This window comes from Anopheles merus, chromosome 2L (assembly GCF_017562075.2).
Source record: "Anopheles merus strain MAF chromosome 2L, AmerM5.1, whole genome shotgun sequence".
NCBI lineage: Eukaryota > Metazoa > Arthropoda > Insecta > Diptera > Culicidae > Anopheles > Anopheles merus.
In genome coordinates this window covers 5,218,065-5,284,799 of record NC_054083.1, presented here as the reverse complement: position 1 = coordinate 5,284,799, position 66,735 = coordinate 5,218,065, and the positions used below count along the sequence as shown (strand labels likewise).

Genomic DNA, 66,735 nt, shown 5'->3' with positions numbered 1-66,735 from the left:
CGGAATCTCTTATGCTCTCTCGCACCTACTCATCATTCGGGTCGACCCGAACTCGTTGCACCCACGGGTCGGATTTCATTCCGATTCCGATTCCGACTGGCTCGCACCCGACTCCGGGTCGGGTCGTGAAATTAATCGTATGACTCACCACTAATCGGTATATCACTTGTGGTTGTTACTGCTGTTAGAAGTGCAGTGTAAATATTTTAAAAATGCCGCATGTATGTCCCGAAGGATAATAGAGGATCACCCACGGGGTGGGAAGCACCGTATTCAAGAGAGATGTGCGGCAGAATAACGTTGTTTGATCTACAGTCTAACCGTAGCTTATGGCTCACATTATAGTCAGGGTATGACTTCCATTATATACCAAATAATCACACACAATCATTGATCTACACACTAAAATTTTACTCACAAAAGAAGATGAATAAGAATAATGCCACTTCAAGCTCATATAAAAAGTTAGTTTTAAACCTTATTGGTTCGAAAAAGTTTAATTCAATCCTATATAGTGGCCGTTATTGAAAGGGCCCTAAAGTGCATGCTAACATGTTTCTTACCGCTGGGGGACCCCGGTATCACCAAGACATCACTGGTTCCATATTTAATAAAAAAATTATCTAGGTGGACTGATTTAAATAAATTCCGTTTAAGTATCCCTTATCATTTAATAATTGTTTATGAAGAACTAATAGGTTTGTCATATTTTTCTCCTATACGTTGCTGACGTGTGATACACTTATTCGGCGGCATGGAAATTTATGGAATCGCTCAGCACATTGACTTAAATCATGTTTAGGTTTTATTGAAATTTACAAAAATCTGATCCGATTTATAAAAAAATGGTATCTGTTTACATAAATTAATAAAAAAACAAGGTTTTTTTGTGTAAGTGGTTGTCTATTCATCAATCCACCCTTGTAATTGTATTTGGAATACAGGAATCTGAGGTACATCAAGTAGGGAATAATACATAAAACAAAAGTTTATAAGTACATAAAATTCTATTAACTTATACTAAAATACTATAACATTGTTACTGAAGATTAACATATTGTCTAACTTGTGATTTTTTTCATTTTTTTTGCTTCTTTGGTGTTATGCTGTGTAAACTTTCTTTTTTTTCGTTCCAGCTGTTCAGCTGCTGCTTTTAAATTTAAGTATCGCATACGCACAATCACTCGTTGCTTTGCAAAACAGCGAATTATATCCAGAGGAAGTTCATGTACGTGTTTTTTAATCTTGAAGCTATTCTTTCTGTTATACGTTCACCACCCATAATACTTCCTTCTGGATTCATTTTCAAATATATTTTTTCCATTTTTTTCCCCAGTCTCAAAAATGCATCAGATGGTTCAATTAATCCACCACACGACAAATGATGAACAAAAGATGGAGGCTGACTGTAGCTGTGCTCATCTTTTTTCTTAAATGTGTGTTCACCGAGATTTAAGTGTGAAAACTGAGCATTATATTTTTTTGCTAACCATCCAAGAATATATGACAATCCGTCGGCTTCTTGAGCAGGCAATTCTACACTAGTATCACTGACGGAACTAAGTGAACTAGCATCTTGAAGCAAAAAATTATTTGCTTCTTCCATAGCTCTCTCATCTGGTAAATGGGAATCGATTTCGGCTTGATCAAACATGGTAGCTGATACGAAAAATTCGTCAGGCTTAGGATCAGCTACAGCGCTTTCTGTTGTTATATACTGATCGTGCTCACTATTCATAGCCTCAACTGTTGTGGTTTGGTTATGCAAAATACTAGGTGTTTTCCCCAAAATAATAGTACATATTCGATACACACAGCTTAGTGGAGAAGGATGGTCATAGGCTCCTCCCATTTGCCTTATTTGCGAAAATAAATTCTCTAATACGTCCTGGTTTAGCTGAAAAATAAAAAAAAAACTTTACTAAATACAAAACTCTAAATACTTAAATATTGCTTACTTTATGTGTGCAGATGAATTGTATATCATGTTTTTTTTTCATATCTGCAAAAACCATTTGCAAAGACGTGATTTGCATCATAATGGATCTTTGGAATACTTGCAAACTTGACTTTCCTGGTATGGTCATAGTTGATACAGTTTCAAACATATCTCTCAAGGCGCCAATTTGATCGTCACTCGCTTTGAAAGCTTTTTTATAGTCTAACTTTGCAAACGACGTGTAAGAATTGGACACACTAAACCATAAATCAACCTTTTCAATAAAATCAGCCAAAACTTTTGCATTTTCATTGTAAGGGTAATAAATTCGAAGAGCTACAGTGGTAGTGCGAGACAGCAATTCTGCAGCTCGACGAACATTTTGACGCTGTTGGGGGGTCATATCTATGTGTGCCATTGTAAGCTTGAACAAAGGAGTCATTTCGGACTCCATTCTTTGAGCTACCATACGTAAAAGGTTGCTGGTTTCTATGTGTTTGCCGTTATGTTCAAACCCATGATCCAATAACCAGTTCCTCAACAATTTTAGAAGATGCGGAGTATCTGGGATTACATATACATTATTTTGTGTTTTAGGATGTAAAAAATATGGTTTTTCGATGTCATCCCTAGCACCTAACTCCTTCCAACATTTTATGTTTGCTTGGCAATTATCGCTAACTATCGCTACAACATTTATCATCTTATCACTGAGCCTTGTTATTATGTCAATCAAAATATCTTTGGTCATTTTTTGATCAAAAGCAATAAAAATAGGTTGTTTCCATTGTTTAAAAAGCCCGCGCATCATTACTACTTGTAAAAAGTCAAAAGGACCTACCACTTCATCCGCCGATGGATCGTATTCCAATATACGAGACACCTTCATCTCATCGAACGACAATACACATTCTCTATCCATAGGACTCAATGTTTGAGCAAAGGACCCAATGAATGATAAAATATCATCTAGAATGCCTTGTTTAAGGTCAATCCTGCTTGCATAACGTTGTAGGGTTCTAATGGATGGCAGAGGAATTTTTAAATCAAAAATTATATATTTGTAAGCCCTTTGACTGAAATATTTTAATGTAAATGCTGCAGAAAGTTCTTGCATTGACCATCTTACTGTTTTCTTGATTTCTAAAATGAGATCAATTTGGTTGCTTGATAAAATGCCTTTCAGTGCCTCTTTCATATTTTCTATAAATTTTTTTCGTGGCCATTCTTCCTTAATTTTGTTATTTGCTTTTTCAAGTGTTTGTATTTGCTTAATATGAGCTTTTTCTTTTTCATAAAATATTTTCAATTTTTCGCTTAGCTGATTATTTACATCAGCTTACCGCTCGTTCCTGTCTTCTACTGTTTTAAGTTTAGATTCTAGATCACATATTTTCTCTTCATAGTCTTTACACTTGAAACACACATCTTTTTCATTTGTTTCAATAGTAAAGTTGCCTGCACTTAGTTCAATAATATGTTCATCACAAAACGAAGAACCAGCTGAAATTATATTGATTTGCATATTAGTATAGATAAAAGTATGTAATACTAACACATAATTTGGGAACAACTTACCTTCCGGCAGGGGGCAATCGGTTCCCCCTTCGTTTGTGTTTTGGTTATTGATCTTGCTGTCTAAGTGCAATAATGCAATATCACTATCATTTTCTAACGGCGATAAAACTGACGGAATGGCTGTAAACACAACTTAAAAAAGTTAACAAAATCGTAAATAGAATAATCATCAGGATTTATAACATCTTACCTTGAGGTTTTAACCAATTAGATCCCCGCTTAATTTCCTGCACGTTTCTCAATTGGTAATCAGATGATACAAAATGTTCCGAGCACACAACATTATTCGGAGAAGGCATCCAAGGATTATCCTTTCCACAAAATGCAATCCATTTTTGCTTCGTTGCTAAACACTCTGGGAATTTATGGAAGTAAATTTTGGCTCCCATCTTCTTCACATTGTACCTATTGTTTTTACAACAGGCTACAGAGCACTTATAGTTTGAAGACATGATAAATAATTTATTCTAATATGTTGAAAACGATAAAGGTTGTTGAAATACACTTTGGAAATAACGATGGCTTTGCGACTGACCGATTGCAAACCGATTGTAAACAAACCGTTCAAATTGTAAACAAACCTTTCCAATTTGTCTGTCAAAATTTTTTCATTCATTTTTTTTTTGGAGATCGGCCAAAAAGGGCTTTTGTCATAACCTGTATAGAGTCTAATAACCTTGGTTGTGATCTTTACTATTTCACTCACTTTAACTCGCGGTGTTTTGGCGGTCGTGCTGGTTTACGCACCTTGTTGCCTATCTATTTCAATCACGGTTGTGATCTTCACTATTTTACGCACTTTCACTCGCGGTTTTTTGGCGGTCGTGCTGTTTTACGCACTTAGTTGCCGTTCTATTTCACTCACGGTGCTTCGGCGCTTATGTTGGACTGAATCACGTGCTATTCACTACGAGGAGGTCGTTAGTTCCTCTCTGGAGCCACCATTAATGCTGCTGGCGGATGTGTTGCTCCGTCGCAGCGCCCAACGCCGGTGCTTTACACCGAGTCGGGTATATTTTTCCTTCGTCGACCGGAGAGTGCCTCCGACTATTAAGAAACGAGCGATTCTGAGGTTTGTGTTCGAATGCGCTTCCTTTATTTAGGTTTTCATCTTTAGTTGCTGACCGCATATAGGTCAGCTAACTGTAACTATAACTATTTTGATAACAAGTTTTATTTATATTTAATGCGACATGTACCTATGGTTTATTTTGTGATATTGCGGGGCTTGCTAAAACGATATTGTACTTATTTAAAACGATACAATACAATAATATAATTTATTAATCCTAAATGCCCTTTTCGGTGTGACCGTCCCGCTCGACCGCCTTAATCCAAGAGAGCACGATCGTCCTTCCGATCGTGCTGAGTGGCCTCTCGGCTCGCTGAGTGACCAGCCAGTCGGAGCCGAACTGTTTGCGCAGGTTGGCTCACTTATCGCGTTTCGCCCTAAACGCCTCCATAACATCTCCCTCTCTTAAAATGTACGGTACACATCGAACCGACTGGGCAATCTTCTATTTCGAGAAGAGCGTCGTGGTTCCTGTACCTGATACAGCCTTCTGGGACGTGCAGTTGTTGTTTTTCCAAATGTTTGTGTGGATGCAGCAGGAGGAAACACCGGTACCGTTTGGTGGTCGCTGATGCTTGAAGATAACGGTAAGTCTTCTGGTGGTGACGGTGCAGGTGCAGGTGGATTTAGTACGCGATCCAAATTCCAAGCTTCAAGCAAAACATCTAGAGGTAAGCAAGGCTGAACTACTGTTGAAGATTCTTCTTGCGTCCGCCGACGTAGCTGATGAATATGCCGTCGAATGATCTTTCCATCGGCCGCCCTGACCAGGTACATGACTCTACCTTGTCGCTTCAGAACCGTACCGGTTATCCATCTCCATCCATTCTGGGAATAATGCTTAGCATAAACGTTTTGATTAGGGCAAAATTCTCTTTCTTCTACAGTAGGGCTTATCTGTGGTGGGTTTTGTAATGGTGTTAATAAATCCAGCGGTATTCTTGGGCGTCTACCCAACATGATCTCTGCGGGAGACTTTGATCCTTCCAGACAAGCGTTTGGGGTAGACCTGTAAGTTTGTAAGAATATGTCCAAACTCTCCCGAACCGTGTACCCATCAACTTCGATTTTCGTCATAGCTCGCTTAAAAGTGTCCACAAATCGCTCTGCCTGGCCGTTTGATTGTGGATGGTAAGGCGCCGTTCTAACGTGTATAATACCGCTTTTCTTACAAAATCGTTCAAATTCAATACTGGAGAATTGTGTCCCATTATCAGACACTAGCGTCATCGGCATACCAAAACGTGCGAAAATACTACGAAGAATAGCAATTGTAGACGCTGATGACGTGTTGCTAGTTTGAACTATTTCAGGCCATTTTGAAAAAGAATCCACTAATATAAGATACCACTCTCCCTTTAATGGACCAGCATAATCGATATGAAGGCGTTGCCAAGGAGCTGAAGATTTTGGCCAGCTGGTTTTATCGGTGCTTGGAGGTGATTTGGCGGCTGCCTGGCAGGCATGACACGAATTAACCCATTCAGTAATATCACGATCCATAGATGGCCAGTAAATGTAGCTTCTAGCTAAGGCCTTCATCCTTTGAATCCCCGGATGACCATGATGGATCTGACTCAAACATTGTTTTTGTAGCAGTTTGGGGATCACTACCCTCTCTCCAAATAAGATACAGTTGTTTACTGCCGACAAGGACTCTCTTCTATCATGGTAACGTGCAAGCTCTGATCCATACGATACGTTTGTTGGCCAGCCTTTTTTTATATTTGTGTAAACCTGTCGTAGTACGGGATCGCTCTGGGTTTTTATCTCAACGTCTCTGAACGTGAGGGGGAATGAACTAATCGCGTTGATAACTACTGCCTCCAAGTCTTCTTCTAGGCTTAGGCTCGCGATCACATATTCTGGCTCTGGCTTTGCATGATTTTGTATAAGACGAGACAGGACATCCGCATTTCCAAACTTGTCTGATTGTATGTATTCCATTTCAAAATCATAAAGCTGTAGCGTCAGCGCGAATCTTTGAAGACGATTTGCTGTATAGATCGGAATCCCCTTTTTTGAACCAAATATTCTAAGCAGTGGTCTGTTTGTAAAATAAAGTGTCTCCCAAACAGCATTTTATGAAATTTGGTTACAGCGTATACTATGGCCAATCCCTCTCTATCGATTTGGCTGTAGCCTGTTTCTGCTTTGGTTAGTGCTCTAGATGCGTGCTGTATTACTTTAACGGATCCATCAGAGAAAACATGGCTAATGGTTGCTCCGACCCCTATAGAAGAGGCGTCTGCAGAAACAACAATTTTGGCTCGGGGATCGTAATGTGTGAGAAGCAAATTTGATGATAAAATTTCTTTAAACTTTTTAAAAGCTTTTTCACACTCAAAGGTCCACTCGAATCTTCCGTCCTTTTTTAAGAGCATGTCTAAAGGATACCTTAACTCGCGCATGTTGGGCACAAACTTGCCATAGTAATTACTGGCACCTAAGAATGATCTTACGCCACTTAAATCGGTTGGTGCTGGTAAGTTGAGAATTGCCGCTATCTTCTCTGGATTTGGTTTAATTCCTTGATGATCAATTATGTGGCCTAGGTATAGAATTTGGTACGTTTTAAAAGAACATTTCTCGGCGCGTATTGTAAACCCGTAGCTTTCGATCCGTTGCAATAGTTTGTATAGATTAGCATCATGTTCAACCTCAGTTTTACCCCCTACTATCACATCATCCATATAACCACACACTCCATTCAATCCAGCTAGCATGGTATCAATAATTTGCTGGAATGCGGCTGGTGCAATCTTTATACCTGGTGGTAATCGGTTGTATGTGTACAAACCACGGTGTGTATTTATTACCAAAAACGATCTGTATTTTTCTTCTACTTCCACCTGAAGAAATGCATCCGATAGATCGATTGTGCTAAAATACTTGCAACCGGCAAGTTTGGCAAAAATGTCTTCGGGTAATGGTAAAGGGTATTCATGCGCCCGTAATGCTGAATTTAGGCCGGTGGAGTAGTCTCCACATATTCTTATAGTTCCATTTGCCTTTCTAACAACCACTATAGGAGCCGCCCATTCCGAATAGTCTACCGGTGTAATAACTCCAAGTTGCTCTAATCTGTCGAGTTCCTTATTCACAGCTTCTTGCATAGCATAAGCGACTGGGCGCTTTGGACAAAAAGTTGGTTGGGTGTTCTCTTTTACTTGCACTTTTATACGTGCCTTGGTGCATAAACCTGATCCCCTAAAAACACTGGGAAACTTGGTTTCTAATTGTTTTGCAATTGGTGTAGCTGTCGAAACAGCTCCACAATATGCATTCATCGGTAACGATCCGAGATCAAATGCGTCGATGATATCTGCACCCAATAATAAGAGATTTACGCAAGCTACGCGGATGGTAGCTGCTTTTGTTTTCTCTCCAACCGTAACAATTCCTTCGAATTCCCCGTCTAAGGGAAGGCTGGCCCCTGAAACTGTTTTTGCTCGTATCTCGCATGCATTTAGAGGAGGTTTGCCTAAGCTTTGCCACAGAGATCTATTTATGATCGTAATATCGGACCCCGTATCGAGTTGTAACCTGGCATTTTTCCCATTTATTAGTACGTTAACGTACTTACGGTTTACCGCGACGGCACATGCATTTACCGTGACGATACGTGTCTCCACCGATGGGCTCTGACGAAATTTTCCTTTTTGGTTCGCGGTATTGCAGTGGCCTTCCCGATGTCCTATTTGTCCGCAATCTTGGCACTTGTGCGATTTATAGCCACAATATTGCACCCAATGTCTGTCGCCACAAAGCCAGCATGGTCGACTGGGATGGGTGTTCCGTGCGGGAGGACGCTGCTTATCATATCTTTGGACATTATTTCTTTTGGGGAATTGCCGGTGCTGAAAACTCGAATTTTTAGCTTTAGTATGTTTGTTAAATATGTTCGTATGATTTTTGTTATGCAATGCGAGTACTTGCCGTTCATTTTCTTGAATCATTGCGCTGTCTCTTTTTAGTGCGGCAATGCGACTACAATCCTCTGACAGTTGCTGCAACGTAATCTGCTCTCGATCCTCGATTTTCGCCAACAATCTGGTTCGCACTTCGACGTCTCGTTCTTCTCTTAATCCACAAACGAATAAGAGGCACTTTAGCTGCTCCTCGTCGAGCTTGCTGAGCTCGAACTCTACGCATGATTTATTTACACGACATGCGTAGGTAAGCAGATCCTCTTCAGGTTTCCTTGTAAGCTGCAAACACTTGTACCTTTTGCTTATCAAGGATTCCTGTACGTCGAACAGCACAGCGAGCTTTGCGATCGTTTCCTTGAATGAAAATTCACTTGAACGTAGGGGCAGGATAAACGACAAATACCGATCATGCTCGGCTGCACCTAGCTTCCTTAAAAGCAGTCGCACTTTTGCTGCATCACTCAGCCGACAAGCATCCTCGTTGAACAGCTCCTCGTACCGGGAAAACCATGTTCTGAAGGTGATGCCAGCTTCAGGATCGAACCGAAATTCCATAATTGAATTTGCTAATGCTTCCGTTGCTTGCTCCGGATTGAAATTTGGCGTAACTACGGGCTGGCTTATTTGCTGGGCCATTATTTTACTAATAAGCTGCTGTTGCTGGGCCATTTGTTGCTGCATCATATTTAGCGTTTGCAGGAGTACGGCGTTATCCACTATAGCTGAGCCCGTTTGCGATGGCGGTTGCACAAATTGCGATGGCGCTGATACCGGCTGCGCTGATGCGGGTCCCAATTGCGATGGCGGATAGAGGTGTCCGTTTGGAGACAACTGATGATGGGACGCTACTTCGTGCACGGAGGGAACGTGCGGCCGCGATGTTCCGGGTTGTTGCATCACCGCCGGGTTGAAAAATCCAGACCGGCCTAAGGATGCACGTCGCTGCTCCTCCTCCGTCGGTAAATCCATCGTTGCATCAGCGGGGTTCATCTTGCGCTTCTTGGGACGTGGTGGCGCAATTGTGTGGGTGTATGTGTGTGAGCGGGACACGGAAGAAAACGAACAAAACGAATTAAAAATTGGTCAGCACTTAACAACACGAAACGATCACATTAACTTTTCTCGTCGCCACTTTTGTGATATTGCGGGGCTTGCTAAAACGATATTGTACTTATTTAAAACGATACAATACAATAATATAATTTATTAATCCTAAATGCCCTTTTCGGTGTGACCGTCCCGCTCGACCGCCTTAATCCAAGAGAGCACGATCGTCCTTCCGATCGTGCTGAGTGGCCTCTCGGCTCGCTGAGTGACCAGCCAGTCGGAGCCGAACTGTTTGCGCAGGTTGGCTCACTTATCGCGTTTCGCCCTAAACGCCTCCATAACAGTTTATGAATTGCGTAAAGTTACTTCCTCGTTTGAACCGTGAGAACGGTTGACTACCTGTTTATGTTTGTTGCGTTTCTGAAGCGCGCGCTATTGCTTGAGGCGTGTTTTGCTTGAACTTTGTTTTAACTTGAGATGTTTTAACTTGAAGTGTTTTACTTCGCTACATCCGCATAAATGCTTTTACTTCATAATGAGGTCGTACGCAACAGCGTCCCTCATAGTCCTGTTAGACACTCCAGGAGCGCAAAGCGAACCGCGTGAATTTGCGCTGGATCGACTCTAAACGAGCTAGGGGGCGAGCAGCTGTAGGCCACCATACTACCGAAGCGTATTCTAGCACTGGCCGCACCAAAGCGCAGTATAGCGTCTTGATGCAGACCGGGTCAGTGATGTCTCGTGCTATTTGTTTTAGTAAGCCGATCAATTAGTTACCCTTAGTGACAACGTGCTCTAGCTGATCGTGGAAGCTCAACTTTTCATCAAGGAGTACTCCTAGATCCGTGACACAGCTTCTGCGCCCAATGCACAATGGGCAGTTTAGAAAAAATTTCGGGATAAAATTATTTTTCCAGAAATTGTTAGTTTTTATCGTTTGTAGTAAAGAGTTATGATAGTAAATAACATTTTATATGTAGTTCGCATCCATACCACCAGGTGGCGCTACATAAAATAGTGTTTTAAGGGACCTTTGCTTAATTTTATTAATTTTGTGTGTTTTTTTTCTTGTATTTCTTGTTTCTAATAGTATAAACCATATTAAAATATACTGTAATGTTTCATAATATATGAACAAAACATAATAATTTTGAATAAGATATAATTTTCTGCTTTGTATAGGACAGTTGTAGCTAATTTTCATCACTTTTACTCACAGGTAGTACAAATATTAAAATTTGACATACACAACTTAGGTGGATGCTATTACAAGCTCCTGACGTCTAGTTCTCATTTCTACAGACATGAATAAAGGCATTTAAATAATTAGATAGAGCAGGTACATTGAAATAAGTACTTCCCAAATTCATAATGAAAAGCAGCTCATATTGTTAGTCTTTGAATATTCATTCTATACTTTTCCAAGTCCTGTACTACCTTCAGAAGGGGTGATAAAACTAAACATTGTATGTTCTTGGTTTTACAACTATCCGAAAAAATCAGAGTTCAACAATAGCTACAAACAAAGTATTTACTTCATTTGTAAAGTTAAACTCTGTCTTTGTTTTAGTGCGTGTAGCTACTGATATTGAATTGGTTAACGAATCAGAGGAATACAGCTCATTATACAAAATGTCCTTCTGGATGCATTTTCTTTCTTGCAAAATATTCTTTGTAGCATACTCCCCTCTATCCTTATATTTAATTTGTCATCACTTTTGGGAGTTTCCAAAACGCCAATAGATGCTGGTGCATTCCGTCTATAATCTGGAGTAGGACCAAAAGTTATTTGGTTCTGATTTGCTTCATTATATTTAATAATAAAGTTAGGTTAGAATAGAAATTTACATATTAGATAAGTACATGAGCTGAAACTAAGATACACAGCTTCGTAATGGAAATTAAAATCACGTAGAATATAGTTTTGTGGAATACACTAAATACGCTACACTAGGCTCCTATGGAGCCGCCTAGTTGCGCATGTGTCTGTTTTTAGAAAAAGTTGATGTGAAAAAACTTGAATAAAATTCGCGTTCGCAAACTTTCGCAGAATATTTCTTCACAGATTGATAGTATATATATATATTACACTATTATGTGACATATATGAGACAACGCCACTCTACGCCACTTTCATAATGGCATCATGTCAAAAATTAAAATGATGAAATTTTTTAGGAAGTTTCTTCAGTTATTATCGTATATTTTTGCATAAAATTAACTTAACTCAAAATCTTTAATGTATTTTTAAAGCTGACCCTTTTTTTTAAATATCCTTTTTAAAATGTCTAAACTTATCAAAATCGGTTCATATTTGAAAAAGTTACAAAGGTTCAAAGTTTTCCAAAAAAGTGAAAAATTTTCTGCGTTTTTTTAACAAATCTCGACTTTGAAAGGTTTTTTATAGAAAACCAGAAAAGATAAAGAGCTCATATTTGGTATTTTTCTTAGCTTAACCCTTAGTATTAAAACCTATTATTTGGAATTGCGCTATTACTAAGTTGATTTTTTGAATTTCATCCCGGCAAATGCCCATTGTGCAATGGTAGATCCATACACTAAGGGGCACCGCTTTCTCGCAAACGTACCGGGTTTTTCAATTGAGTATAGACTAGCAGTCCTATAGGATAGCCGGTCTCATGGTACAGTCGTCAACTCGTACGACTTAACAACATGTCCGTCAAGGGTTCAAGCCCCAAATAGACCGTGCCGCCATACGTAGGACTGACTATCCTGCTATGGGGGGAAATCAATAAGTCACTGAAAACCAACCCCACAAGTGGGTTGGCAAGCCTTGACCGGCATCGGTTGTTGAGCCAAAGAAGAAGATAGACTAGCAGCATTTTTTTTTGAATAGTCGCAATAGATTATTGACTAGCATCCTCTATTTTTGATTACGAGCAATGGATTATTGACTAGGAGCAATTGATTTCAGCAGGCCGGTTGCTGGCGCGGAGTGACCAGATTGTTTTTAAAGGTTATCGGTAGGAACTCGGTATTATTACTCGGCAAATACGATATTTTTCTGTAAAAACAACTTTTTATTAACTCATAAAACTCATTAAATTCCCATTTGATGGTTGAATGGTCAATACTTAGACAAATATTTGATTTTGGGTTAGAAAATTTGAGTTTTAGTGTGCTCAATTGTAAACCGATATTCGATCAAAATTCGATAGAACTACATATGGTCACTCTGAAAAACTTTCTCAATCTAGCTTACAGGGTTTTACAAGTCAGAATCGAATAAAATACATAAAATTCATAAAATATGAATTCATAAATTCATAAAATACATAGACTGTTAAGTTGTTTCTGTTTCTGTTTCACGGGGCGATAAACGGCGTTAAATAAATTATTGCGGAAGGATAAACATGTCATGCACCCTCAATATTTAGTTGTACAAAGAAGATCTAAAGTAAAAATTCAAACGAGTTCATTGGAGATGCATGCGCAACGAAGCAGCTTAGCACCAGACACATAGCAATTCATTGACTACCACAATCCAGTCAAAATAACGCACCTATACTGATAACATCCATATGGCAGAAGAGAAACATTTCATTCATTGCGCTTACCGCTAGTGCAGGATTGTCTCTTTAAATTTTAGCGATTAGCTTCCCACCAATCACAAATCTCTATCCTGGCTTCACGGCTCAGGTGTTGTACCTCAGTATCTATTTGACTGAGAGAGTATGGCTTGCGCTGTTATCACTCACATAGACAGAATGTGTGTGTGTGTCCATACTAGAAAGAAGCAAAAGAGAAGGCCGTTCTTTACCGGAACGAAAAGAACGCTGAGAGAAACAGGTTCAGATTTTACCTGCTTCCTTTGTACGTACCAAATCGGCCCATCGTACGAAAGAGAGCAGATGATCGTGCGTTCCAGACTGGATCGAAAAGAACGCTGAGAGAAACAGGTTTAAATTGAACCGGCAAACCGGCCCATTAATACAAAGAGAGTAGAATGTCGTGCGTTCTAGGCCGGATCGCAATAAGCACTGAGAGCAACCGGCCCAGCACAGATCACCGAGAACGCTGAGAGCAGCCGGTTCAGATCGCATCGATAAGATCGTTGATAACAGTCGGTTCAGGTCGGATCGCAAAGAACGGTAGGAGCAACAGGTTCAGTTTGAACCTGCTTGGGTAAAAAATAAGGATCGCGGTCCGGATGCTTGCATGCTGTAACGGATCGCACCTGGCAGGATCGGAACGCAACGCGCATCACTAGTAGGAACAGCTTCGCGTCGTCTGCACACAGTAGGTGGCTGTCAGGAGGGAGCAACTGTGTTACGTCATTCAGAAAAATGACAAATAGCAGCGGTCCAAGGTTACTCCCCTGCGGCACCCCCCAAGAAGCATCGATACGGCGCGACGTATGGGGTCCCATCTTCACGCAGTATGTGCGACCAGCAAGATAGGAACGCATCCAGGCCAGCAGCTGCACAGGCAGACCCAGCGTTTCGAGCTTTGCGAGCAGCAAGGCGTGCGGAACGCTATCGAAGGCAGCCTTGATGTCCGTGTAAACTGCGTCGATCTGCGAGCCGGCATCGATGGTCCTGTGGCAGAGGCTAACGAACTCAACCAGATTGGTGGTGGTTGAACGCTGAGGGACAAATCCATGTTGAGCCGCGATAATGTAGTTCGAGGCAGCTGCGAGGAGAGGTTCGTACATCAGGAGCTCGAAGACCTTAGCGCAGGCACAAAGCAAAGTAATGCCACGGTAATTACATGGACCTGATTTGTCCCCCTTCTTGTGCACTGGAACAAGCCACGAAGTTTTCCAGCAGGCAGGATAGATGCCCGAACGCAGCGAGTCGCGAAAAATCGAGGCCAGGATGGGCGCGATGGTGGTACCACAACGCTTAAGCGTGGAAGCCGGGATCCCGTCAGGCCCTGGAGCAAACGTTTCAAAGGTTTCAGCTGGAGCAAAGGTTTCCTACCTGTCAATCGCTTTCGAGACTGAATGCTCATCGATTATCGGCAAGTTTTGGGCCATAGCATCCACCGGTACGTTTGATTATGCGTCGGCTATCTGCCTCTCATCAGTTACCAATGGAAGAAAGGTGGTGGCAAAGCACGAGGCAAAAATATCGCATACAGCAGACGGATTGTTGCCGTTGCGCCCGTTGTAACTGATGGGGCTAGGAAAACCAGAGGATTTCCGACGATTGTTTGCGAAGTTCCACAGTACACGTGAATTACCGCGGCAGCGCAAAACCGTACGCCGTACGTGCCGCAGGTAGCGGATCCCGTTATAGCGCCGATAGAGAAAGTGCGCAGTATTATCCGTTCAGCCCACAGATCCGCTCACCGTCGTAACAGTTTACGTTCCGCACGCCTTGCTGCTCGCAAAGCTCGAAACGCTGGGTCTGCCTGTGCAGCTGCTGGCCTGGATGCGTTCCTATCTTGCTGGTCGCACATACTGCGTGAAGATGGGACCCCATACGTCGCGCCGTATCGATGCTTCTTGGGGGGTGCCGCAGGGGAGTAACCTTGGACCGCTGCTATTTGTCATTTTTCTGAATGACGTAACACAGTTGCTCCCTCCTGACAGCCACCTACTGTGTGCAGACGACGCGAAGCTGTTCCTACTAGTGATGCGCGTTGCGTTCCGATCCTGCCAGGTGCGATCCGTTACAGCATGCAAGCATCCGGACCGCGATCCTTATTTTTTACCCAAGCAGGTTCAAACTGAACCTGTTGCTCCTACCGTTCTTTGCGATCCGACCTGAACCGACTGTTATCAACGATCTTATCGATGCGATCTGAACCGGCTGCTCTCAGCGTTCTCGGTGATCTGTGCTGGGCCGGTTGCTCTCAGTGCTTACTGCGATCCGGCCTAGAACGCACGACATTCTACTCTCTTTGTATTAATGGGCCGGTTTGCCGGTTCAATTTAAACCTGTTTCTCTCAGCGTTCTTTTCGATCCAGTCTGGAACGCACGATCATCTGCTCTCTTTCGTACGATGGGCCGATTTGGTACGTACAAAGGAAGCAGGTAAAATCTGAACCTGTTTCTCTCAGCGTTCTTTTCGTTCCGGTAAAGAACGGCCTTCTCTTTTGCTTCTTTCTAGTATGGACACACACACACATTCTGTCTATGTGAGTGATAACAGCGCAAGCCATACTCTCTCAGTCAAATAGATACTGAGGTACAACACCTGAGCCGTGAAGCCAGGATAGAGATTTGTGATTGGTGGGAAGCTAATCGCTAAAATTTAAAGAGACAATCCTGCACTAGCGGTAAGCGCAATGAATGAAATGTTTCTCTTCTGCCATATGGATGTTATCAGTATAGGTGCGTTATTTTGACTGGATTGTGGTAGTCAATGAATTGCTATGTGTCTGGTGCTAAGCTGCTTCGTTGCGCATGCATCTCCAATGAACTCGTTTGAATTTTTACTTTAGATCTTCTTTGTACAACTAAATATTGAGGGTGCATGACATGTTTATCCTTCCGCAATAATTTATTTAACGCCGTTTATCGCCCCGTGAAACAGAAACAGAAACAACTTAACAGTCTATGTATTTTATGAATTTATGAATTCATATTTTATGAATTTTATGTATTTTATTCGATTCTGACTTGTAAAACCCTGTAAGCTAGATTGAGAAAGTTTTTCAGAGTGACCATATGTAGTTCTATCGAATTTTGATCGAATATCGGTTTACAATTGAGCACACTAAAACTCAAATTTTCTAACCCAAAATCAAATATTTGTCTAAGTATTGACCATTCAACCATCAAATGGGAATTTAATGAGTTTTATGAGTTAATAAAAAGTTGTTTTTACAGAAAAATATCGTATTTGCCGAGTAATAATACCGAGTTCCTACCGATAACCTTTAAAAACAATCTGGTCACTCCGCGCCAGCAACCGGCCTGCTGAAATCAATTGCTCCTAGTCAATAATCCATTGCTCGTAATCAAAAATAGAGGATGCTAGTCAATAATCTATTGCGACTAATCAAAAAAAAAAAATGCTGCTAGTCTATCTTCTTCTTTGGCTCAACAACCGATGCCGGTCAAGGCTTGCCAACCCACTTGTGGGGTTGGCTTTCAGTGACTTATTGATTTCCCCCCATAGCAGGATAGTCAGTCCTACGTATGACGGCACGGTCTATTTGGGGCTTGAACCCTTGACGGACATGTTGTTAAGTCGTACGAGTTGACGACTGTACCATGAGACTGAATGCTCATCGATTATCGGCAAGTTTTGGGCCATAGCATCCACCGGTACGTTTGATTATGCGTCGGCTATCTGCCTCTCATCAGTTACCAATGGAAGAAAGGTGGTGGCAAAGCACGAGGCAAAAATATCGCATACAGCAGACGGATTGTTGCCGTTGCGCCCGTTGTAACTGATGGGGCTAGGAAAACCAGAGGATTTCCGACGATTGTTTGCGAAGTTCCACAGTACACGTGAATTACCGCGGCAGCGCAAAACCGTACGCCGTACGTGCCGCAGGTAGCGGATCCCGTTATAGCGCCGATAGAGAAAGTGCGCAGTATTATCCGTTCAGCCCACAGATCCGTTCACCGTCGTAACAGTTTACGTTTTTGTTGACACCGGGGGATATAGAATCCTCGATGATACGCCTCCGCTTTCTACCCGCAAAGGGCCGAGGATCGGTATTGCAAAGCTGAGGTATGGGTGTATTTTGCAGTAGAGTAAATCCGCTGCGCACCTCGGCGATAATCGGTTCAATAAGCTTCCCCACAGACGCAGTTAGGTGAACAGTTGAGGTGAGAGCAGCTTGAAAGTCGACCTGAGCCCCGATCTCTTTGACTGATCGGCAGCGCGGATTTTTTGAGATATTGGGGCACCCAGTGCAGCTCACCAACAACCGCGCAACAACAGTGCAGCAACAACCGCGGTGAAAAGTAGCCTCTCGTATCTGTTTTCTGGTAGTATAGACTCGTTTAAAGCGGCTTTTAATTCCTGTTGGACAGTAATGTTCCTTAGAGAGTACGTGTTGAGCCAAGGTTGCGTGTTTTCTCCGCCCCCATTGGCACGGGGGGCCAGCGATTCTACACCGTATTACTAAGCCAACCAAGTAGTGATCGGAATCGATATTGGCTCCTCGATATGTTCTGACATTTAACAGACTCGACTGTCGTCGGCGCCTACTAACACGGGGTCGATCTGGTTGAGGGTTACTCCATCCGGGTGCGCCCATGTAACCTTGTGGATTTTCTTGCGTGCAAATTTGGTACTTCCAACAATCAGATTGTTCGCTGCGGTGTTCTGGACCAATCTACTACCGTTATCGTTGCTGTGCTCATGCAGACTGTGACAGTCAGTGTATTGGCGGTACATTGGCTCCCTACCGACCTTTGCGTTCGAGTCCCCCAGGATGATTATGAGGTCATGCCTGGGACACGCATCTACAGGGCGTTTGGGATAATTTTGACAGTCACCTACGGAGTGGAATCCTGCAGGAGCACGTACGGTCTGCTGTTGGCCACTCTTGTGATCCAAGGCTTCACGACGGTGTCCAGCATGGAAATGTACCCGTCCGCGTTCAGCCTCAGCCCCTGCTCTCACGTGCCAACGCCCGAATTCCGATCCCCGGATTTTCCATCACGCGCGCCAGGAGGTCAGCCAGGAAAGCGTCAGTCCGCACGCAATCCCGCCGCTGAGAATGTGGTTTTCGTGTTGCCACCGCTTCGTCGTCGTCGCTGTTTTCTCGCAGCTCACTCCGGATCGCCTTCACCGTATTCAGCGAACACTACATGATGTCGCGCTTGTCGCGTCCGGCGCGGATCGTCTTGATGCATGTGATCCGCTTCTACAATTTACTCTTTTTTGGCATTTTTTTATCACGGGATGTTTTCGCTGCTTGTTCCATACACTTTTAGCTGTCGAATGACGTATTGCTTGTTGGTAAAAGTAAGGCTCAGCCCTCTACGTTACGCTAGCGTTTCGCGTAACGCCTGTTTATCTCGAACCCAAGCAGCATTATTTGAACGCCTTTTTTAACCGTCGTAGATAAGCAAATTGATAGATAATAATGTCAAATAATCCAAACCTTATGAATGTTCAGTAATCGTTCATAAGGTTTAGATTCATTGATAATTCATTAAAATAAAAAAAAATTATTTGACTATTACCTTACTACTTTTGATATTCATTAATGTTAAAGCAAATATTAATAATTACTTTTAATACAATTTAAATATTAAAATACTAATACATTTCTTAGCCTTGGCATATTGGTAAAACTATTATAATCATTGTGTAAATTTATTTATTAACCTAATTCATCACCCTTATAATAGCCTTTAAACTTAATGTAATTATGATTTAAAATGGCCGGAAATGTAGATTTCATCGACAATAAATATATGTCATATATTTAACTCAATTAAATATATTTTACATATTGTTTTTTTTCTACTTTTGGAAATGTTACTCCAATTTAAAGCTTCAACAGTATTTCGAACTTGTATTGGCTATTTTTCATAAACTATGTATAATACTTGTGTTTCAGAATTGAATTTCCTTGATATTGGTTAATCTTAAAACATAAAACTTTTATTTTCATCGCAGTTTTAAATATTTTTTATTTAAAAATTGATTCTGGTCGGTCGCGTGGATAGTCTCTACTAGTGATGGGCGTTTCGGAGCGCACCAACGGCTCCGGAGCCGGCTCCGGACTAACGGCTCCGGAGCCGGCTCCGATTTTTTTCCGGAGCCTGCTCCACACCAACGGCTCCGGAGCCGGCTCCTCACCAACGGCTCCGGAGCAGGCTCCGCACCAACGGCTCCGTAGCCGGCCCCGGACTAACAGCTCTGCTCTCACGGCTCCGTTCCAACGGCTGCGGAGCCAGCTTCGGGTCCACCGTTCCGGAGCCGGCGACGAATCAACAGCTTCGCACTAACGGTTCAATAGAGACATCATTGTATAATAGCGTAATAAAAAAAACGAATATATATTATCGCACGTGTGGAACCTAACACACGATATGATTGCAGTATTGACATGCATGACGTTGTGTAGCATTCGTTAGTCTCGTCTTTTTTAACAATATTCAAAACTAATCGATGGTTTTTTTTTATAAATTCTTTTAAAAATGACCTACTCCGCTGTTTATGGATTTCCTCGATTGAAACTTCATTGAAAAAGTTCTTTTGGTCCATTGTGTTAAAGCCGTCGGAGCGGAGTCGGCTCCGGAGCCGTTGGTGCAGAGCCGGTTCCGGAGTCGTTGGTGCGGAGCCGGCTCCGAAATTGTCTGGAGCCGGTCGGAGCCGGCTCCGGCTTCGGAGCCGTTTTGCCCATCACTAGTCTCTACGCTCTACCCTTGTTTTTTTTCTTTTCTTTTTTGCTAGGTCAAGACTAGGTTAGTTAGGCTTAGTTTTTCATGAATTATTTTGTTTATTTGTTAGTATTTAATTAGTTTTAAGTCTATTATATTTAGCCTTGATGGCGGATATTGTATTAAATAAATGAAATGAAATGAAATTCTGGCTGAAACAAAATCATCTCAGCGTCACGAGTTCTACTGCGAAGATCAGAGGCGAGCCTCAAACAGTTGATGCGACCATCGCATGCTTGGTGACATTGTGTGCAACCAACTCGTGTTCAATCACTTGGTCGCGACATTTTCAGTCGGTGATCATCGCGATGGTCACGGGAGATAAGCATTGCGTGCGAGTGGTTCCAAGAAACAAAATTAGCATGTTTTTTCGCTCTGTTTGACCCGTCAGATAATCAAAACAGATAGAGGGAGAAAGCATGCTCATTGAAACAAGTGAAACAAAAACCTTGTCAGCGTCACGTACTCAAATGCGATTATCACAGGTGAAATTCTCAAGTGGTTGTAACGAGTGATATGATTGGTGACAATTTGGGAATAAACTTTTAGTCAATCACTTTCTTGTGAAATTTTCGGGACCAGGAGCAGCACTGTAAAATATCACTGTTTCAGTCACCAACGCTCATGACTGAAACGAAGCTCAAGTCGACTCACGTACACAAGTGCGATGATCAGGCGCAAGATGAACATAGTCGTTGTGATGTGTGACCAGATTGGTGACATTGCAGCAACCACCTCTTGTTCGGTCACTTTGACGTGACTTTGTTTGTCTGTGATCAATTTCGAAATGTCACTGATGCTATCACCAGCACTCGTGATTGAAATGAAATTCATTTCGGTTCACGTACACACGTGCGATGATCAGAGGTAAGGCGCACATGGTCGTTGTGGAGTCTGATCTGATTGGTGATATTTTGGTAACCAACTCCTGGTCAATCAGTTTGTCGTGATTTTTTGGTATTTTATTATCGCGATAGACTTAGAACATACGTGGCGCGGGCGAGTGGTGTTTTATTAACCATGTGCATATGATTAGAAGCAGTAATCGGTTCTGCTAAATGGTTAAATGATCCCGCATCCTACATATATTGCCAGACTCAGTTTCCTGATCCAAACGTTTATGTATGAACTCTCGTAAGCAGTGCACATGCAAGGATTACCGCTTCATAATGTATTTATTAATTACTCTAGAAAAACACTTTAGACCCACAAACAGCCGGCACCGGAATTTGAGACAATTTAGAAGAAGGGAATGAAGAGTCAGTACGACTTTTAGCGGACATTGCCTAAGTTTCTTGTCCAGATGACCAATTTTACGCTGTTCGATGTACACTAACAACACAGTGAATGAGGAGGTGCCGCTGAAGTGAGTTTACATTCGAGGAGCTCTGCTTGATCGTTTTCCAGCCGAAATCGAACGCCGACGCAAGTACTGGAAAACTGCCTACTTTATCTTTTTGAGTCGACCGGATTCTTAGGCCGGTTCCTTGGCCAGACACTTTACTTTGTTTTGCCAAAATTCTCGATTGGACCGACCATGTAAAAGGCAATCTCTGTCAGTTGGTCGAGTTTGCCGTTCATGAGCATGGTGTAAACCTTGATAATGTTCTCTTTGTTCACCAGCTTGCCGGCATAGCATAGAATATTTTTTTACTCGTTTAACCTTTGTGTACATCAGTGTACTGAAAACAGCTAATTATTTTTTTTCGTGTTTTTACCAAAAAGATTATTTAAACAGTTGAAACTACTTTCTTAACACTTGTAAATATTTTAATTAAACAAATATGCATTAACTAAATTTATTAAATTGTCTTTTTCTTGATAAAAACGCGAAAAGGATAATTGGGTGTATCTAATACACTGATGTACACAAAGGTTATACGTGTAAAAAAATATTCGACCGCATGTCCTCGGCGCGGAACAGTGTGTTTGAGAAATGTGCCGCAGATTCAGCATTGCATCCGATGAATTCAGGTATCATCAACGTTTTCAAGCATTATACCGCATTCTTGGCATTGGCTAAAACAGATTCGGGAAGGGGTCCTGCGATCTTGAGATAAAGTGTGAAATCCTGTAATATTTACATTTCAAGAAGCATAGCAAGCGGAAAACGATTTGGTTTGTTATTCGAAGCTAGGAGATAAAATTGCAAACGGTTCGTGTTTCATACCATTTAACATATCAACATGTCGAAGCACACGTAGAATGGGATCTAAGTAACGGCTTCATATCAGTATCAGTCTGTTTGTCGACGACGGAACAATTTTTGCGCCTATTCACAACACAGGTGATTGTACATTCCTGCAAGACTGCATCGACATTTTCTGTTCGTGGTGCAAGCGTAATGGACTGACTATCTGCATCGAGAAATGCTACTGTGTGTCTTTTAGTCGATGCAGGAGCCCAGTGACTGGGACCTACTTCATGGACGGCACTGCAGTTAATCGACAGAATCATGCCAAAAACCTGGGCGTTCTGCTTGACTCTAGTTTGAACTTTAAACAGCATATCGATGACGTTGTAGCCAGAGGAAATCAATTACTTGGCGTGGTTATCCGGACAACTAATGAATTCCGCAACCCCATGTGCATAGTGATGGGTCAAGTAGCACAGTGCTACCACGCACGCACAGCACATCAATATGTGCGAGCACACTTGCACACCAAACAAAATTGTGGTACCACTTTTGTGCAACCGCACAATTTTGTGCAACCGCACAATTTTGTGCAACCGCAACAAAGCGATTGTGCGGTTGCACAAAATTGTGCGGTTGCACAAAATTGTGCGGTTGCACAAAATTGTGCGGTAACACAAAATTGTGCGGTTGCACAAAATTGTGCGGTTGCACAAAAGTGGCACCACCACAACACCGCACACTTATTTGTGTGTGGTAGCACCGCACCACACAGTAAAAAGTGCAACTTGACCCATCACTACATGTGCATCACCCGCTGCGCAAAGCGATCGAAAACTTGTCAGCCACTCGCTCAATGTAGCTAGAGAGCAAAAACCAATAACGATAAAGCGAGGTGAAAGGGAAAAGAGGGGAGAAAGAAAACGTGGGTGTGAAACATTTTTCGGCCATTATCATTTTTGCGCCAACACGGTCGCGTACCGGAGCTTTTTTGTCAAAAAGAGACATACACATACAGCAGGCTCTCTCGAAAAACCGTAAACGCTTCAACCGATCAAGAGCTTCGATCGGTTCTTCGGACATTTCTGCTCGCTTTCTCGATCGGTTTCGGCGGAAACTGTGTACAACTGCATCGTTCTTTCGGTTCTGGAATATTCGTGCGTAGTCTGGAGCCCAACTACCGCTTCTTCAATTGCTCGACTTGAGGCGATTCAACGTAAGCTCACGAGATATGCCCTACGCCTACTTCCCTGGCAGGATCGCAATAATCTTCCTCCGTATGCTGCGCGGTGCCGTCTTCTAGGCCTTGAACCTCTTTTGGTTAGAAGACGCAATGCACAGTGCTCTTTCATCGCTGGATTGCTAAATGGCTCTATCGACTCATCGCCTTTGTTGGATCGAGTCGATATCTATGCACCATCCCGAACACTTAGGTCTAGAGAAACTCTACGGCTCGCTCAACCCCGTTCCAGTGCTGGTCGGTCCGACCCTATGTTCCGCATGTCGGCTGTCTTCAACACTGTCTCGGATTGCTTCGACTTCGACATCTCAACTCAGTGCTTCAAGGAACGTCTCCGGCTTTTGCCGTGGCCGCAGTGAATTGCGATGCAAATCTTATTTTTGCTATGTATTTTTTTTTCAATTGAACTGTTACATCTTAATTAGGCCATACGGCCCGTTGAAGATTAAATAAATCATAATAATAATAATAATAATAATAATAAAATACATTATGAAGCGGTAATCCTTGCATGTGCACTGCTTACGAGAGTTCATACATAAACGTTTGGATCAGCAAACTGAGTCTGGCAATATATGTAGGATGCGGGATCATTTAACCAGTTAGCAGAACCGATTACTGCTTCTAATCATATGCACATGGTTAATAAAACACCACTCGCCCGCGCCACGTATGTTCTAAGTCTATCGCGATAATAAAATACCAAAAAATCACGACAAACTGATTGACCAGGAGTTGGTTACCAAAATATCACCAATGAGCGCGTGGCCACGGAGGTGAAAAAATGTTGAAAAAAGTTTCAACTTTGTCAAAATTGCTTGTCAACTGCTAAAAAGAGCTTTTCTCGTGGCCGTACTAAAAATATACACAAGAACGACAAAAAGCTCCAACATCTGAATATCATCGATATTTTGTTTAAGAAGTACTAAATAGGTGCATAAATCAATTAGAATCATGCATTTTAGTATTATTATGATAGCAATGGGTCACAAATGCGCCAAACCCTACTAGCAATGAGAATGAAAAAGTGTGCGACTTTCAGGCGAGGGGCATGTAGAAGCATGGGTAGACGGTTGGAAATACGCGGATTTACGCGGAGGCGCGAGCGTGTTTTGGTTTCTACACAGTTTTTGCACTCACACAATTACACATATGTGAATGTGTGCGTTCACTTTCAGCCTGCGCGCTCAGTTTGGTTTTCTCGCAGCGGCATGCGGCTATCGGTGTCTCGCTCGCACTAGTGCAGCGAGTGTTCCTCTGTGCGCTCCCTTTCTTGCCACCACACGAAATCGTCAGTTCAGCTCAAGCGTTCGCCGTGAAAGGCCGCGCGCGTGTTAGCCTAAGTCCCGGGCGATCGAAGATTCGCTAAGTGTTGAAGTGTTGTGCACATTGAAATGAAGCTGCGCTTATTTTTCACCATTTATCTTAAATGTGTGATTTGCGCTGCTTTATTTCAATATTTTTTTACTGCATTGAACAGCAACAACGGTATTCATGCAGTTAGACGGCTATTTTAAATAAGACGATTTTTTAAATATAAATAATGTGTGTGATTTTGTGGCAAGATTGTGTGAAGCTATGTGCGAAAATGCCCCTTTATTTGCAATAAAAGTGATAAAATATAAACCAAGTTTAATGTGTTCAAGTTTTTGTTTTGATTCGGGTGCACCAAGCCCGAATGAAGGGAAGCGCACAGCGTGCTACGAAAGAAACAAGTGGGAGGGGGTGTCAGTCCAGCGCAGCGCAATTCGCTGGAATCAAGTGGGAGGGGGTACCAGCTCAGCGCAGCGCAAGCCGAAAGAAACGGGAAGGAAGGGGTATGATGAAACAGCGCGAGCGAGCGTTCTTTACAGCGAGAGCGCCTCGTGTATTTTAAAGGCAAGCAAGAGAGCGCATTCTCTCCGTGGTAGCGCTCCATCCGCCATTTTTAATTTCGAGCCCAAAACAACGGACTTCGGATCCGATCTTGGGCCGGGCCCCCGCCGCGTGTTTCTACCTACCCCTCGCCTGAAAATTTCGTTCTCTTTGTCTGTCGGGAATAGCTGTTTGTTTACGCTTTTTCGCGAACGTCAAATTTTGTCAACTTTTGTCAACTTTATTTCCTGGCTGCGCCAGGTTACAAAATTTTGACAAAAGCTCAAAAAAGTGACAAAAGCTCACGTTTTGAAAAATTTGTCAACATATTGTCACTCTCATGGCCTTTCGCCTAATCAGATCAGACGCCACAACGACCATGTGCGTCTTACCTCTGATCATCGCACGTGTGTACGTGAACCGAAATGAATTTCATTTCAATCACGAGTGCTGGTGATAGCATCAGTGACATTTCGAAATTGATCACAGACAAACAAAGTCACGTCAAAGTGACCGACCAAGAGGTGGTTGCTGCAATGTCACCAATCTGGTCACACATCACAACGACTATGTTCATCTTGCGCCTGATCATCGCACTTGTGTACGTGAGTCGACTTGAGCTTCGTTTCAGTCATGAGCGTTGGTGACTGAAACAGTGATATTTGGTAGCACTGTACACAGCCAGCAATAGTCATTATTATGCTTATGCGGGCATTATGCTAAGCTTGTCAGTCAGAGTATCGCGTTGGACTCAAGAATTTACAAGTCGTGTTCAGCATGTCATGACGCACTTTTATTGAATATCAACAATGATATCAAGCTACCACAGATATGTTGACATTTTGCAACACTGCTAGAGCCCACGCGAAAAATATATTCCAAGAATGTCGCGATTATTGCTGACAACAATGTCGTGACCAAGTGAGTGATCAAAAGTTGGGTGCTAAACTAAATGTCACCAAGCATGTGATTGATTCTCCAACTGTTTAAGTACAGTCACTGATCATCTCAGTTGAGTACGTGATCTGATTTGAGCTTCGTTTCAGTCATGAGTGTTGATGATTGAAACAGTGGCATTTGGCAGCACTGTTCGCAGCCAGAAAAAAATCATGATAATGCTTGCGCCGGCATTAAGCTAAGCTTGTCGGTCAGAGTATCGCGTTGGACTCAAGAATTCACATGTCGTGTTCAGCATGTCATGGCGCACTTTTATTGACTATCAGCAATGAGCATCAAGCTACCCCAGATATGTTCATTGTTTTCGTTGGTGAAAATCTCGTGATACTCATGACATTTTGCAGCACTGCCTATAGTTAATAGGGGTCCCCTAGCAACCAATTTGAAGTGAACACGCAATCATAACATGGAGGGAACAACACAGCATCCGTACCGTGAACTTGTAGGATGTTTAACCTATTTGATGATTACGTCTCGTCCAGACATTAGTATTGCAGTTAATTATCCTAGTCGCTTTCATAGAGGTGCAGCAGATGAACACTGGACACATCTAAAACGTGTACTAAGGTATTTACAAGGCACAAAAGATTATTTCCTAGAATACCGACATAATCAAGAGGAGCCAATTATAGGATTTGCTGATGCAGATTGGGATAGCGACATGGAAAGTCCTCATTCCACAAGTGGCTATATATTTAAAAATTTTGGAAACACAGTTCTATGGACCACAAGAAAGCAAGGAACCATTGTATTGTCATCAACAGAAGCGGAATATGTTGCGTTAAGCCAATTATCCTGCGAAGCAATATGGTTAGAAAATCTGTTTACCGAATTTGGCGAGCATTTGAATACTCCGTTAATTATATACGAAGACAACCATTCGTGTATGTATATTGCCGAAGAGCCTCGCGAACAAAAACGGATGAAACAATTAGATATCAGATACAATTTCATACAAGAATGTATTCAGAACGGAAGAATTCAATTGAAGTATATTCCAAGCGAAAACCAACTTGCGGATATGTTTACGAAAGGGCTTTCTTCAGCAGTTTTTACGAAACATCGATTTGCGATAGGTCTAAGAGGGGGTGTTAGGAAAACAAAGTAGACCGTATCATATACGATGGGTATAAAAGAAGCAGTTAGCTTCAGTTGTGTTGTAGTTGTGATTAATAAACTGTAGAGACACATTCTAAACTCTTTAGAAGGTCCATCAATACACACGTACTGCTAAAAATAAGAATTAAAATAATGCAATAACAACTAATATATTAAAAACTAAAACAAGTTGTTTGATTGACGCGCAAAAAGAATTCGTCTATCATACTTTTGACGTAATATGTGTAAAAAAACAAAGGTTATAAAATCTAAAAATGTCTTGATCGTGTTCCTTATTGCATTTATGACTATTATTGACTACTTGACCAACGCCAGAACTCATTTGAACCTAAAAAAAGGATGTATTTTGACTCACTCATCCTACAAGACATGTTCCAATTAATCTCTGGTAGAAATATTGCATTTCCGAACCACGTGGCCAAGTGCCATTGAAAAAATGGGAACTGATATCATAATGAGAGTCTACCAAATCGTTTTAATCAGTATAGTTTCAACAGGTTTGGTGTTTTAGGCAAATGACAATGCGCTGTATGTTCTCCCTCTCGACTGACCTTGAAACATGTGGTACTTTTTAAGTACATTTTCTCAGATCTGGAACCCAAAGTACTTAAAAACTGCAAGAATATATTTCACCATCTCGTCTCCTATCAATTTGAATCATTTTTCTAGCTCACCTGTCCTCAATGAGCCCTGGTATAATGACACCTTGGTGCTACCGGTGCACGAGATTTTGCTGCTACATCTTAGAAAACTGTTTTCAATTTACTAGACGGCGGACGTTAATATGTTAGTAGAGCCTCATTTGAATTTTTGAATTAATGAAGCTATTTGATGAATGAAATGAATGAATTTTTGAGCTATTTGATGCTCCTTAACAGATATGGCCACTTTCTGCGTATGGTATTATTCAAACAAAACATTTTTGTAACAACTCACTCATTCAAGCCATAGCATGACCAGCTACAATGAAATGCAATATGACCCATCAACCAAATGTGACCCATCTCTTTTCCTGATCTTATTGGCCATCATAAAATTCACTGATTCCTGAATAATATTTGATTTTTTGGACATTAAGCCGCTTCCTTCGTTAGATTAACCGTCAAGGATGGCTGCTAACGTGGCAGTGTAGCATATCTACTATATTATAAACTACATTATTATCAACCACACTATCAGCTATAGACACATGGTAACAAATCACACTATTGTAACACATTTACGACACATTCAGCAAATCAGACCAGGGCAACAAACCCGAAGAGTTCAGACCACACTATCCATGCAAAAACAACCGAAACATGCAACATAAGCAAAAGCAATCGTCACCTAGAACACATAGCAACGTAAACGCGCGGTGACGAAGATACCCATTTGAAACCTTCTGGCGCAATACATCAAAATTTCAGCAAAAGCACGCAGCGACAAAAACACCTCACACCCTTCCAGACACATTGTAAATTAAAACCACATAGAAACACCTCACCTAGTAAAATACAAAACAAAAACTAGACATTGCACCGAACCAATATATTTTATCGATAAATAAAATCAAGACCGATCACGGCAGATCAGATTCGTTCGGACTGTCAAGATAGGACGTTACGCTGCCTAAAAACTTCGCCTTCCAACTTATTTCAAGAGTTTAGTTATGCCCCTCTGTTATGTGCTCCCAAGGTAAGGCTTCTAAACTCCAACGTTTCCAGTAAGGGAAACCCCTTCTGGGTTTCTATGATCGCCTGGACGTTGAAAAGTCCGCTTCGAACAAAGTATTATTCTACCTCGATACATGTCAGCGAAACACTGACCTACCGCGACGATACTCAAGGTACGGTTATACGCTCCTCGCATTACATGGCGACCGTAGCTATCTCCTAACCCATTACAGCAGTTTGTCACACAATTAGTATCAGAAAATGGGCAACCGCTGATCAAATGAACGAATGAGGCCTCCCACACATTTTGTAACCTTCAAAAATGGCAAGGATAGGTTATGCATAGGATTAAGATACTATTTATGCCATCATGCTCCATTCATTTAACTCCCCCGCCTTTAGTGCCTCTCTGATCGTTTGAAGAGCAATTGAAACAACAGAAATGCATTAATTTAATGGAAGTCACTAGCAGATTGATAATAATAAATTTAATTCACGTCTTTGTAGTGCTTGGCCAGCGTAAATATTTTAAAAAAACTAAACAGACGAATATGTTTTGCTCACCCTTCAAACGACTTTTTAAGTTTTTTCATGTGTTTTGGTTGCTATTGCAATATATTAATGTGCAATAATTTTTAGCAATACGAGTGTAATACCTTTATCAAACCTCATCATTACTTTTACCGCTCCATGCCTATTTTGGCAATAATTCGCCTATTTCTGTAAAATATTCAGCTAGACGAATATTTTTTGGACTGACTGTACCTCAGACATATACGTTACACATCACGCAACCGCAATTTTTCCTTAAACGCTGACGTGGGCAAACAGAAATCGAATAACTCTAATGCATCGTTAAATTCCGATGACATGCGAAAAATGTTGATAAAAATGAGAGAAAGTAATGGGCCCAGATTACTTCCTTGAGGGACTCCGGACGAACTTATGTGATAAGAGCAACCGGTTAAGTAGGAGCGAAGCCAAGTAATGTAGTTATCAGCGAAACCCAGTTTTTTAAGCATTGAAAGCAGAATAACATGCGAAATCGTTTGCCCTTTAGGCCGCGGGGCCATGGGGTTTCTCAACGCTCATTTTCTCAAGCACTCATGAGTGCTTTTGAGAAACCTACGTTCTCAACGTTTGTCGAATCGGCACAAAATCGGTTTGAGAATCTTTGAGAATCTTTGAGAAAGTTGACGATGCCGCGATCGGCTTACTGAAATATAAGCAATTGTGCTATTCGTTTTTCGATAATCACTATGGAAAATGTATTCAATGTTTATAATTGAAAAAGCTTTAAAACATGCAATCAAAAACTTATTTTCTATTTAAAGCTCCAAATAATGCTTGAGTGGCTTTATCAGTTTCTCAGAGTGAGAAAAATTGATGACGGCCACGAGCTCGCGTCTGAGAACAAGTTTTGAGTGCTCGAGAAACTTAAATGAGTGCTTGAGAATGTTTTCTCAGCTTGAGAAAGCACCGTGGCCTCACGACCTTAGAGAGAATTTTGAGTTGAGTTAGAGTTTGAGTTGTTACCAAGTCACTTTGCGATATGTGCTGTACAATTCATCTCACTTAATATGTTTTTCTATTCTGACGTGCTACTTCATTTGGCCCGAAATATTTCTCTATACCGCCGCATTCATTTTCATCCATTATATGAAGTCTTTTCACAGGGGATGTTAGCTGGAGCAGTCCGAGATGTTCACATTTTTTTTTTTTTCAAAATTGAATGACAATGAATGCGGCGGAATAGAGAATTACTTCGGTCCAAATGAAGTAGCATGTGGGAATAGAAAAACGTCTCAAGTGAGATGAATAATGTAGCTCACATCGCAAAGTGACTTGGTAAACCCTGTACGTTTGTAATAAAGACAGTATTTCGGCTACTGATCGACATTAAGAAAAATGATGCCAAAATTGTCGCGGGACACATTTTGGTCGTCTAGAAGCAGTGTTGCAAAAATCACAGGCAAGAAAGTTACTCGTTTTATTTTTATTTTACAATTAGAAATATATATATATTTCCTCAATCATTTTACACAATGCTCTTGATCTTGAAATTGTTGTCGCGTGATGTTATGATGGATGACCGCTGACGATGTTTTGAAGTTTGTGTGAAGCCGATTAAGCTTTTCTACCGGATTATAGTTTCATAGGAATTGCTTAATAACATTCTTGCAGACTGATTGCCTGATAGGGTGGACATATTTTCACTTCGGCGATTGAGTATTACTGAAGAAACAGTAAACATAGCAGAAAACAATGCTGTGACGCTCACAAAATACAAAAAATATTTCCTTCTAGTCGTCCCGCGTATCATTTTTTGCTTCTGCGGATTGCCATGTTAGCCTAGATTCATAAAATTTGATAACAATTTGGGGACATTTTACGTTGGCTTGCTCAGCGGGTACTAAGTCAGCATTGGCAGCATTTTTCCATTTCATCAAAAACATCAATTTTCCATGTTCATCAGTTGCACCTAAAATAAAAGTATAGAGAAGTGAATGAAAGAAGACAACAATCTTGTGAATTAATTTGCATATAAAATTAGGGGCCACGGAAGTTTATTACATACAATTTTATTGGTACAGAAGGCCGTACGTTGAACATTATTTTCTTGACGAATGCTTTTCTAATTCAACGAATCGAGCTTGTAGCTTGTAGGGCCAAAACATAACATTACGAAGTAAGTTAATTTGACTGAAACATAAATACTCCGTTTTCGAGCCCAAATAAACAAGCTGCAAGTTAAGCTGCTATTGAACATTGTTGAACTATAAGTAAACATTTAACGTCTAACTGAAATACTGCTGATTTTCAGAACTTCGTTCAATCGTAACTAAACAAGTGATTCCCCTAAATTTATCCGTTTTCTGTATGAAGATTAGACTTTTGTTAGTGACGTCATTTGCAAAAATAGTTTGAATTTATTTGTCAATAATTTATCCCGATACCATCAGGACTAATAAAAACTGACTTTTAAATTAGTACAAAATAAAATGAATGATAAAATGAGTTAAAAAAAAACTATTTCTTCTTCTATTCGGCGTAACGTCCTACGCGGACATGCCGGCCTGTATAGGCTTTCGAGACTTAATTCATTACCACATAGCCGGATAGTCAATCCTTGCTACGGGGGAGATCCGTTCTGGGCTGGAACCCATGACGGGCATGTAATTGTGTCGTTCGAGTTGACGACTGTACCACGGGACCGCCGGGATAAAAAAACTAATTGCAACGAAATAATCATCGAAGAAACGATCCCGGATAATATAAACGTACGTTAATATTGGGGAAAGCAAATGTTTAGTTGCGATTGAACAATGTTCAGGAATCGTCAAACGTCAAATGTTTACTCATAGGTGAACAATGTTCGAAACCAGCTTAACATTGTTTATTTGGGCTCGAAAACGGTGTATGATTTTTTTGCGAAAATATCAGATCCCGTAATGTGATAATAAGGTCGCAAAGTCTCATGTTACATAGACCTTTAAAATAAAAAAAACAACCGCCTTTCGTAAAAAAATAAATAGTTTTTAAACTATTTGATCTTTTTTTAACACGGTGCAGGCCAAGCTATTCTGATCGGATGTCCTGTAACAAGGTTCCCACTTATGATTATCTTATGTGCTCTTATGTATCTTATCTTATGTATCTTATCTGCAATACAATTTTGAAAATGTAAACCGGCACCGGCACAAAATGAATCTACATTAAATATTTAGTAACAAAGATTAACACTATTTAATTATTATTTAAATTACAATTATTATTACAATTATTCAAAAAATCTTTTATCCCACACATGTTCATTGGCTGAAAGAAGATACGGGTTTAATATACTACGGTATACAGGATAGTATATTACTACGTACCCTGACTGCCAGTTATTTCTCCGGGAACTTTGTGAAAGCCTTGTTTATAATAGATCGCCGAGTCATTCCAAGATCATATAGTCACATGCATTATTTCGTTATCTTCATTTAACATATTTCCATAAAACAATGTACTTGATATTCAAAGCATTCATTACAGACGAGCCTTCTTATAAAGGGGCCCTTCACGATTCTAGTCAATTTCTGTATGGAGTTTGACAGTTGGAGGCTCATGTAAACACTCCATACAAAACCACACATAAAACTAGCCTGCAATTTTCAGTCTAGATATCTCTAGCCTCAAAGCTAGAATTAGATTCGAGTAGTAATTAGCTCGAAAAATAGGAAAACGAGGTGGTGTTTACATTTATTCCAAGATGTATTAACGAGATCTGGTGATGGAATCCAGAATCAAAGTGTATGTAGTCCAGGTGGTCTCATTGCTTTTTTTTATAACCAAATTTGAATATCACTTTTTGACAGGATGGGTGAAAACTTTTGTTCAAACAAGCTTTCTGGAGGCTTGACGAATACACAAAACATTCTTAAAATATTCATTCAAAAACAGAAACGATATAAATCAGCTTTCCAAATTCATACACCTTTGGATAAGTCCACATGTATATTGTACTCACTTAGATAGCTACTCGAAAACTGCTATACAATGCAAACAGCCAACAGGCTGAAATTTCAGCCTACGAACGGAAAAATTGAAAGAGCCCCATAGATTGTAAGCTATCTTGGTGAATGTGAAGAAGCATATTTAGACACAATGATAAGATTTTTTATTAAGATTATTAACAACTAGGCTGGTAAATGATTATGTTGGTAAAACGATTGAACTAGGCATAGGTTCTCTTAAATTAATTTAGGAAGCGTAAGAGAAGATGTTAACGAGATAGAAGAAAGTAACACTTTCATCAAAATGCCTCTTTAAAATTTAAAAAATATAAAGAAAAAAATATCAATCGCTGAAAGTTGATACTCCCCTCCCTTCAGCTGCTTCTTTACCCAGTTATCATCGTTTAATGAACTACAGTTAAAAAAAGCTAACAACATTCTCAAATATCGATAATCAATCATCGAAATCAAAATTCAATCAACACCTGCTCTAAACATCCCATGTAGGGGAAGGTATGTAAAGACGGACACTGCGGGTAGGATGGACACTTCTCATAAAATAATCCAAACTGAAGGTAAAACAACACATTTGAGTACATTTTTCGTGTAATATATACGAAATTGGTTGAATTCACGAACAAAACAAATTTTCAATCGTGCGCACCTTTGTGAATCTAATTTTATTACTGCGGATCTTAAGCTCTGTAACTTGGATTGTTGATATTTTCGGAAGTTTTATTACATGCACGATTTGTCATGATTCTTAAGCAAAAAACTGGCGAAAGAACAAGAATGAAAGAATTAAAAAATCTTGTTTTCTGCTGGTTTAAATATCCTGACACCAAAGCGGGAAAGACGGACACTTTGTCATAGGGAAAGATGGACACCGATTTGTTGAGTTATTTTGGTTTGTTGTTGAGATTTGTTGAGAAAGATGGATTCATATTTGTTGAGTTATTTTTCTTCTTATATCAATTGGTGATGAATATATTTCTTCGAACACCTTAAATAAGTGTATTTTGAAGATATAAACCATTACGCAATTAAAAAAAGTAATAAATAAGCGAGAAATGAAACACTGGTCAAAATAACAGTCATGCGTTATGCTATTACTCGCACGATGCTGATGAGGCTCTTCACGAAATCCAATATTTTGTCACGACTTGGACAACTTTAATAAAAAAAAAAGATAAAATACTGATATCAAATCGTTCAGGAATATATGAGAGATTCTATGGGTTTACAGAATGGGTTTCAAAAAGTTCAGTGTAAGAAATGACTGGACGTATTAACAAATCCCTCAAATATGCTGTGGTCGCGCACTTTCCGCGGAATAATTTCCTAAAGCGAAGTTTTAAATTGTTGTTATGTAAGCTGGTTATGTAGGCCGGTCTCGTAGTACAGTCGTCAACTCGTGCGACTTAACAACATGCCCGTCATGGGTTCAATCCCCAAATGGACCGTGCCGCCATACGTAGGACTGACTATCCTGCTATGGGGGGAAATCAATTAGTCACTGAAAGCCAAACCCACAAGTGGTGCAGGCAGGCCTTGACCGGCAACGGTTGTTGAGCCAAAAGAAGAAAGAAAAAAAGCTGGTGCAACGTCCACTGGTAATGCCCGATATTAAAAAGGATGCCTTAGATTCTACATTCTACGTTCTATTAGAAGCGGTGCTTACAATTCCTAAATTCACGGCTGAATGAATCGTCGTTGCAATTGACAAAGAATTGGTTTATAAGCGATAGAATTTGTTAAAATACTGTAAAACTCTTCAATTGCCATCGTTTTCTAAAGGTGTCCATCTTAGCCTTCATGATATCCATCTTTCCCATATCAGGTGTCCGTCTTACCCGAACATTTCAAAACTGCACGAAAAAAATCAAGTTTTTCATTCATGAAAAAAACGTTAAAATTGATGGAAACTTAAAAGTTTCAACACATTTTCTGATAAAACATGGAAGTAAGATAATGTATGCACTTTTTTTTCATGGTCGTTGCACTTATATATCCTTACATTTTTACCATTTCCCTTAACGTGTCCGTCTTTACCTACCTTCCCCTATAATTTGTCATTAGTGATTCTTCACCAGAAAACGCTTTGCTTTATTGAAAGTTAAATAGGGTAATTGTACCATTATTGGACAGGTTAGTGCAGCAGTTGCACTAAAACAGCTCGTACACTTACAGTCTTTTCCATGAAAGTGACATTATTATGGACGATAAACTATCGTTTTATGTTGTGCTATTTTATATTTGCCGTTTCAAGCGTTTTTTTTTCTAGCGATATTCATGAAAAAGCAAACTGTTTTTGTTCCTAGTTTTGGCAGTATGGTCCTATTTTCAGCAGGCTGTGCTCCTATTTTCGGCAACGTCCTATTAATGCCTATTATTAAATCCTATTATTAAATAATGTCTAAAACAATTTTACACTCTCACTTTCCTATGATTAGTGCTGAAAAGTACTTAAATTATTAATTTTATGTTGCCCATTTTGGGCATTTTGCTCGCAATTTTTACAGTCACTTTGATGTGAGTTACAATCAAAGTAGGCATTGGAGAAATGAGACTGCCTTACGGCTATAGAGTACGGCTCCGACCGGCTCACAAATTATTTTATTTCTCTCAAGTTATTTGATTATTTATAGTGAAATTGGTGATATTTGATACAAGAAATGTCGTTTTATGTATCGACATATGCATTGCAGTTTTCTGATGAAGCTTTAAATGAATAGGGTAAATGTACCAATAGTGGTGCAATTTGTGGAGGTACAGATGTATTTAATGGGTTTAAAGTGTCAGGAAGGACAATTTCTGAATATTTTAACACATAACATTTGACATATGTTTTATCTTCGCAATCACATAGCAAGGATTACTGCGATAATAATGATTTCTTTCGTAATTTGATCGTAAAAAAGTATTTAAATAATTTCCGAAAATTCATTCAGACCACTGCATGCACAACAACTAAAACCTCAGTGCATGCTGCGATGAAACTATTGAAGCTTTTTCATCCAGCTGCCAAAACTTTGTTCTGGATGACTCGACCTCTGTATTATATAGACTTTGGTTCAAATAAAAAGCATGTCAACTAAAAAGCGTTGAACTATTGAATTGATTACAACATTTACCGCCCCGTATCCGCGTTACTGAAAATAGGAGCACAGCCTGCCGGAAATAGGACCAAACTGCCGAAAATAGGAAAAAATACATTTAAATCGGCAAATAAAAAATAGCACAATATAATACGATAGTTTATCGTTCAAAATAACGTCATTTTCATGAAAAGTAATAAAAATTGCAAGAATACATGCAGTTTTAGTGAAACTACTGCACTAATCTGCCCAATACTGATACATTTACCCTAGTCTTATTGATTCAAAAAACATTCTAATAGTGATTAATCGATAGGTATAGGATGCATTGTTAGTACAACCAGTAAATTTTGTAATGTTTATATGAATCTGACTATTCTTGGATTATTATCCGTGAAAATCGATTAACCGGCATCCGCCCAGCCCCGAGCTGCCCGGATAATCGATATTCTACTATAGTTTCTTTCCTTCTTTCAAAACCAGTCAAATCCTTTCGCGGGCCAGATTGAATGTTGCGGCGGGCCGGACTTTGCCAACTGCTGCTCTACATCAATGGTCCTTGGGAAATATATGCGTTAAGCTAAATGGTCTTCACTAGTGAAGAGAGCTTGGCTTTCAGTGTCTTATCGTTACCATTGCAGGATAATCAGTCCAATCAGTATGGAGGCACGGTCTATTCGGGGCTTGAACTCATGACAGGCATGTTGTTAAGTCGTACGAGTTGACGACTGTACCATCAGACTGGCTCAAACGGTTTGTAGAACAAAAAATTGATGTTATTTTGGTTGAACGCGAAAACGTTGACGATACCGGGGTCTGCGGATTAGTATCGCAAGACTGCGGCACACTTTGTAGGGTACATTATCGCTTCCCAGGAACATATGCTCTTACAGCAGGGATTTTTTAAGTTAAAATTTTGGGCACCCACTGTTCAGGTTTTGGGTATCGTACCGGCATTGTCAACGTGTTTACGTATCGGTCACGCAGTCTTGTGATTGACTTCCGCCGATTCATCAATGTCGGAAAACCATGTAAAAACATGAAAAGGTATGCAAACTCGTAAGATCTACGATCTACCCGTGCCCCCGTAGCAAGGATTGACTATCTGGGTGGAAGAAACTAATATCTGCATAGGCCGGGCATAGGTCGCTATGCCAAATAGAAGAATGTAGAGCACATTTGAATTCTCTCAGTCAATATGTTAGGCATTGAATTGATGAATTGTTGTATTTATAATGATAGTTAGTCATAAGAAAGAGTGCTAGATAATATGCATCACAAGAAACTTAAAATTCGTGTATGATTTCTGATATTTATCAAGAAAAAATATAAAAACTTACCAATAATCTCTTCTGGGATCAATCCGCGGTCAAAGCCTACTTTCTTATCGCTCGTAGCTTTTCGTTTAGCTGGGACAGCTTTAGGTTCTTCAGATGAATCCTTCAGCTTACTTTTCCTTCCAGAACTTTCTTCTTTGGCTGTTGATACATGAAAAGAGGATAGCTGAATGTTTTTAACGATGCAATGTATAACACTTCTTAACATTCAGTGGCTTGCCTTCTTTTTTCTTGCGTGATTCTTTAAAGGCCTGTATCAGATCATCGCAGTCAAGATTTTCTTCTGGTTCCCAGGTGTTTTCTTCTGACGAATAACCTTTCCATTTCAGAAAATATTCAACCTGTTAAAGAATTCACTATCAATATATGATATGATATTTCCCTGTAGTACGTACTTTGCCGTTGACGACTCTGCTGTCCAAAATTTTCTCGACGGAAAATTCATTTACTTCTTCAACCGGCTCCTCCGGTTTCAGCTTTTTGTTGCTCATTCTAGTTCCAAAATTCAGGGATATGGCCACTGTACACTAAACACAATAATAATTATCGAACCCTGTACGGATAGTTTAGTGTATAAGGAAAGAGCTTGTTAGTAATTATAATAGAATGCTACTTTAATGTACGGTTAGTTGCAAAGAAAAGCGTGCGGTGAATGAACCTGTAGTTTATTTATAGTTGCCTGAAGAACGTAGTTGTGAGGAGCACCCAGGGATGCGCACAACATACAATATGATATAAGGTTTATTAGTAAATTATATTACCTTTGGAAGAGATTTAATTAAATCTAACAACAATGCTGGAAAATGAGGATAAGCATAAATGCAGTTCAACTTTGCGCCCAAACAAACTTGTGACATATGTCAGTAATAGACGCGGCCTTATTCGAGGTAACATATAGCAGAGGTATCTTCTCAGCATTTGGCAGATTACCATTTTGAGATTCAATTTGACAACAGCCGTCCATGGTGGATTAAAAATATCAGGTGGTGTGATCTCAAGGTGTATGGATATTAGGAGGTGTAGTGCTTCAGAGCAAGGTGTATGCACTTAGAAGGTTGATTTTTATCGCTTTTGCTGGGCGACATTGTGAGCGACATCTGTCCATCCCTGCATACAAATTTCAGTACTCCTCACCAGCCATCCTCGATTTTTATACCGGAACCCACGGAACAGTTATGTCAAGTCAAGAAATGTCATTTTGCTCTAATTAACTTCACCTTGTCATTTTAAAACACATTGCTCAAGGTGGAATGTATAATGAGGTGTAGTTATAGCCGTTTTGGCTATCACCCCCTGGGCTCCGATTTTGACAGATGGTTTTCCGCTTGTGTATGTATTAATGGATTGTTTACGTTTTGCATGGTCAATATTTGGTGGAGATCAATTTGGGTGAATATTTTAGTTTATTAGAACACAGCCCGTGATTTAAAATGGAAATTTTCCTTCGAGAACTTGAAACGTTCGCCAAACGCGGAAAACTAACTGTCAGTTTTCTTCGTCGATTCTTCTTCCACCTAGCTGTCAAAACGGGCTTATAACTTGACCTGATATCTTTACGGTCCTTGACCTTGCTTCAGAACAAATTGACATTTCACGACTTAACATCCCTACCCGCAAATTTCCGTTAAATGCCTTCCCTACCCGCAAATTTCCGTTAAATGCCTTCTAATCGCCTTGTAATCGCCGGCGAATTGAAGGCGATCAGCAGTGCATTTAGCAGTAATTAAATGCCTTTGAAATATGTCAATGAAAAATTTCGCTTTTAATTTGAAATTTGAAATTGCAACTGTCAAAAGAAAACCTTACAAGCGTCTTCAGCACTGCACTGTTGTAGTGTTCCCAGATATGAGCGTGAGATTCGATAGCACGATTACGTGTTATGTTCTCTTGCGTTAAGCTCTGAGCTATTTCACTTTATTAAAGATGGTCTACATTATTCGGTTGTTAAATAACAACTCATTGAAAGGTAATAATATATCAAACTCATTTCGATAACTAAAATAAAAGGAAAAATGAGATACATATTTCTCCCATCCTGATAATGAACGGTGAACATAGTGTAATTATTATGTTTTTTTAAAAGGTATTATTTTAATTTCGCTTCACATAAATTTTGTTTCAAGTAATTATAGTAAGAAAAAATTAATTTAAAAAGAAATAAACGCAGAAAAAAGATCATAAAAATCTGGATTTGAACACACGCTTTCTCGGTTCGGAACCAAAAGCGTTGTCACTGCTCTATTTGGCAGTTACATTGGTATAGGTGCAAATTCAGTAAATAAACAAGCTAAGATGGCGGCAAGCTATCTGTTCTTGTTGAATCAAAAAGTTGAAAGATTTCGAAGAGAACCCGTTACAGCCGTGAAAGTTTCGGTTGAAATCTTTATTCGCCTTCTAAGGCGACAAAGGCCTTAAATGCCTTCTGAATGCCTTCAAAGCCGTTTAATGCTGGTAGGGTTCTAATCGCCTTGTAATCGCCGGCGAATTGAAGGCGATCAGCAGTGCATTTAGCAGTAATTAAATGCCTTTGAAATATGTCAATGAAAAATTTCGCTTTCAATTTGAAATTTGAAATTGCAACTGTCAAAAGAAAACCTTACAAGTGTCTTCAACACTGCACTGTTGTAGTGTTGTCAGATACGAGCGTGAGATTCGATAGCACGATTTACGTGTTATGTTCTCTTGCGTTAAGCTCTGAGCTATTTCACTTTATTAATGATGGTCTGCATTATTCGGTTGTTAAAGACCAGCCCGTTGAAAGGTGTTAATATATCAAACTCATTTCGATAAATCTAATAAAATGAGAAATGAGATGCATATTTCTCGCATCCTGATAATGATGGGTGAAGATAGAGTAATTATTATGTTTTTTAAAAAGGTATTATTTTCATTTTGCTTCACAAAAAGTTTGTTTATATTCATTATAGCAAGAAAATATTAATATAAAAAGAAATAAGCACAGAAAAAAGATCATAAAAAATCAGGATTTGAACCCACGCTTTCTCGTTTCGGAACCAAAAGCGTTGTCACTGCTCTATTTGGCAGTTACATTAGTAAGGGTGCAAAACCAGTATATATACAAGCGAAGATGGCGGCAAGCTATCTGTTCTTGTTGAATCAAAAAGTTGAAATATTTCGAAAAGAACCCGTTACAGCCTTGAAAGTTTCGGTTGAAATCTTAATTCGCCTTCTAAGGCGACTAAGGCCTTAAATGCCTTCTGAATGCCTTCAAAGCCGTTTAATGCTGGTAGGGATAAGGCCGCAAATACACGACGCGCGTTTCCGCGCCCGCGGAAACGCGTATAACAATCCAGCCATAGAAATGAAATGTCATTCGAACGCGCTACCGCGGAAACGCAGAGATGCTCTTGCTGGATATCTCTGCGGAACTGTTATACGCGTTTGAACGCGCCCGCGGAAACGCGCGTCGTGTATTTGCGGCCTAACAATACTGGTGGCTCCGGTATTAAAATCGGACTGGAGGGGGGTATAGAAAAATGAGATATATTAACAAAAGATTTGATGATTTGTTTAGGCATGAAGTGTAAAATCTTGTGAGTAAGAGTTCTAATCTCACGTTAATTATCCAAGCGGCTCGTAAATAATGAATAGTAAATGTTCAAATAGAAAAACTAAATGATTTCTTAGTTTTGATCCTTAAAAATGTCGAAAACACAATGAATTATAGAATAAATTCATGGAATAACATGAAATAACAAACTTAAATCTATGTTTTAATGTTTAAATCTAACTCTGAAAGCCTAAAATATATTTTTAAACAATATTTAATAGAAAAAATGGGGTTGATAAATTATACGAACAAATTAAAGAAATGTAAACAAATTTTGAATCCTGGTGGTTTAACCACCGACAAACCGACGTGACACTGGCGTTACAAAAGTGTCTCACACGAAAGTACTGTCATTTACCAGTGAGACCAAAGTGTATGAAGATCAGGTGATCTCATAGCCTGTTTTTTATAGTAAAAGTTGAACGTCACAGCATGGGTGAAAACATTTCCTCAAACAAGCTTTCCGACGACTTGCCTAATGCACAAACAATCTTAGAATCTTCGTTATTTGCACTTAAATACTTTAAAAAGCACTTAAAATATTTCTTATTGTAAACTAAACCAAATCTCCAAATCCATTTTTGGATCAAAATAATGTCGTCGATGAGGACACCAATGTGTACTACGTATGTTTTACTAAGAACAAAGCGAACCGTTCCTATGGAAATTCATTTCACCCATTCTGTCAAAAGGAGCTTTTTTTGATTCCGAAATTAGTTGTCAATTTGTATGGGACCCCGGATGACAATTTCAGCACGGAAAATCGAGTTGACATATGATGCAAGTCGCTTTCCGTTCCGCTTTTCAGACGAAAGCGATCTCACTTTGAGCAGCGTGCTGTGAGAAAAAAGTAAGGGGAAAATCAGTGCAATCATCGTCATGGTAGTCATGGCGAAAAAAAGGTATTCCCCTCTTTCGCTTTTTCTACCGTTACATCCCTAGTACACTCTGACTCTTCCTTTCTATTCAGTTTATCTGTTGACTTGTTGTACTGCCATGGTTGGATTTGATCCGCAGTACATCAAGTCAGAACAGCTCTATTAAACATGTAAACCATTGAAGGCTTCGAAATCTAGGACGTTTAAAGGGCACCAGTAGACGCATCGAATCTTGAAGCAGAAATAGATCCACGTACAAGTGAAAATATTGACGATGATATCGTGTTGCCTTTGATGATTTCTAGGTGTTCAAGAAACAACAAGGGATGGTGAAGAGCAAACGATGGAGAGTGCAAGTAATGAATTTTGTTTTCGTTAATTGCGGAAACTAAATTTGATTCTTTTTTAATGGTAGCTGCTGATTTAGGATCCAGGCTAGACAAAGAAAAAGGATTTGGAGAAAATTTGTGAAAACGGAATGTATAAATCCTCCAAGTACAAATTATGACTGAAGCAATTCCAATGTGACTAGCAGTGGAAAAGGAGTGTACGCTCTCTAAGCAGGGATGAATTTGCAAATGACGCAGGATGTAAGAACACTGCAAAACAGCACATGTTATGTACATGTGGCCAGCCGGCTCTGTCACTCTATTTACACTACAAACCATAAAAAGCACGTGATTTTATTTAGCTTTTATAGGGTTCTTTGCCGGGTGTTTTTTTTTCAAGTTTATTAGGCAGGCCTTTAGGTTTTAGGCCTTTCTGTGATTCATAGGAATGTTTTAGAATTGTGCATGCAGGTCAGAACTACAAAATATATTACGAATCAATACAATTATACTATTTTTGAAGTAATTGATTAGATGTGTATTTCCTTCAGTTTTAATGTGTTCCATCGAATTCAGTTGTTTAAGTGTCGAACATCAGTGTCGGCCAGGGGCCCCAAAAAGGCACCTATGACCCGCTCACAAGTTAAATTGCTACTCAATCCTTCTCTGGTTAGGACATTTAATACAATCCCCTGCTAGACGCTTCAATCAAGCCTCTACTTTCGTGTGACCGCTTAGGGCCTCCATTCGTCTTAATCCGCCATTGCTAACAATCAAAAATATCCAAAACATGGCCTTTCATGTAATATTAGATGGCTTTTGTGGACCATTATTTTCCGTTTTAAATTCGACTCGATGCGTATCATCTCTAGGTATTTTCAATCCATGTAATATTTCTCTTGATTTTCAACGTTAATGGTCATCGCACAACTGGGTATCTTCTTCATCGTCAAACGCTACTTCATGTTTTGTTGATGCCTGTGATGGAGACGAATCATCCTCTGCAATTTTAAAACTTTTTTATATTGACAACAGCACTTTGTTGGGTATTTTACACTTACCTATAGGCTGCGAATCAATTATTGGTACGGGAAGATGTTCATCATCTTCCCATGTTTGCCCTCACGTTTTCTTCAAAGCATCGTCCCAAGTAGCACAATCCCGTTAAGAAACCGTTAAAAGTATGCCTAAAAGTATTACTTTTAGCTTTCCATACAGCAGTAATTTTAGGGCTTACAACACTGCGTAACGCTTTCCTGGCTTCGTCAATGCTTCGTTAAAAATTAAAATTTTGCCGGTATTTTTAACGAAAAATATCAAACTCAACGAACAAATCGACAGAGATGGCTGTATTGCTCTTTCTCATTCTATATGCATTTTCTAGATCTTCGTTAAGTTACAACAGAAGGTGTTAATATTTCTTGGAATAAATGCATAAATTCACCACAAATACTTTTATTCGACATTTCATCGTTTTGTCACTGCATATTGTCACTTTATCACATAAGTTTCTTTCATTCCATGGGTTTCTTCCATTATATTAGCATGGAGGTCAGCTGCAGCCGTGGACGAAAAACTTGATGTCCAAACGCTATCCAAATCCAATATGCTGCGGAATATAAAACTTATGTAGCTCGTGTGAAGATAATGGTAATATCGATACACTGACCTGTTATAAAATCATGATGACACACAAATTAAACATTAGTTGATAGAAATTGTCGCAGACGCTTGGTTTTGTTGCCATCTACACAAAAGCTACACACACGAAGCTTGACGAACTTTTTGACATAAGAAATGGAGGCGCCATGTACGTGACCATGTACAGTATGTCTCAAAAATTATCGTCATCAAGAGCATGTTATTTTTCCCAAGAAAATATAAATTTTTATGAAATTTTTTCTCATTTGCAAATATTGCATACACTTTATCAAACTCTTCACATATATTATTTGAACATATGAAATTTTATTTTTTTATTTTTAAATTATTTTTTTATTATCACCGCAGATTCAAATAGAGGAATAAAAGAAAACACATAGTTTTCAAACAGTTAATAAATAAAATGGTTTGGTGTAAAAAAAACGCATTATTACATACATAAGAATGAAAAAATGATTTTCTGAATATTGAATAAATTGGAAATGGTGTAGATAAAATTTGAAAAACACTGTGTGTTATATTAACCCGAATTGATAAAAACGAGTGTAACGGAATACGTCGTTATGATGTAACGCTGTCCAATGTCATATTCTCTTAAGAAACTCTATTTGATTTTTAAAAGCTTTAAAAAACTGTTAATAATCAAATAGAGTTTCTTAAGGCTACTTGGGGTGTGTCTGATACAACATTTCACTATATTTTAACTGATTTGGGATATTTGATATGCTCTTTCAACAAAAGAATTGAGAAATGTAGACCGCGAGCAATTATTGCACGTTTTACAAATGTAAAAAATTCGTAGATGATCCAATGTTCTCCTAAAACCACAACACAATGGCGGCTCGATGTGGGGAAGATATTTTTACTCACTCCAAAATCCGACCTCATCATGATTTCATCATGTGAGCGGCTGTTGCTTGATCATCTCATTAGAGCAATCATCGGCGATAGATTTGCTCACCATACAAACAAAATCATCTCGCCTTAGCGAGGGGAAAAAACAAGCTTGCTCAGTACGCAGGAGGAAACGATGATAGCCTCTCAGTATGGGTTGAAGCAGCTGTCATTGAGCTCGCCATAGTGAGAGTAGGCTGGATTGTCATTTGGGACGAGACCACCTGGTCTTCATACACTTTGAGTGAGACGATCACTTCTGTCAAAGTAAGCTCTGTTCACTGCTGCTTCGATGTAAACAACTTTTCTAAATACAAATTGCGAAGGAAGTGTGAGGAAAGATTTTGTGAGAATTATTGGACAAAACACCCAGGAAAATCATTTTATAAGTTTCCAAAATCAATGTAAAAGATGTGAGATGTACATAAAACAATACGCATTGAATTAGCGAAGAAAAACAAAAAGGTGATTTAGCAGTTTCTTTTCTGTGTCAGTGTAGTAAGCGAATCATTACAGAGATGGCGCTAGTGTTTAACGCATTTTCATTTGAAATAAGGAGACAATTTTTGAAGTTCATTTTGTTCGAAGTGTCACGTCGGTTTGTCGGTGGGTTTACGCAAGATCTATTAAGGAGAACAGGTCGATGCAAAGCCCGTTGCTAGGTTGCCATTTTCAGCTCGCTTTTGACAGTTTCATGAAAAAGTGTTTACAAACAAACGGCTAATAGTTAACGCGCAAAAGTGGACGAATTTATTGTTAGGAAGGTTATATTGGTTAAATTTCTTGCGGTCAATCACTTCTGGACAAGAAAGGAGAAGTAATTGCAGTCTACTCTGTATTCAGAAACATTGATAACCTTTTTCATTGTTTGCCATTCGGTGACCACAAACCACTACCGTTTGCAACGGTCCTGCTGGAAAAACGAAATGTTTAACATGTTCAACTGGGTTAAAGAAGTCCTTTTTACTTTCAATTGAACACTGAGAGTAAAATGAAACATCCAATCGACACACACTGGTACAATATGCATACCGTCATTTACTTATAACCCGGCTACGAATGATAAATGAGATCCTTGGATTGTATCAGTCATGTAATATTCTAATTGGATTCTAATTCTTCAAATATTCTACCAGAAATTGAATGTAAAATGCTGAACAAAACTCTCATTCACTCCATAGCAACGTCCATCGCTAAACATAAACAATGTTGACTTTAACTGTCAAAATTTTCCCATGGCTTTCTTTCAATTTACTCTAAGCGCTTCGACCTGTTCTCTTTCAAGGATCTTGGTTTTACGTCAAGTGATGAATTGTCAAAATGCTGAAGATTCCACCACCTGATGTTTTTAATCCACCTTGGTAATGTTATATATCAAGTCTGATTTTTTGTTCGATTGCTGCCAGAGCGCTGCCTTAACGGATGTTTGTATAAGTGCAGGGAAAAGTCATGACTGGACTTCGAACTAATTTGTCAATACAGATTTGTTTATTTACGTTGTGTGAACCTACATCTGAGCAGAATAATTTTCTTTCGTATGATTCAAAATTATTCATAGGGAGCTTCTAAATTCTCATATTTAAGCTGTGCTTCAGTACTGTAGGAAATTGCGATGTTGCGGACTCATTTAAAACGTGGAACGGAAAAATGGTTGCACTTGACAACCCTTCGTTGCAGATCGAAGTCTGCTGCCGGAAAACAATGCTGGAAATGTAGCAGTTCAGATATTAACAATACGTTTTTTTGTGCTTCGTGCGGTGTGTTACGAGAGTCGGCTGAAAAAGAAGTAACTCAATTTTTGAAGACAATACTGTTGAACCAAATAGTGTGGATTTGTTATTAATCTGATTTATGCACAATTTTAGGACTACTTCGAACTATTGAAACTGAAGAAAGAGTTCAACATAGACACTTTGAAACTCGTACAAAACTATCGCCATATCCAAAGTATGATACATCCAGACAAGTTTGCTCAGAAATCAGAGCATGAAAAGGCAATTGCATTAGAATGGAGCTCTTTAGTTAACAAAGCGTTCAAAACACTTTCTAAGTCCATTGAGAGGGGCAAATATTTACTAACGCTTAATGGAGTATCTATATCTGAAGATAATACATCACTTGATAAAGAATTTCTCTTAACAATGATGGATTTAAATGAATCAGTGGAGGATGCAGAAACTGCCGATGAACTAAAAACTATAGCTTCAAATGTATCTGTAAATATAGAACATCTGAATTCAAAGCTAGTCCAACACTTTAAAGCCCATGATTTGGATGGCGCTAAGGAAGTTATCATACGTTTAAAATATATGAACAACATTGAAAGGACCGTAAAAGAAAAGCTTTTACATCTTAATCTAAAGCCGTAAACATCTATTATAATATGCAACGTGTAACTGCGACACGCGTCATGTTTAATAGTGTGTTGGATGGAATAAACCACTTTCATATTTGTTGCAATTTATGTGTTTTTTTGTTGCTCTGAAAAATTTGTAATATTCTGTAATGTAAATTCTGCGGTGCTACGCTCTCTCATTAGCCTATAGAATAGTCCATGCAGCAAAAATGATGTTCAATTAAAATTACCCATGCAGCAATATTTTGATGCTTTTTGACAGCTTCAGTTATTCTAGGGGGGAAAACATCGAAAATAATCGCAGCAATCACCACGCGCTTACAGGAAATTTACAGAGAAAACGTAACTAATTATTCTGTAAGTTTACGAAAGCAAAAGGACCGTGTGAGGAACACAAAAATGGTGCAGACATCTTCAGGATTCGTTGGATTCTTCAAAAACATATATAACGATGAATACAAATGGTAAGCATTTATGCAAGCGTGCATTTGACACTCATTAACATGTGTCTATTATCATTTTTTTTTACTTTACAGGGCTCTGGTTAAAAGTGCATCACTGTTCATCGTGGGTGTGCGGTTTGCACAGGAATGTGTTGGTCTGGAATTGATGCCATCGGTGGCTCATTGAATAGTTACAACCCCCTAATTAATGTAACAAACGAATAAATCCGCGTTTTAAAATGTATACATTTGCGTACTGTTCATTGGTTGTTGTCTGTTTTGGTTCGATAAGTGCCGATGTAAATAGCGATTCAGGATTCAACTTCCTAGTTATAGTTACTGATGACCAAGACATCATGCTTAATGGCATGGTAGGTATCTTCGATTACAAATTAAAAGATGAATAAACGCAATATGAGCATTTAATTTTCAGACCCCAATGGCCAAAACTCTTGAACACATCGCAAACGAAGGAATGACCTTTGTCAATGCAGTAAGCAATAGCCTTTTCCTTACTGTGGTGTGTGGGTATGAGATGCACTGTACTTTCTATGCGTTTATTGCAGTTTACAACATCTCCGATTTGTTGCCCGTCACGAAGTTCAATTCTGACAGGAAAATATGCTCACAATCACCAAACAAAGAACAACTCTCGTTCAGGCGGCTGTTATGGACGTGTTTGGCGTGAAACGATTGAACCGGCGGCTCTTCCCGTTTGGTTATCTCAGGCTGGATATGATACATTTTTCGCTGGGAAGTATTTAAACGAGTATTTTTCAGCAAATATTCCACCGGGATGGTCTCAGTGGTTTGGTTTACATGGGAATTCGCGATACTACAACTTTACCGTAACTGAAAATGGTGAAGTGGCCACTTATACCAATGAATATTTTACTGATTACTTGGTAAGGGGTTATATAGGAGTGTTAATACGTACACTCATCTCGGTAATGATACTAATTTTCTCTAAACTAACACATTTTTATTGTAGGATACTAAAACGGTAAACTTCCTCAAGAACTTAAGAGCAGATCGGCATTTTTTTGCGATGGTTACACCTCCCGCTCCACATGCCCCATTCACATCAGCAGACAGACACAAAGATCTTTTCCCCAATGTTAAAGCAATACAAACGCCGAATTTCAACATATCTTCCACTCCATTACGTAATGTCGATGGTTCAGGTACCCGACAGTTCGTATTAAAAATTCTCATTCGTTTATTTTAACCTTTCTTTAATTAGAAAAACATTGGCTATTAACTATGGAACCTTCCACATTACCATTAAAGTTCCTGGATGAGATGGACACGATTCACCGTAAAAGATGGCAAACACTGATGGCAGTTGATAATATGGTGGAGAACATTGTGAACATTTTACGTGAAAAGAAATTATTGGAAAAAACATTTATCTTTTATACTTCCGACAATGGTTTTCATTTAGGTATAGTTTTTATTGTGATCGATTGCGAATGAACTTTAATATTATAAATATTAATATTGCAGGGCAATTCTCCCAAGCTTATGATAAACGGCAACCCTATGAGACGGATATTAGGGTACCTTTATTCGTAAGAGGACCTACAATCAAACCGAAAGCAGTCCAAAAGTCAGCCGTTGCATTGCTAGACATCGTGCCCACGATCCTGCAGCTTGCTAATCTAGAACTGCCTTCCTTCTTAGATGGCCAACCGTTGCCACTGCAAAGTGATGAAGATGTGTTAATTGAAAGACAACTACTGGTAGAATACTGGGGAGAAGGATCCTTGGAAACGTATAACCCCGAATGTCCATGGGCAGCGCAAGACAGACTCCAGTTGTGCACTGTTGATGCTGCGTGCCATTGCCAAGACGCCTGGAATAATACTTACAATTGCGTTCGCCATCTGGCTACTGATTTGAATTTCATTTACTGCGAATTCAAGGATAATCAGGTAATATTGCAAAATGCGTACCTTTTCAATTGATGTTAATATTAACACAATGGAACATCATTTAATTTTGTTCTTTCAGAATTTCGTTGAAGCTTATAATATTGCCAATGACCTGTATCAAATGAAGAACATCGGCTTCGAAATACTTCCCTCAATTAGAGCAAAGTACAGCTTAGCAATACAGAATCTCACTGCCTGTGTGGGTCATACATGTCATATTATTTACTGATTTACTATCATGTAATTGAATGTTGCCTAGGAACTGTTATTAAATATTGCAGCACGCATGGACAGTCAACTGACCGCAACCATAAATAGTCGGCACATATCAGCGCATAAATGTTTTCTTTTTCTTAAAATCTCTAAATAGCCTCGGTTGGTTAGATTGTACAATCAAAACAATATATATCAATTAAATGTGATGTGTATGACAAACAAAAATAAAGCTAAAATAATCATTTTTATGTGTGAAATCAGTACAATTTTGTCTATCAATTGTTAGATGAAAAAAAAATTGCATTTTTTTCAAAAGTTTTAAATCAATTAAAAAAAGGAATAACCGATTTGTCTACATCAATTGCATCAAATACGTGATAAATTACATAAATGAACTAAATTCAACCCAAAATCATTATTAATCAAGTATAGTTTGGCTGGAAAACGTGATATTCGGCTTACGGAAAAATCCGAGTTACCGGATGTCTCCGGAAAGCATTATTCGCGTAACTCGGGGAAAGACTTTAGTCTACCATGTAGAGGCGGATTTAGAGTGTCGGGGGGCCTAAGCGGTAAAAGGAGTTGAGGCCCCCTGTTGGAGGGTCGGGTCTATGCTTTTGCGCACATTTCGTTAAATGTATTCTCTTCCAATCTTTTTTTTTTGCTGTATAGTTTAGTTTAAAATTCTTCCAAAAATATGTTATCAAAACTAAAACAGTTTTTACACTTCTAATCTACAAAATCAAATCTTTTTTAGCCGTGTCTGTTACCATTAATGTGGGGACAAATACATCACCATAGCCTCAAAAAGCGCCGTATGTCAAAAGCATCTGCCCATTTTGCCCCAAGCGTATCCGCCCATTTTGCCTCACGTGAAGCATTGTTGTATTCTTTGTTATATTAGTAAAATACGCATTCAATCGCCTTGCTTTCTTCAGAAAAATTGTATAGAAAATATCATATAAATAAATATAAATAAAAATATATCTTGTAAAACATCCACGCATCCCTGTGACACTGGTTTAAGCTTATTTTCGAAGTGGCAAAAATTACATCAATATGCTACTATAGCTTATTTTGCATTTTTCTTGGTTATCGGTATGTAAGGGTTATGAAACTTACATGATATTCATAGAACACTCTAATGAATACATTTTGAGCATTGGAAAGTGTCTTTGTAGTGAAATAATGCTTAAATAGAAGGTGCCCATTTTGCCCCACTTTCCCATATTAGTAATTTAATTTATTTATTTAGCGATTCAACACCTAATCCCTAACTTATTCCCCTAACATCTGCCTTTATCTGGTGTCGACAAAATTGGAAATTAATAAAACATTTTCTTTAAATGCGTTGGTCGTTAGATTAAAACCAAAGAGATAAGACCATTCATTGTATCCAAGTAAAGCACGCCTGCTCTCACCAACAAGCAAGTTACGAGAGCGAATAGGTCTCGAAGGCACGTAGATGTTGCTCTTCTCTGATAGACAATGTAAAATTTGTTTTTTTTTTTAATTTTTAGCAACAAATACACATTGGTTTACCTTAACATGGTGCTGGAGCGTCTGTAGGCCAAGCAGAAGGTAACGTGAGCGATTACTTGGGATGGTTGTGAGTTCTCTGAATTGTTCGCATTTTAAAGCAAGTCTTGTAAACTTCCGTTGTATTGCCTCTATTGTGTTAATCATCGTAGTGCAATTTGGGAACCAAAGTACTGAGCAGTACTTCACCCACGAGCGCACAAGACAAGTAAACAACGACATAAGGCTTAAGGCATGATTACATAATCGGAATTGTCGAAAGATAAAACCTAGCGTATTGTATGCCTTTTTAACAGTGTTGTCAACGTGTAAACGGAAATTTAAACTAGAGTCCAGTGTAACGCCTAGACAAACTTCTTGATGACGATCTAACACAATGCCTAACAACGAATTACGAATTATATTTTATCGTTTTTTCAAGTCTATGAAACGATTCAATAAAAAAAAACCAAAGGGCTAGCTCGATATCATTTTAGACACCAAATACCATACACCAAGTATGAGTCTCTTCGTCCATGGGGCCCCTATTGGGCACAGAAGTTCTCGATGAGACTACTGTACACATTGTTGTATATGCTGGAATTACCATCCACGGGACCTCTAAATTGACGGGGCCCCCAGCGGCCGCTCAGTCCGCGTACCGTTAAATCCGCCACTGCTACCATGGGAGATTTCGGAGAACTAGTCAAAAATTTTTGGAGCCGGTCTGGTGGTACAGTCGTCAACTCGTACGACGTAACAACATGCCCGTCATGGGTTCAAGTTCCGAATAGACCGTGCCCCCATACGTAGGACCCCGCCATGCAATTGACAGCGATTTGCGAGGGCGCGCGAGGGCTCGCACGCCATACAAGTTTACCGCCCCAGAGCCCTCGCATTAAAGAGCTTGCGAGCCATAGTAGTTTTTTCACTCCTAGTTTTAGCAGTTATAATTATAGCACCCCAAGAGCAGGTATAACATTGCAAATTATAGCTTAGGCGTAAACACCTAAATTTTGAGATTTTATTTTGCAAAAATCCAGAATACATCGAAAAGTGATCTTTTCGACGAACAACACAGCAAAAAAATAATTTGTCAATAATTATTAAATATTTCTTAAAATATCTTAAGATTTCGAGCAGATGATACCACTTGCAACCCTCGCAATGTTTGACGGGACTGACTATCCTGCTATGGTAACAATAAGTCAATGAAAGCCAAGCTCACTCCATTAGTGGGTACTGGCAGGCCTTGACCGACAGCGGTTGTTGTGCCAAAGAAGAATGGTAAAATGGTGTACGAATCATACACTGAAAATTTTCTAAGTTTGCTGCAGTTACATTTTTTACTGAAAGCTATTGAGTAATACATGGTTTTGTCGTTTCACTGTGTCATATACGTCTGACAGCTGTTCATCGACAGAAACTGATAGTTGGATACAAGGTCCTTGAAAGAGAACAGGTCGACGCGCTTAGAGTAAATTGACAGAAAGCCATGGGAAAATTTTGACAGTTAAAGTGAAAATTGTTTATGTTTAGCGATGGACGTTGCTATGGAGTGAATGGGAGTTTTGTTCAGCATTTCACATTCAATTCCTGTTAGAATATTTGAAGAATTGGAATCCAATTAGAATATTACATGACTGATACAATCCAAGGATCTCATTTATCATTCGTAGCCAGGTTATAAGTAAATGACGGTATGCATATTGTACCAGTGTGTGTCGATTGGATGTTTCATTTTACTCTCAGTGTTCAATTGAAAGTAAAAAGGACTTCTTTAACCCAGTTGAACATGTTAAACATTTCGTTTTTCCAGCAGGACCGTTGCAAACGGTAGTGGTTTGTGGTCACGGAATGGCAAACAATGAAAAAGGTTATCAATGTTTCTGAATACAGAGTAGACTGCAATTACTTCTCCTTTATTCTCCAGAAGTGATTGACCGCAAGAAATTTAACCAATATAACCTTCCTAATAATAAATTCGTCCACTTTTGCGCGTTAACTATTAGCCGTTTGTTTGTAAACACTTTTTCATGAAACTGTCAAAAGCGAGCTGAAAATGGCAACCTAGCAACGGGCTTTGCATCGACCTGTTCTCCTTAATAGATCTTGGTTGGATAGCAAACAGCTGTCAGTGAGAATAAACGGCACTCTGTGTCTGAACTGCGAACGAAACACATGTGTCTTCCTTCCACGAATTATAACAATTGGCAACGAATGACAAATTCTGAGAACCCTGGAACGCTAGCACTATGCAGTTAAAGAGCTGAAACAATCGGGTATAAGTGGAGACAGTGTCATGATCGAAGAGAAACCAACAAGCAGTGGTACAAAGCAGAACAGAGTGAACAACGCACCACAATGGCAAAATTCGATATGGAACCGAGGTGGAATGTATAATGAGGTGTAGTTATAGCGCTTTTGGCGATCCCCCCCCCTGGGCTCCGATTTTGACAGATGGTTTTCCGCTTGTACATGTATTGATGGATTGTTTACGTTTTGCATGGTCAATATTTGGTGGAGATCAATTTGGGTGAATATTTTAGTTTATTAGAACACAGCCCGTGATTTAAAATGGAAATTTTCCTTCGAAAACTTGAAGCGTTCGCCAAACGCGGAAAACTTACTGTCAGTTTTCTTCGTCGATTATTCTTCGACCTAGCTGTCAAAACGGGCTTATAACTTGACCTGATATCTTTACGGTCCTTGTATGGAACCTTTTAACAAAGGGCTTATGCAATGGCCCCGCTGGGTGAAACGCTTCGAAGGAGCAATGTCGGTATTTGAGGTTAAATCGAATAATAAAAAAGCCATGCTTCTGCATTACATGGGTGCTGATTCATACAATTTATTGTTTGATCATATTTCTCCGGAAGAACCAGAAGACAAAACATACGAACAAATAGTGAAGTGTTTGGATGAGCTGTTCAACCCGAAACCCCTCGAAATGGTGGAACTATGGAAGTTTCGTCAACAACTTCAGAGTGAAGGCGAAACTATAACGGAGTTCATCACGGCTTTGCAAAAAGTGGCGGCTAATTGTGATTTCGGGCAATGTTTGACAAAGGCGCTAAGGAACCAGCTAGTTTTTTGTGTACGAAATCCAAGAATACGCAACCGGCTGATTGAAGAAAGGAATCTAACACTGGAAAAAGCTAAGCAAATTGCTTTAGCCATGGAAGCCGCCGGAGATGGAGCTGAAGTGCTGAATAGCAGAAGTGCTGAAGTGCTGAATAGCAGAGGTGCTGAAGTGAAAGAAGTTAACATCGTGAGCAACACAACGAAGAAAAACGTCGAGTGTTACAGATGCGGAGAATCACATTTTGCATATGTCTGCAAGCACAAAAGAACCGTCTGCAAAAAGTGCGGGAAAATTGGACATTTGCAGCGCGTCTGTCGCACGAACAATAGAAGCAAAAGTGTGAGGTTAATTGACGAACAACATCAAGATAGCGAGGAGAACGAAGAGGTAAACTCAATTTTGATCAACAATTTACACCAATGCAAATCATACCGCAAAAATATACATAACACTACAAGTCAATAATACTAAAATTCAATTTGAAGTAGATTCAGGATCCCCGTTTTCTATTATCAGTATGAACGACAAACAAAGATGGTTTAAAAATATCCCTATTAGAGAATCAGATATAAAATTAAAAAGCTATTGTGGATGACCTATAAAAAAAATTGGTACATTTAGTGTTATAGTGGAAAATGCTGAAACAAAATTAACACTATTTGTGGTGGAGTCGAAAAGAGGACCTATTGTAGGAAGAACATGGATGCGAGATTTGAAATTTGATTGGAACGAATTATTAAGTAAGGGGAACTCGTACGTAAATCAAATTGTCACCCATTCTAATACCAATCAAGAAGTGATAAAAAAATTAAAAGAAGAATTTGAGGTGGTCTTTCGTAAGTCATTAGGAGAGATTTCAAATATTCAAGCGTCCACAATCAGTTTTTGAAAGAGTACATGCGGATTACGCTGGGCCATTTATGGGTACATATTTTCTTATTCTAGTAGATGCGTACAGCAAATGGCCTGAAGTAAAAATAACACCGGATATGAATACAGACACTACTATAGACAAAATGCGAGAAATTTTTGCCACTTTTGGCTTACCGATTTTTAGTGACCGATAGTTGTACACAATTCATGTCAGAAAAATTCCAGACATTCTTAAAATCTAACGGAATAACCCATAAAACAGGAGCTCCTTACCATCCCGCAACAAATGGTCAGACAGAAAGATATATACAAACAATTAAAGATAAAATTAAAACTATGCAATGCCATAAATCTGAAATTCCAAAAAAGCTACAAAACATACTGCTAGCGTACAGGAAAACAACTCATCCAAGCACAGGGGAAAGTCCTTCGCGGTTAATGTTAAACATACAGATACGATCTCGGCTTGATGTTATGGTACCAAAAATCGAAAAGAAATCCAATCCTGAAGTAGTAGACAAAACGACAAGATCATTTGCAGTAAACGAAAGAGTAGCAGCAAGAGATTTCCTTTCCCAAACCGAAAAGTGGAAATTTGGTACGATTACAAAGAAGCTAGGAAAACTGCATTACGAAATACAATTAGACGATGGAAGGATGTGGAAAAGGCACATAAACCAAATGAGATCTGTTTCGAAGAAATATCAATCCACCATAGTAGTAACCAAAACATAGAACCTTGGATAGATGAATCATTTTATCTGCCAGATATGATGGAAGAGTTGCAACTCCTTCATGATTAAGAAACGGAGATGTTTAGATCTGATAATATCAATGAAGATTTAGCTCGTGAAGAAGATTCTCAAATTCAAGTTGGGAGATCAACAAGAACTCGACAACCACCAATTCGATACCGCGATTAGGGATTATTACTTAAATTAAGAATGTAAATATGAATTGTCTTTCACACTTTAGCAAGTACAGTCTGTTCCCGAGTTACGCGGTTTCTGCGTTCCCGGCGAATCCCCGTAACTCGAATATCCGCGTAAGTCGAATTTAACATTTTTTGAATAAAATACTATTCATTAATCGGAGTTTTTTTATTTTGTTTAGTACTTTTATACACTTTATCATTTATTTGATATGATTTGTGCGAAAAATTCTAATATTTCTGTCTTTTAAGCGGTTTCAATTTGTTAGCAAAAATGCAATTCATACCGAACTTGAAGCAAATTGTACTGATTTGACATTTGATCTGTCAAATTTAGAAAACCGCGTATCTCCGAATCTGCGTAAGTCGAGAACCGCGTAAGGCCCGTGTCTGTGCTCCATCGCATGCGATTTTATCGCACGTGCTGTCAAACGCTTTTTCGTATAATATTGCGATTATTTGGATGATTTTAATAATATAACGATTATGAAAAATTAAGTTGAGATTGTTCCTACAAAACACCACACATTTAGTTTGACAGATAAAATCGGATGCGGCGTCCGACGAAATCAAAATTTTTTGATTCCGTCGTACGACGAAATCGCACGTCCGACGTTATCTGTCAAATCCCATATAAAATTTTGACAGGCCTTCCGATAAAATCGCATCCGACGGAGCACAGACACGGGCCTAACTCGGGAACAGACTGTAATCACTTTATATTGTTAGGAGGAGAGAGTTGTCATATACGTCTGACAGCTGTTCATCGACAGAAACTGCTAGTTGGGTAGCAAACAGCTGTCAGTGAGAATGAACGGCACTCTGTGTCTGAACTGCGAACGAAACACATGTGTCTTCCTTCCACGAGTTATAACACACTGAATATCAGTAAAACAAATTACTGGAAATGCAGCTATTTATTCTGTCAAAACGACATGTAAGTCAGTCTGAGCCTCAAAAGAAAACATAATGCGATGCCCACTTGCTCGTGATGAACAAAAATTTGATTTGGTAACCACTTACAGACACCCCGATAAAATTTTAGGTGCGTATTCAGCTTGCGGGATTTACGTTTTTGTTGAGAAAAATCTTCACACCACTTTGCTGTTCTTGCTGAAATTTCATGATAACCGTGAGTGCATACCAAATCAACAAACTTGTTTCGCCAAAATATAGTTCACATCTGTATAAAACTTTATGGAACAGAGATGAACTTCAGCAAAACGGACTGCCACCCTGCGCATCAATAAAAACTCCTATTTAAATAATCGTTTTCGCCACTTTTTTATCGATATCAATTACTGAACAATCAATAATATCACTAAGGTTTTGTGGTATGTTCGATTTTTGGGTACTGTGGATACTATTTCGAAGCGGAATTTCGACACTTGATCGTCTAGGCGATCACAAAAACCTTTAGGACGTTGAAGTTTAGAGCAGGTATGTCAAACTGGCGGCTCGCGGGCCGCATGTGGCCGTTGATTCTGAATGCGGCCCGCGAGAATATTTTGAGAATTGCTAAAAGCACTGCAAACCATAAATCTGTTATTACTATTTGTCGAAGTGTATTAAATTTTCCAGAGAAGAACAATCCTTTTGTTGGTATATTTTTCGGAATATGAATGTACCCATAACATCTCATAAACTTATGCTACACAATCGTACATATCAATCGAGACCCTTAAGAATCATTGAATCGAATGCAAGCTCAGTCGTATTATGGTTCGATTAAATTCTGAATAGTAGCATAATTTTGTGCACACTCGATTGCACATTCTGTATGGAAAAAAAGATTTTCGTCAACTGTCTACAAACGAAAAAGGAATGCAAATAACTTGATACACACACTAGGAAACTTCGCAACAACTTGTGTTGCAACAGTTCCGTTTGGTGCCGTCCAAAGCCTATAGAGCCGTTTAGAGCCATTCGGTACCGTTAGAGTCATCGGTTGTCCCACCGAATTTGACAATCTCCATGCCCCCAACTGCCGAGTAAAGGATTCATTCGGCTCCGATTTTTTCCGACCTTAGAATATTATATCATTGATGTTGGATTGGAGCCACTTCTGTTTTTTTGTCATAATCATGCCACCATACATGTTAATAAAAGTGATTGTAGCCAAGTTGGAATTATTTGAACCCATTATTCTGCAAGGCGTATTAATGTACTCTCCAACCTCCCCAAAAATCAAAACCAAAATTTTTTAATTACGCTTAAGCCTAAAGGATTTAGATCTAGGATAAAAACAATCGAAATGCCGAAGCCTTGCAATACAAAGCTTATTAATAAACAAGCTCACACAGTCCTCAATTCCTCAATTCGCGAATCAGCTCCCTTCAAGTGTAAAAAAAAAAAGATTTGCCGAACTGTCTGGGATCACACACCACGAATCTTCGTCAGATAAAATTATCGCAATTTAAAAAAAAGTTATTCGTAAAATACGGGTTCTTGTTAAAAGAATTGAATACACCACCAGAACACTTGGAACATGGAAATTAGCGAAAAATAATGTTTAAACACGTGTTATTACAATTTTTCGCTTGATCTGTCAAAAAATTGTTAGCAAATATTTTTGTTATTCATCCAGCGATGGATAGCTCGGATTGCTTGAAAAAGATTCACTACAGGCTGCTAGACTTCCCCTACTTCAGTGAAAAAGTGTGTTTGACAGATATTTTATAGCAGAACGCGAGTGATGAAAAATGTCCTATTTTAATAATAACATTGAAAGTACATTAAACATTTTTCTCATATAAAAAAGAGCACAATGAAAAATAACATCACGAATTTGTACATAACAAACGATTCCAGATAAGAAGCGAGGAGTACAAAAAGTCAATTTGTTTAACAATAAGAATCTAAAAAAGTATTTTACATAAATATTGGGGTATATTTTCCATTCTCATCTTTGAGGCCCGCGAATCACTGAAAATTTGTACTTGCACAGGTTGGAGACCACCGCTTTAGATCAGCTGCTTTCTAAATGATCGAGCGTTGAGGGCCAGGAGAATGCATTTTTTTACACATGCGGACAAGTAAGGCCAGGTCAGACAAATTGATAGCGCATTTCTTTGAAAAAAAAAAGCTCCTAGAAAATCGTTGTAAGGATGCAAGTGCAATAAAGCAATATTGTGGTCTCGTAAAATCTACAGTCAGGTTTTAATGAAATTATTCGTTTCTATTTTCTAATTTCTCGTCAAATTTGACCATATTGATTGTTCCGACAATCCAAATTTGGAAAAGTTCAACGATATGAATTGTCATATTAAAATATGTTCAGTTAATTTTTAATGAAAAGGATCTTCCTATCTTTCAAAATCGCGCAAATGTTTTCTCGGGCCTGACTGCATATTGTGGCGGACCGGACTTTGCCGACCGCTGCCGACAGCGTAATTAGTTCAAATTTTACGCGATCATTCATATCGATATTTCCTTTCCGTCGATCCTTCCAAATTTGACCCAAACCCTTCAACAGCTTGCCTTTCCACCATCACTTCGTCCAGTCCACAATTTTGACTGGGGCCCCAAAGGTTAGCCGGGGCACGATTTCTTAGTTTTTGCGTGATAACATAGACACAGGCCAAATTAAAAAGCGCGCACATCGACATCGGAATCGATTCTTGAATGAAACCTCAACAGATAAAAAGACCGTGCTTGGTGTCAGCCAATTTTTCTTGCTAATTTCTACGGCTACGAACCGTTGTGTTGAGATCGGTTTCGGAGCCTTTTAATGTTGTATGTGCATGTAGTTTGCGTGAGGCATCTCTTGTAACGGATTTTCGCTTTACCCAACTCGTGCGTAGCGTTCAATGCATTTGATCCAATGCTTTGGGCCAACGATGATGAAATGATATTGTTTTGAGCTGTGGGGATGTATCTCAGCGTTCTGCGCTTCCAACTAAGGTAAAAATATTGTACATGTTAAAAAGGCAAATGTTTTCTGCTTCTGATAGTAAAATGCTTCTGATAAATAAAATAAATATGCTTCTGATAGGTCTAGTAGTAATAGTAAATCTGATTGTAAACATAACCCCCGGGGGAAAATGGGGGTATATTGGGTTGACAACACCAAATGGAAGGGGCCCCTCAATCGACGGGATCATCAACGGGGCCCCCAAATGGCCGAGGCAATGGAGATTGTTCTACGTATTATGGATGTATATGGCTGTGTGTAGATGCAGCTGTAATTTTTTTGTCTTGTTGTATTTGCAAAAATTTAAATAGTCGATAAAAACCATATATATTGTAAATGAACATGGTCCATAGGTTCCTTCAGTATTTTTATACCCTTCCCCCCTTCCTTCTAACTGAAACCTTTCCCATTTACCCTTCTCTTCGGTCCACAAACTTGATGTGTTCGATTAGGGCCAAGAATGAAAATTTTAGTTTTTGCATTAAAAGACACACACAATCCACTATCCCAGGCCAGGAATTTGAATACCATTATACGTGTGATCCAGCTGTCTGCTTTCGGCACACAATCGAAAAGCGGTAGCAAGGGCCTCGTATACAAGAACAGGACGGTTCATCCCAGCCAAGAGCGCACACAATGACATCGATTTAACCATCCGATGGTTAAGGATGCTATCGATTTAATTATACCCACAATTGACGAAGCATTAGTTGCGCGCACACTCAGCGATATAAAACCATCTACATCATCTGAACCTGACAATATTCCCGCATATATTTTGAAGCACTGCCGTCAATCACTCGCACCCATTCTTGCCAAAATATTTTATGATTCCCTTATGCTTGGCACGTATCCTGCGTCCTAGAAACACGTGCGAATGGTTCCTATCCATAAGAAGGACAGTCGACTTCATGCTTGCAATTATCGTGGCATTGTTTCCCTATGCGCTTGTGCAAAGGTGTTTGAACTCATTCTATACAATCCGCTACTCACAGCAGCTCAAAACTATATGAGCCCTAGTCAGCATGGATTTCTCCCAACGAGATCTTCCACCACAAATCTTGTTGAATTTGTGGGTTTCAGCTTCGACCACATGGATCGTGGTACTCAAGTTGATGCAGTATATATCGACTTCAGAGCTGCGTTCGATAGTATCTCTCATGATATTCTACTCTCGGAGCTAAAAAACTCGGTTTCCTCGACCGGCATATCACCTGGCTGCGTTGATACTTAACTTGTCGTTCGTACTATATAAGCATAGGATCTCATCGCTCTCACTCCTTCACCAGCTCCTCCGGAGTGCCTCAAGGGAGTAACTTGGAACCGCTACTCTTCCTCATCTATATAAATGATCTATCTTTTGTTTTACCGCCACGCCAACACCTAATGTACGCCGACGACGTAAACATATTCGCTCCAGTTAGAAACGACAGTGACTGTGTACGCCTTCAAATGATCCTTGAGAATCTCGACAGCTGGTGCAGCAGAAACGACCTCCAAGTGTGTGCTGATAAATGTCAGTGTATATCATTCAGCAGAGCCCGTTACCCTATCTCGTTTACATACACTATGCTCAACACGGCTTTGGTTCGCACGACATGTATCCGTGATCTGGGGGTGCTACTCGAGCAGAAGATGTCATTTCGCCCTCACATTGACAGCGTTGTTGCGAAGGGAAATCAGCTACTCGGTCTAATTACGCGGACCTGTAGCGAGTTTACCGATCCCATGTGCGTCAAGTCGATCTTCTGTGCCATCGTAAGGTCGTGCCTGGAGTACTGCTGCCCGATCTGGTGCCCGCTTGGCGTTGGCGACATCAATCGTCTCGAAGCCATTCAACGGAGAATCCATTATGCAAAGCCGGTGCGCGGTTCGACTACTTCCATGGCAATCCCACCATGCTCGGCCCTCCTACCATCAGCGGTGTCTGCTTCTCGCACTTGAACCACTCTGCTCTCGACGCAAAAACGCCCAATGCCTTTTTATATTCCGGCTCCTTAACGGAGAGATCGATTCCCCGGCATTACTGTTATGTTTCTTTCTTTTTTGGGTAACACAGAGAGGTACACGCGTTGTTAACATAAAACGAAACATTGAACTTATATTAACATAAAAACTCTTAGACGTTATTCTAACGTAAAACGCGGACAGGTCCCGCCGTTCCCTTTCCGTGCGCTTCCTTGAATTGCCAGTTGCCAAGTGCCGGCGTGTTTGCCGGTCGACCCCGTTGACCGCGCAAACGATGACCCGGATGGATTGCACGCACACATCAACCGAAGATCGCTCACGCGCCAACGGTGAGTTACCAGTAGCAATCCATCTGGTCCAGGTTAGCTCACAACATCTCCCCCTGTTTAATAAACACGATACCCTTCGAACCGACGCGGGAGCCTTCTATCTCTAGAAGATCGGCTGTGCAGGGGATGCTTCGCTGCTCCGTTGATGTAACAACCGTTTCCGCTGTCGCTCTGCCCATTAAAATGTCTAGCGGTAAACGACTTGGCTCTTTACAATGATTGCTTGATTCACGCCTCCGTAGCTGGTTTACGTGTCGACGATGTACCCGAAAATCATCCGTCTCCACTTCGTACATTAAGGTGCCCAACTCCCGTTATACTCGTGCAGACACCCATTTCCACGAGTTCCGCACAAACAGCTTTGCATAAACGCGGTCACCACACTGAAAACGTGTATGAACTAAAACTGCCAGTTCATTTCGTGACGCAAGAGGAGGTTTTAGCAGTTCCAGAGCCGTTCGAACTTTTCGCCCAAGCATAGCTTCCGCTGGCGATTGTTTGTTCTCTAGCACCGGATTGGGAGTCGTACGGTAGGTTTCTAAAAAGATGTCAAGAGCTTCCTCACGAGTTGCTCCACCTTCCTCAATCTTCCTTGTTGACCTCTTGAAAGTGTCTACGAAGCGCTCGGCCTGCCCGTTTGACTGGGGATGAAATGGTGCCGTTGTGATGTGCTGAATACCACGACTGCTGCAATACGCTGAAAAATCAGCACTGACGAATTGCGGCCCATTATCGCTGACCAGTGTTTCTGGGTATCCAAATCTCGCGAAAATGCTTCATAATACTGCGATGGTTGCTCTGGTTGTTGTTGTTCGCATTTTTATCACTTCTGGCCACTTCGTGTGCGCATCTACCGCTATCAAAAAGTAATCACCTTCGATCGGCCCGGCGAAATCGATGTGAATGCGCTGCCACGGCTTCTTTGTCCTCGGCCAGGATATCGGTATCTCGCGTGGCGAAGACTTTGACGCTATCGCGCAAGCATGGCATGTTTTAACATAGTCTACTACATCTCTGTCTACTGGTGGCCAATAGACATAACTCCGAGCTATGGACTTCATCCTCTGGATTCCTGGGTGCCCTTTATGCAGCTGTTTTAGACACCGCTGCTGAAGTTTGGTTGGGATTACCACCCTTTTTCCGAACAGAATGCAACCTCGGACCGTGGTGAGGGCCTCGCCTCTGTGGTAGAAACAAACCAGTTCTGTAGCGTAGATGATGTTTTGGGGCCACCCATCCATGATGTACTTGTAAACTTGTTGCAGCACCGGATCGGATGCCGTGGCCTTCGCAACGTCACTAAAATTGAGTGGAAATATATTAATTAAATTTAGTGCTACGTATCTTACGTCATCTTCCAACTCAGCGCTTGCGATAATGTATTCTGGATCCGGTTTTGTGTGCTCATTAATAAGTCTCGAAAGCACGTCCGCATTGCCAAACCTCTCGGTCTGCACATACTCGATGCTGAAATCGTACATTTGCAACTGCAATGCAAATCGCTGCAATCTGTTGGCTGTGTACACCGGAATACCTTTGCTAGACCCAAAAATCCGAAGCAAAGGTCGATGGTCGGTCTGTAGTGGAAAATGGCGCCCAAACAGCATCTTGTGAAATTTCTTAACAGCAAAGATAATGGCCAATCCTTCGCGGTCGATCTGGCTGTAATTGGCTTCGGCCTTCGTGAGGGCTCTCGATGCATGCTGCACGACTTTTAGGGAGCCATTCATAAAACGATGGCTAATCATCACGCCTAGACCTATCGACGAAGCGTCTGCAGACACAACTATTTCCGCATTTGGGTCGTAATGCGTGAGCAGCAAATCAGACGATAACAGCTCCTTAAACCTTTTGAAAGATTGCTCACACTCGTGCGTCCATTCAAAATTTCTGTCGTTCTTCAGCAGTTCATCCAGCGGGTACCGGAGCTCTCGCATCTTCGGTAGGAATTTACCATAATAGTTCACGGCTCCTAAAAAGGACCGAACTTCGCTCACGTTTGTTGGTGCTGGCATTTTGCGTATAACGTCGATCTTCGCTGGGTTTGGCCTAAGACACTGTCTATCTTTCACAAAGCCCAGGTACTCAATCTGCAACATTTTGAATGAGCATTTTTCCGCACGGATTGTAAATCCGTAGTCCTTTATACGACGGAAAAGATTGAGGAGGTTCTCATCATGCTCGCGTTCTGTTCTTCCTCCAACAACTACATCATCCATGTACCCAGAAGTACATTTCATTCCAGCGAGCATTGCATCGATTAGTTGTTGAAACACGGCTGGGGCGATCTTTATGCCTGGCGGTAAACGATTATAGTGATACAATCCGAGATGCGTGTTAATAGTTAGAAGAGGACGATATTGCTCGTTTATCTCGACTTGCAGAAATGCATCGGACAAATCTATCTTACTGAAAAATTTGCATTGTGCTAATCTTGCAAATATATCGTCTGGCAGTGGGAGTGGATACTCATATGACTGGAGAGCAGCGTTCAGGCCAGTCGAATAATCTCCGCATATTCTTATGCTGCAATTTTTCTTCCACACCACTACAATTGGGGCTGCCCAGTCCGAATAGTCGACTGGGGTAATCACGCCTAAGCCTTGCAAGTGATCGAGCTCTTTATCCACCGTTGCTTGCATCGCATATGCTACAGGGCGCTTCGGGCAAAACACCGAACGGTGAAACACCTCGGGGAATCGACTCTCCCATTTTTCAGATTCAGCTTCGATTCTATTACAGAAATGGTTCATCGGTACAGAACCAAGCTCAAATAGCTCTATTAAATCGGCTCCCAGAAGCTGCAAATCAGAAGCTATTACCCGTATTACGGCAACCCTCGTTATGTCCCCAATCGTTACCTGAGCAGAGAATTCACCATCCAGCTGAAGGTGAGAACCAGACGCTGTTCTCGCATGGACTTCTACCGGTCTCAATGTTGGCTCATCAAGCTGCTGCCAAATTTTTCGTCTAATGACAGTTATATCGGAGCCGGTGTCTTGCTGTAGGCGAACCCTGTAGCGATTGATCAAAACATTATCAAATTTTCTTGCATGGCGCACGCTGTGTACATTCACGGTAACTGTACGTGTGTCCACCGGTGTGGTTTTGTTCCACTTGTTGAACTTTCTCTTCTTTGGCCACCACTTCTTCCGCTGATTACAAAATCCTTCGCGGTGGCCCGTTCTCCCGCAATCACAACACTTGTGTAGGGCATACGGGCACTCCCTGGCCCAGTGTGGATCGGCACACAACCAACAAGATCTGGAAGGCTTGCTTGTACCCTCGAAATTGTTCCGCTGCTGATTCTGCTGCCCTTGCTGAAATCTACGCACCTGTGTTTGTTGTTTCTGCTGCTGCACTTTACTTCTACTTGCACTGTGTATCGCTAGGACTTTCTCCTTCGCCTGAGTAGCGATCATGGCGCTGTCCACCTTTAGACTGGAGATTCGCTCACATTCAGCGGAGAGTTGCTCCAACGTGACATCTGCTCTCTCCTCGATGCGCGAGAGCAATCTCGTCCTCACGTCTGCATCGGCATCGTCCTTCAAGCCGCACACCAGTATCAAGCACTTAAACGGCTCTTCGCTCATCGCCGATAACTCAAAATTAACACAAGAGCGGTTAACACGGCAGACAAACGACAACAGGTCTTCATTGCGTGATTTAATCAGCTGCAAGCATTTGTATCGCTTGCTCACGAGGGTTTCCGCTCTCCCAAATAAAGCGGTCAGCTTCTTAACCGTTTCATCGAACGGCTCATCACGAGGGACATTTGGCAGTATGAAGCTGGCGTAGCGTGCGTATTCTGCAGGGCCCAGCTTGCGTACCAGCAAGCGTACTTTCGCTGCATTATCAAGACGAGAGGCATCTTGCGCGAAAAGATCCTTATATCGGGCAAACCACGTAGCAAAGGTGATATCTGACTCCGCCTCATAGCGGAATTCCATGATGCTGCCCGACAACGCTTCCATGATGAGTTCGGGAATGCAGGGGGCCACGGCCTGTGAGGGAACAGTCCGGCTCGGCTGTGATAGCGACTGTGGCTG

The 66,735-nt window shown here is 40.1% G+C and overlaps 5 protein-coding genes and 1 long non-coding RNA gene across 8 annotated transcripts; 4 read left to right on the top strand and 2 right to left on the bottom strand.

Moving 5' to 3' along the window:
- Nucleotides 1-6,559: 6,559 nt before the first annotated feature.
- Nucleotides 6,560-8,488, bottom strand: LOC121591422 (uncharacterized protein K02A2.6-like). The gene has a single exon (XM_041911889.1). The coding sequence runs from the start codon at nucleotides 7,877-7,879 to the stop codon at nucleotides 6,560-6,562; it is 1,320 nt and encodes a 439-aa protein (XP_041767823.1). The 5' UTR covers nucleotides 7,880-8,488.
- Nucleotides 8,489-30,827: 22,339 nt separating this feature from the next.
- Nucleotides 30,828-38,719, bottom strand: LOC121593836 (chromobox protein homolog 1-like). Of its 2 annotated transcripts, none has more exons than XM_041916551.1 (5): nucleotides 38,548-38,719; nucleotides 38,182-38,339; nucleotides 38,007-38,127; nucleotides 37,790-37,927; nucleotides 30,828-31,334 (listed from the first exon to the last, which is right to left on the bottom strand). In XM_041916551.1, exons 2-5 carry the CDS (start codon nucleotides 38,275-38,277, stop codon nucleotides 31,156-31,158), a joined length of 534 nt encoding a protein of 177 aa, XP_041772485.1. In that variant the 5' UTR covers nucleotides 38,278-38,339; nucleotides 38,548-38,719; the 3' UTR covers nucleotides 30,828-31,155. The 2 variants fall into 2 exon arrangements, with proteins under 2 accessions (XP_041772485.1, XP_041772484.1); XM_041916550.1 differs by having other exon boundaries at nucleotides 38,182-38,313.
- A 3,367-nt stretch (nucleotides 38,720-42,086) lies between these two features.
- On the top strand, nucleotides 42,087-43,070 carry LOC121593588. Its single transcript, XR_006004804.1, has 2 exons — nucleotides 42,087-42,259; nucleotides 42,328-43,070. It is a non-coding gene; the product is annotated as an uncharacterized LOC121593588 (long non-coding RNA).
- Nucleotides 43,071-46,508: 3,438 nt separating this feature from the next.
- Nucleotides 46,509-47,580, top strand: LOC121593698 (iron-sulfur cluster co-chaperone protein HscB). Its single transcript, XM_041916290.1, has 2 exons — nucleotides 46,509-46,906; nucleotides 46,986-47,580. The coding sequence occupies exons 1-2, from the start codon at nucleotides 46,733-46,735 to the stop codon at nucleotides 47,487-47,489; spliced, it is 678 nt and encodes a 225-aa protein (XP_041772224.1). The 5' UTR covers nucleotides 46,509-46,732; the 3' UTR covers nucleotides 47,490-47,580.
- A 152-nt stretch (nucleotides 47,581-47,732) lies between these two features.
- LOC121593699 lies at nucleotides 47,733-48,163 on the top strand. Its single transcript, XM_041916291.1, has 2 exons — nucleotides 47,733-47,940; nucleotides 48,013-48,163. Exons 1-2 carry the CDS (start codon nucleotides 47,876-47,878, stop codon nucleotides 48,104-48,106), a joined length of 159 nt encoding a protein of 52 aa, XP_041772225.1. The 5' UTR covers nucleotides 47,733-47,875; the 3' UTR covers nucleotides 48,107-48,163.
- On the top strand, nucleotides 48,159-50,329 carry LOC121593697 (N-acetylglucosamine-6-sulfatase-like). 2 transcript variants are annotated; one of them, XM_041916289.1, is made up of 7 exons: nucleotides 48,159-48,290; nucleotides 48,353-48,412; nucleotides 48,486-48,824; nucleotides 48,911-49,085; nucleotides 49,163-49,363; nucleotides 49,426-49,853; nucleotides 49,933-50,329. In XM_041916289.1, exons 1-7 carry the CDS (start codon nucleotides 48,159-48,161, stop codon nucleotides 50,080-50,082), a joined length of 1,485 nt encoding a protein of 494 aa, XP_041772223.1. In that variant the 3' UTR covers nucleotides 50,083-50,329. The 2 variants fall into 2 exon arrangements, with proteins under 2 accessions (XP_041772223.1, XP_041772222.1); XM_041916288.1 differs by having other exon boundaries at nucleotides 48,911-49,103.
- The last annotated feature ends 16,406 nt before the right edge of the window (nucleotides 50,330-66,735 follow it).

Coding starts and splice junctions, on each gene's coding strand:
- LOC121591422 (XM_041911889.1), bottom strand. CDS start 7,879: ATGAATGCATATTGTGGAGCTGTTTCGACAGCTACACCAATTGCAAAA.
- LOC121593836 (XM_041916550.1), bottom strand. CDS start 38,643: ATGTCACAAGTTTGTTTGGGCGCAAAGTTGAACTGCATTTATGCTTAT. Junction 38,128..38,181: donor GCAGAGTCGTCAACGGCAAA/GTACGTACTACA, acceptor ATTCTTTAACAG/GTTGAATATTTTCTGAAATG. Junction 37,928..38,006: donor ATCACGCAAGAAAAAAGAAG/GCAAGCCACTGA, acceptor ATGTATCAACAG/CCAAAGAAGAAAGTTCTGGA.
- LOC121593698 (XM_041916290.1), top strand. CDS start 46,733: ATGTTGCGGACTCATTTAAAACGTGGAACGGAAAAATGGTTGCACTTG. Junction 46,907..46,985: donor GAGAGTCGGCTGAAAAAGAA/GTAACTCAATTT, acceptor GCACAATTTTAG/GACTACTTCGAACTATTGAA.
- LOC121593699 (XM_041916291.1), top strand. CDS start 47,876: ATGGTGCAGACATCTTCAGGATTCGTTGGATTCTTCAAAAACATATAT. Junction 47,941..48,012: donor TATAACGATGAATACAAATG/GTAAGCATTTAT, acceptor TTTACTTTACAG/GGCTCTGGTTAAAAGTGCAT.
- LOC121593697 (XM_041916288.1), top strand. CDS start 48,159: ATGTATACATTTGCGTACTGTTCATTGGTTGTTGTCTGTTTTGGTTCG. Junction 48,413..48,485: donor GAATGACCTTTGTCAATGCA/GTAAGCAATAGC, acceptor CGTTTATTGCAG/TTTACAACATCTCCGATTTG. Junction 49,854..49,932: donor GCGAATTCAAGGATAATCAG/GTAATATTGCAA, acceptor TTGTTCTTTCAG/AATTTCGTTGAAGCTTATAA.